The sequence below is a fragment of the Acanthopagrus latus genome, chromosome 23 (genome assembly GCF_904848185.1).
Source record: "Acanthopagrus latus isolate v.2019 chromosome 23, fAcaLat1.1, whole genome shotgun sequence".
In the NCBI taxonomy this organism is placed as follows: Eukaryota; Metazoa; Chordata; class Actinopteri; order Spariformes; family Sparidae; genus Acanthopagrus; species Acanthopagrus latus.
Genome location: NC_051061.1, coordinates 7,412,944 through 7,475,231, shown reverse-complemented (window position 1 = coordinate 7,475,231; position 62,288 = coordinate 7,412,944). Strand labels below are relative to the sequence as shown.

The window sequence follows — 62,288 nt, the reverse complement described above, 5'->3', positions numbered from 1 at the left end:
ATTCTGACAAAATGTGAGCGAGGAACACAGAAATTATAACTCATGAAATCAAACTCAGTGTTTTAAGATTATTTGTGGTCCGCATTTTTTTTCACTCGTAGAAGAATAGATTTACTTTTTATACTGGTAGTTTTCTCCACACGTGAAAGTGCTAACCCACATGTGACATAAAGCAAATCACGTATAAAAAAAAAAATGTAATACACACGTGTAAATGTAAATTTCTTGTGTGGAATGTGGTTTAGACCCATGTGAAGAAAAGCTGTTAAGCTGTGAAAATGCTCAGTTCACATGTGATTTAATTTTATTCCCATATGTTAAAATTTTTGCTCACAAATAAAAGTAGCCAATCTTATGTGATGTCATATGTCGTGTTTTGTTTACACATTTGGAAATTACCTCACATGTGAAAATATAGACATGTGGAACATTTTATCCATGTGTGGAAAAAGTCAATCTGTTGTAAAAATGCCCAGTTCACACGTGACGATTCTTTCTTTTCCCATGTGTTTCACATGTTAGAATAGCTGATCGCATGTGAAATTTTAATATTCACATATAAAAAAACGCAAATGTGACATTTTCATAAACGTAGTGGCAGAGTCCGTCAGTCTTTTGCAGGATTCAAATTGCCGATAGGATTTTACACTTGTTGTTACCACCACTATCTGCACGTGTCATTACAGATCGACTTGGGCTGAAATGTTAACAACTTTAAGAGTAATTTAACCTCCCTGCTGAAAATCTTGTCTTTGCTGATCTCTATTGGTTTATCTTCTAACATTACTGCAGCCAGGACTGTCTGACATCACTGCTGACCACACCCACCAGGCTTGCAGGTTTCAGTCGGAGAGGGCAGCAACACACAGCTTTCCAGCCTGGTAAGTTGCTCTCTTACCACATATGCACCTTAACTTTCAGCAGACAGTAAAATGTGTCTGATGTATGTATGTAACGCGAATCCTTGCAGTATGGAGGGAATCTTGTATGTTTTCCGGAGTATTGTGGTTGCAATCTCTGCTTGAAGAGCATTTTGTTTTCAAGATTAAATACACCCCGAAACTAAAAATAATGTTGTGTTCCAACAGGACATTCCCAGCAGAGCAACATGTCATTTTGTGATCAGACACAGTCCTGGAGCTGTTCATTTGACATGGAGAGAAAAATAAAACAGCTTTGAGGTTGAATATCTGCTGGAGCATATAAAAAACAATGAGTTTTGATTTATACAGCTTTGAATCAGAAAATGTTCCCCTCATCCAGACGAGAGCCAACATAGCTGGTCTCTGAAGAGTGCTTGAACACGGCCGAACAGTCGAAGAGAAGCAGAGCAGCACATTCTGTGACATAATCAACTGTAGACTAATGGACCATCATCTTTTCATATGAATTAGTGTCAACTGTGCCTGAGAGTATTTGGTTTCAGGCAAAGTCTCCGCTTGTTGGTCCATCCATTTCATGGATTATATGGGATTACAATTCCAATCCATTCCTAGATGGAACATTATGGATTAGATTGGTAATCCAACAGGGAATATCATCTTCTGGATCTGGATGCTATGTAGTGAGGCCTGGGTGGAGCTGGAGGGTCACAGGTTAAGTCCCTGCTGCAGCCAGTACATCTCTCCCCGTCAGATTGTCCTGCGCCGTCTTCACACACTGCTGCAGGCTTCTACTGTGTTGTATAAATTATCATGCCTCGAGGGGAAAAATTGCAAAGAAAACCAGTTCCCAAGTATGATGCTTTTGTTCAAGGTGCTAAAACAGAAAAAAAAAGAGAAAAAAATAAACTGAGAAGAGGCCAATTGAGTTGATGTGTGAGAATCACACATTGAATTTGTGTCTCCTCTCTTCCGTTCGCTGCCGCTGAGAAATGTTGAGAGCGCCAGGAAAGAAATTAATACCCGACAGCCTGTCTGAAGCAGTTAGAAAGTAGCTGTGGCAGGCAAGTTTTGTTAAAGCTGCAGTACCACAGCAGGTGTGAGACATGGAGCCAAAAATACGCTTACAGTCCTGTTGCATATTGCACAACATGGCTCAGATTCTTATGTCTGTTAACCAGAGAGATGCTGCACAGCCACACTCAGTGCATCAGTGTATTGGAACAGCATGTTTTTAACCTCCTAAGTCTTGATCCATCACAACAATTCCTTCATACCGAATCTGATAGTTGGTCAAGGCCGATAATCAATCAGCCTATAGTACACAATATTTACATACATTTGAATATATGCATAATTCACTTTTACTTGTATTTTTGATATTTAAGTACATTTGTTGCCAGAAAATTACTTTTGATTCTTATGTACATTTAAATATCAGATATTTTTTCCTGAGTTCTATTTGCATCAGGCGCTTTGACAATACCAAAGTAATATCTTAACACAATGTCTTTACTTTTACTCAAATATGACATTCGGGTACTGTATACAACTGAACGATGATAAAGCTACCTGGGCAGTACAGTGTTCTGGGTGCATCCTGTATAAATCAGCCTTATATAAATGAGAAATGTCCCACAAACTGGCAACTACCAAGATTCCTGATGCTGGCGAAACACAGATACCATGTGATACCAGCGCTGTTATACTATAAGCTGTCCGAATTCTTACACAGAGATTAGCAACACAAGAATTTTGGACTCGAAAGACACTGGGAAAATATTAATTCACAATCATGGTAAGGTTTTAAGGGAAGGGAGACACTTTTATTCTGCACCATCACAAGCTCTGCAGATGTATTATTTTCTAAAAATCATTTGTTGACATTAAATGTTATCAATATGACCTTTAAGATTCCACAACATCCAAATATATATCATTATATCACTACATCATTAAACTTGATAATTCACCCATTTAAAACATGTTGTAGCTTTAGTTAAACATGTAACATCGGTGTTGCAGAGGTTAATATTGTGTTCTGAGCAGTTCTCACACACCGCAGGCTGCACACTGCACACTAACCAGGTTAACAGGACTTGACTCGGTTTGGAGCCGAGTTGTGTGACATCAGCCAGCTGACTCGGACTGTCTGGCACGACCAGCAGAGCTGTTGATGGACTTAAGTCATAAATCCATTACTAAGAGAGAGGATAGCGTGAACAAACGGTGCTCACGCAGTCTTATCCACTGGAAGGATTGAACAGATTGACTCATGCTAATTAGGGATTACAGATACAGGTTGCTCTGTTTCGTGTCATTCAGTCGCTGTACCGGTTAGTAGGCTCACCACAGGCCCACAAAAGACAAAAAATTATGTTGCATGACTTGTGTCTTCGGGCAAGGATAAATATTTGTTTTTAAATCTCCTGTCATAGCTATTTGTTATCACAAATTTTATAAGCGTGTTCCCTTCAATTTTTTCCCCAACATATCTGTAAAAGTGACAGTTTTTTGTGACAGCAACCTTGAAAAGTCAGAGCCTCGTGCTGTGCACGCATCTCCTCTCCGTCAGTAGACATGCTGGGGGTGTCTTTGGCTGAAGGGATGGTGGAGAAATGGAACAGGGGGCTTGCAGGGATTGAGTAAAGAGCAGATGACAGTTGACAATGGAGGAGGAGGATGAGGGGTCTGATGTAGAAATGCCACTGGGAGGCGGACGGAAGAAGATGAGAGGAGGGGGAGAATGGAGGACGACAGAGAGGTGGGGAGAGTGAAGGCAGAGTGAGAGTTGGAAAAAGTCACAAGTTTCACATGTATACAAACCAGAGACAGATACATGACGCAGTAATGGCATACAGCGATGCACAATTGGAAGAACACCTGTAGTCTGTATCAGACTGCTCGTGAATTGTCTTTGCGGGCCTAAATATTGATACAGATATGGGGTGCTGAATGTGCAGCCCTCAACACGTTATGCCTCTCAAACACACGCTACAGAGATAGAACCAGTATTTTTCATCACTACATGAGTAGCAGATACACAACAGCTGCCTCACGGGATCTGCCAAAGCCTCATCTTACTCTTAACTCATATCTACACCTGCTGCATCTGAAGCAGAACACTCCAGGCTCTTCTCCTTGAACTCTCTCCTTTAATTTGCTTCGAGGAGGATTGTTTTGGAGGAGCAGGAGAACAAAGACACATACTTTATTTTCTCTTGTTGAAAATAATACATATTTTTTTGTGGAGTCTGTAGAGCACGCTCGCTGTAGGAAGGATTGCTTTCACAGCAGGTTTTGCTGCCACCGCACTTAAATTACAAGTGTGTGTTCGTGCATGCCCTTGAATAAAAGAACAGCAGAAGTTCTGGGATGCACCGCACTTCTTTTTGTTGGGATGCAAAGATCAGTGTTAGATCCTGAGAAAGGAATCACATTCTTTACATCTGAAAATTAGGACTTTAATAAAGATTTGAGGTTTGCACACGGCACATATGCAGAACAATACGACACCATACAAGACACAGACGTACAGCATTTATACAAACAACGGCGTGAAAACAGACAAGATACCGATGCATACAAAACAAAAAAAACACAAGTCATGTAAGAAAAGACAAACATTGCCAATAGAGTTAAAAAGCGTTCAGTTTCAATAGCTATAAAGAGAATAATGCCACGACACTATCAAAAAGCCCCGAAAAGTTGCTGAACAGACACCAGGCATAATATTATTAACAACACTGCAGACTGAGAGGCATCATCAAAGACACTATTAGTCACAGCGAGATCATGCTGACCTGATTTAGCATCAGTTTGAACGGCACCGCACACAGGAGCTGTGCCTGTGTTCTCGAGTGTTTTATCGAACCTCTTAAATCTGAAATCTAAAAAAGATTCCCCCGGGGGGGGTTCACAGAAAAGCTGATGCTTAATTAGCCCAAAACGTCTCGCGGTGTGAATTCTCCGTCAGGATGAATTTGACTTGACCGTTTGTTTTTACATGGGCGCAAACACCCCGACAGGCACTTTCCACTAAGGATTGTTTTTATGCTATAGGGAGAGCCGGTGTTTGTAGGAGTTTTGAAATGAACAATTTGTGTCTCACGTCACGTCTCGTACAACGGTCGAGAGTAATCCTCAAAATGGCCAGGTATGTTGCAAACATACGGCGCGACTCATGCATGGAATGTAGGAAGGCTGGAGAAGTCGGAGGTTTCATGTTGTTGATGCATTAAACTATGCTGTTGACTGGCTGTGTGTTTAAAATTGCAAAGAGGAAACATTCATGTTTAAATTGCTGAGTGAATTTTGCAGATTTAAATCTAATAAAAACATTAAATGTTATGTATGCTTGAAGTTTGCATTTAAAGGAGACATATTATGCTATTATTTTTAAGGGTCATAGTTTAATTTTGGGTGACTAGTGGAATAGGTTTACATGCTTTAATGCTAAAAAAAAAAAAAAAAAACAGCACTGCCCCATCTTTTTAAGCCCTCCCTCCTGAATACCTAGTCTCTTCTGATTGGTCAGCTCACACACACCCAAGCCAGCACAAGTAACAACAACAGAATAGCTGTGCTTACGTGCCAAACTAGCTGCTGGGCATAAATCATGCAAATGTGTGACATTGTGACATGGTGTGATGTCAGAAAGTCACAGAGTTAGAGGCAGTACTACTGACGAGGTGTTTCAGGAGCAGCATTTTCTGTGGGAGAGAAGAGCTTCTGTTGGTGCGGACTTTGAGCCTTTTAACTTTCAAGATGTTTTAGATCTATAAAAAACAGAAGGGAATGAAAAAAATGAAAAAGCATAATAGGTCTCCTTTAAGATCATGAATTCAAATATGTCCTTGATGAGAGCCCATACTTTGATGTTGATTTTCTAAATCTTCACGGACTGACAAAAATGGGGCAAAAGCTTGTAAAAGAAAGATGTAAACACACCCAGAAGAAAAGCAACATTCTACTTATGATGGTGACTTCCTTAGGGAATAAGACTCCTTGTTTTAGACGGGTTCATAAACTTATTTAAGAAACGAAAGAGACCCTCTGGCCTTTAGAGTCACGAGGACAGCCACCGATGCAGGAGGCACCTCTGTTGTGAGACTTGTGAGCAACACAGTGCAGTGGCAAGACATTACAGGTATATGAACAAATCATGCAGAGGTGAAAACAATGTAGCATCGCTCCCTAACAGCACCGGATCCATCTCTTTCCTTTGTCTTTCATCATCTCCTCCTTGTTGCCATCACCTAGTACTTAATATTCCCACCACTTTCTCCGACATTTTTCATCACCTCGCGTCGACTCCCAGCTCCAAAGCTGTCACAGCCTCTTAATTAACTTCACCCACGACCCCGATGAAATCGTGGCGGGATTGGCTTGAGAAAACTTCTGGCAGCTATAGCGGAGGTCAACAGCTCTCGGCTGTCTCGACACTATAAATGTAAAGTGGTGATTTCTGCACAGTTTTAGCTGTTAAAAGACAGCATCTCCATTGATGAGACTGTTTTAAAGGTCAAACATTTGGGGAAAAGGATTCTTTGATTTTTTGCTGAAAGTTATCAGTCACATTGGTGTATGCTTAAGTCCTGCACAGCCAGAACTCTCTCCACAGCAATTAGTCAGCAGGGGAGAAATGTCTGACTGCAACCATTATTATTCTGGTATAGGGGAAATACACTCTGGCTTGTTTGTATTAATCACAATCATCTCAGGGGGGTTGCAAATCCCAGGGTGTAGCAACAGTGCCCCTGAAAAAAATAGGTGTACCCTGCTCTAACGTGGCTCAATCTCCATGACGAAAGGGTACGCGCTGATAACTTGTTTAAGTTTATAACGTTAGTGACCAACTTGCTAAAGAAAAAGGTAAGATACTAACTTGTTTAGGTTTGCACCGTTAGCGATGAACTTCCCATTTCAGCATGTTGGTCTCTAGCTTGCAGGTATTCAAATAGCTGAAGGCTGGAGAATGCTCATTTAAATAGTTGGCCAATGGCAGACATATACCAGCGGCCTTCATTAGGTGAGCCAGAATGCCACATGCTAAGTGTGAAGCTACCACCACCAGCCAGCTTTATTTATTTTAGTTTTTTGCCTGTGATTTAAACAAAAGAACATATGCGTTAACTGGTGACCTTAGAGGGGCTGGCAGGCAAAATGTGCTACTTTGGACAGAGCCAAGCTAGCTGTTACCCCCTGTCTATAATCATTATGCTATGATAAGTTAGCCAGCAGCTCAACTCTCAGCAATAAAGCAAATCAGCAGACTCCCCAAAATGTTTAATAATTTCCTTGAGGGTTAAATAATGTCATTTTTCTTATTTGCTAGCTAATCATAAGTACGTGTTGGTCTGCTAGCTCATTGCTGTGTCGTCGCTAGCATTTTTCCACACTTATTAATAGCTAGCTGAAGAATAAATTATGTTCTGGATAAAGTTGAAGTAGTTGCTTTATTTTTACTCATAAGATTGCTAGCTGGTTTGCTAACAAAAAGTAGGATCTAGGACAATTACCGACATAGTGTCGCCTGAATCTGGAAACAAATCTGTGTTGATAGATTATATAATAGAATATATGTAACGTACAGAATGTCATCTATACAGCTGTATTTATGAGTGATCTAATATTGTGTTGCACATTTCGCCTGGGACCCTCCATAATGGGATCGGCTGTGGTTGCTAGAAGTTTGGTGAAGTAACAGCAAAGCCCTCTACTCAGGCCATATAAATATGTGTCATTAACTTTCCACTTTTCACACACTCACCAGTCCATGCCACATTGAATTGTTTAGAAAATCGTCACGTAGCAGTGCTAATATTAGGCAAACTGATACCTTCCCGAAATCGCTACAACTTTACCCCCCCCCCCCCTTCTTTCACTTCCCCTTTCCTCAAAGCCTCCTCCCATCAGTCATTGAGAGCTCCTGTTGTGTTTACTACAAGGCTCCCCTGGGTCCTTGGTCGCTCCGCCGTGAACCTCAACTCCATTCTCGGTCCAGGGGGCCACACTGCCCTGGGTCACTCTGCTGCAGCGGGCCAAGCTTGCCACTTGGCTAGAAGATAGGACCCGATCCCAAAGACCAACCTGGGACAACTCTCCAACCAGAGCCTGGGATGAGTCAAAACCTCCACCGAGGGAGTCCTGGAGAGAGAGAAGAGCAAAGGTAGATGGTTTATAGAGATAAAGCCTGAAAGGAGCTCAAGTGATTGAAGACAAAAACGCAGATAGGCTCAGCTCGGCTGCCTTGGGCCAAACTGTGGATTTTGGAGATGAAGGAGATGTAGGACTATGGAATAAAGGCGCCATATTTGAGGGGATCTTTTGGCTCTGACTGAAGCCTGGGGTTGCCCAGGCTCTAGCTCTTGTTACATATGACCATCATGCACACACCAGAGCTACAACCATTAGTTGCAAAATCAATTCATCGTTTCAGTCATTTTTCAGGCAAAACTGTCAAACATTTGCTGGAGGAAGAAGCTTTTACTGTTGACAGTAAATAAAGACTCTTGGTTTTTGACTGTTTGTTGGATCAAGAATCAATCCGAAGCCATAACTTTGGGAAATTGTGATGTGCATTTTTTCCCTTTTTTCTAATCTTTGCGCAGATACTGTTGTTACAGTAGGACTTTATATTTACTTCCTTTAAACTTAACCAGGACATGGACCAGTCTTTGGTCCCTATGAGGCCTATTGGCCCCGGTATGGTCAGTGTTCATGCCACTGTCCCCAATAGGTAAACCCCCCCCCCACACACACACACACACACTCAACACTTTAGCTAGCTGTACACTTCAAACTAATTCAAATTCCTAGATTAACTGCCCCCATTTGCATCAAGGCTCTCGAAGTATTTCTCTCTTTTATTTACTACTCCTTTATTTACAACTCCAGGAGAAGTCAGTGAGTGAAAAGACCCACAGCTGCAGAGGGTAAACTACTATTAGCTTGAAGCGCTGTAGTCAGCAGTTGTCTGACGGGAATTCCAAATTAGATTTCTCCTGTAGTGCCCCGCCAGGCTGACTTGACTCTAATCAGTTCAAACTTGACTCTCATTCGTGCACTCACCTGCTCTTGCCCCAGTATGAGCACTCCTCCAGGTCTAATGTGGTGTCCGGCGGCCAGCGAGTGACCCTCACCCCTCAGTTTTCCCCCCTGGTAGGCCTGCCAAGCTCCTCCCTTCTGGCTCCAGCTCACACAGATGTGCTGCCAGCTGCCTCTGGAGAGGTTCAGAGGCAACTGCGCCACCTGGGAATAGGCGAGGAAAAGGGCAGTTCAGATGAAGTTTGTATTCTGATGTTCTTCAGACACATTTGAAGGTGACACCTCATTTCTCTCTCAAGGCTTCAGGGTACAAAGGCTGCCTATTATACAGCATTTCCTCTGTCCCAAAGACATTCTGCTGCCTCCAAGGACACAGAACTTTTCCTCCAGGCATCTATTACCATAATGACTTCATTGAATTATTCCTACAGCCACTGCACCGCACTACACAAGCCTGTAATGCTGTCAAGGTGGCGTATTAGTTTGTCATTTAAATACATGAATGAGGCTGTTTAGCCTGTCCTCTAAATTGGCTCTTCGGTTTGATGTGTTCTGCTTATTTGTATGCTAATACAGCACGCTATTTCTTCTGTAAGAGACATTAGAAATTCTACTCAAGACGCTAATGCTTTTTATAAATAGAACATTGGGTAGAAGGGGGCGAGTTGTGTAGAAGTGCAGGAGGGAAACTCTTCCAAGTTGAAACTATGGTAACTTATGTAAGATATGTACACTGTAAGTCTCCCATACACTCCATCCCAGTAGTGCTGCAGACTCAGATCCAGTCACTGTGTCGTACATTTTTATCCCATCCCTAATGTTTTTTTTATGAAAAAGGCAATGAAATATTATTACAGGAAACCTTTGAATGATTTTGTGAGCACATAAATTTGCCTTAACAGGTTCTTAATTTGTAGCAGATTTCTCGAGCTGCACCATCACATCTAATTAACAAATTCTGCATGCTTGTCCCAGTGAGCACCAGGTCGGTCTGAACATCTCAGACCTCTCACCAGCTAAAATGCTTCTACAAATTCAACGTGTCACAAAACACACCTTTGTGTTGATGTTTTTTTTTTCATTTGTAGCTTGAATGAGAAGCAGTATGGATTAAAGTGAAGGTAAGTCATATTGCATTGATAGCTCTACTCAAAACATAATTTCAACACATTTAATGTTTCAAATGAAATGTATAGAAATAGAAAGTACAAAGGCTGCGAAAGTGCATGTGCAAGCACCTATTGCGTTACAGGGTTAACTTAAGTAGCTAGTCATCAGTCAGAAGTTTGACAGTTTGATCCCTGACTCTGCAAATCCATGTGTTACTGCTTTAGGAGAACCTTTTGAATCTATCATGTGCAAATATGAGCATATCGCCATTTTGGAGGCTGACTAAGAAACAACAACAACATACAAAGTCGAAACATTGTATGTCTTCAGATAGTTGGTGAAAACATTTCCCCTTTAAAATGAGTTTTGAATGTCTTTTTACAGGCAACGTGGACATTTTTTTTGGATGAGGGTTAGGGGACGTCTTCAGCAGAAAAAAGCTCACTTACAAATTCACATTGTCTTTTAAAATACAGAATATATTTGAACGATTGTAGAATCTAACATTTGTTGTAACACATGCTACAAGTGAATATGTATCTCCTTGTCAGCGATTCTTGCTTTGGTGTCAGACTGTGGCGTCAGCGGCATTGAAGTCTATATGAGATGCGTGGAGAAACACACTAAAACTCTCTGAGGTGTGTTCTTTCATTTTCTGGAGGCATTTCATCATCAGAAGTCATACGACCTAGATATGTTGGGTTTTAATGTGTTTCTCCACGCTTCTCTCATAGACTTCAATACAGCTGACACCACAGTCTGGCAACGAAGCAAGTGATGTAGTGACCCTTCTTTTATAGGCTCCTCAGGTCTGACTTCCTGCCTGGTTCGATTTGCTCTGTGCAGCTTGACGTGGCTTCTGTCCACTTCTGTCAGAAACAGATTATTGGCACATTAGTGGAACCACAAGCATATTCCATGTCTGCAATCAGCTCCAGCGGCACATCATGTTGGCCAATGACTGTTAGCATTCAATAATTATGTTAAATGGAAATATATGTAAATGTGTGTCAGAACTCTAGTTTTATCTGCAAAACATATTTACATCACATAAATGGCATTTAGCATCTTGAATTATCAAAATTAAGATCTGCAGAACATGGACTTCTAAAAATGAACTCTTGATGTTGACATGTTGAGAATGAAATCGATAAATGGTTTGAAATATGACCCATAAATTGTTACATCAACCCTCGTGAGAAAATCGACTGGCCCCGAGCAATGGCCAGTTCAGATATACAGAGGATGCCACTTGATTGATACCTTGTCGTTGACGAGCAGCTCAGCGGGGGTGTGCAGGCCCTGCAGCAGCACCAGCTCGTTAGGCTGCGCAGGAACGGCATAGGACAGAGGCGTGCCGATCCCGCCCTCCGCGGGCCGCAGCCACAGGCAGACGGTGAAGGCCCGCAGCGTCGGGATGGCGTGTTTCACAACGGCATACATGTAGTTTGTCCGAGTTGGGAAGGACAGTCTGTAGCCCTGTGGGAAGGAATGTCCGGAGATACCTGAGTGAGGAGCAGAAGGACAGCGTGAGCATGGAAACAAAGGACAGAAGTACAGAGAGAGCTCACTTCAGTGATCAGGCAAAAGGATCAGATAGATCTGTACTTTCTTCACATCAAAACATCTGAGTATTTGAAGCAGGGCATGGATTTCATAGTCTTTCTGTTCTTTTTCCCTTTTACATAAGTTAGACATAATTTATTCATCACAAAGAAACCCCGTGGATTGGTTTGATCGAGATTCATGGAAAAATGAAACATCTGCGGTGGTTTTCATGGCTGATTATTTCTCGTCATTAGTGAGGTGAGTCATCACAACCCATTATTGCAATTTCATATTTACAAGCACTGAAACACAAAACCTGTTTTATTTCTGTTGTATCTGTTGACACCCACCTTCCTCCAGTCCTGAGAGTCGGTGGTGGAGTTTATTGATGCCTCTGTCGATTTCCTGTCTGTGTTTCTCTGTTTCCAGCCTCAGGGCTTTTCTCTCTTTGTCCAGCAGCTCGACCTTCCTCTCCAGCTCCCCCTCCAAGTCTTCCATCCTCCAGGGCCTGTCAGCACCAGCTCGGGGCCCAGGATCAGCCATCCTCCCTGGGACGCCAGGTGTCCCGCCTTCCTCCGGTACTCCTGAAGTGATGCTGTCCGTCTGGTTGTGAGGAAATGGGCCAATGTCTGACTGTGGAGGAGGGAGACAGTGGGAAAAAAACTGATTCACTTTGTGGATTTAACAGCCTTTAGGAAGTTAAACACAGTTAAAGCAACATAATGTAGGAATTGGCATTTTGTGCGATTTGGTGACCACATGGATTCTAAGGGCAACAGCACTGTCACCACTGTTTTTGTAGCAATACTGTCAGATGTAATGTCACATGAGCTAACTCGGTTAAAGATCACAACAAACAAACTCTCTTTGTTTTCATGACTGAATAAACAAACTGACCTTAAAGGACAACCCAGTTGCATACTGTTGGACTCCGTTTATACGTGGCGGACCCTGACACCTTTATAGCTTCAGTGTTCTGAGAACCTTATTTTCCTCTAAGAACAGCTCCTTTATTCAGTTATGGAAAAGATAAATATTTCTGAGTTTGTCTTAATACTTCACTGATATTGCACACATTACAATTTAAATTTAAATTTAAATATCTTCTCCAAAACGGCACACTGCCCCTTTAATGTGCTATAACTTCCACTCCAGCTACATATTGCTGTAAAAAAGTCATAATCAGAGTTGACATCCACGGCTATATTTGTCTCTTTTCCTACTCAATAGTCCCTTTTAGGTTTTCTGGGCACGCATCAGTGCTTTATGAAATCATGGCTTTTCAATTTTGAATGAGGACAAGTGAGTTATTCAAAAGGCTTTATGTGTGGCATTGGATATTTACATTTGGAAGTGGATATTGGCAGCCAGATCCCTGTTTTCTTCTGTAACCAACATCAGTTTGAATTTCTTCTCCAAAACTACATAGTGCTGCTTTAAGGTGAAATAATTCACTAAATTTTTTATGGAAACGAACATCCCAGTTAAAGCAGTGATGCTCAGCCTTTCCTTGGCTGCATGCAGATGTAAAGGTAAGTTATTAAACCCTATTAATAATTGATTTCACTGAAACATTACATCATGCCTGGTGATGGATCTAGGGCCTGATTTAATGAGGTTTCACTGTCCTTTAATCAATGTAATGTTTTGTTCTTAAAGGAATAGTTCAACATTTCTCCAAGGATTATTTCTTAGCTGGGGGCAGTCACTGTGAGCTTGCTAGTCTTATCTAATACGTTGCACCTATTAGTCCCCGTGTTGAGAGACAATATTAATTGTTAGTTATACATTTTGTATGGATTGCTCAAATGAAATATAATGTGTCAAAAAGAGAGCTTTAGAGGTGTTGGTACATGGATTGTTTGTTGCCTTCAGGCAAATCCAGGCTAGCTGTTTCCTCCTGTTTTCCAGTCTGATAACTTGATGCCAGCTACAGCAACTTATTGGACAGACAGACGCGAAAGTCTTATCGCGCTTCTGATCTACCTATCAGAAGGAAAATAAATAAGCATATTTATCAAAATGTCAAACTATTCCTTTGAAGGTCCAGTGTGTAGGATTTAGAAAGGTTTTTCCCCTGCAGATATGGAATATCATTTTCCGCAGTCATGTTTTCATCAGTGTATAATCACCTGAAACTAATAATTGTTGTTTTTGGTACCTCAGAATCACATTTGTATATCCTACTCCAAGTCCAGCATATTTCCAAAGTAGCCCACAACAGACAAACCAAACAGGGAATCTAGTGCCACTCTTAGTGCCACTGTAAGAATGGGTGAGGGGTATTTCGCTGGTTACAATCTGCAGCCATACACCAGTACCACTGAGGTTAAGGTGCTGGTTCGGAGCCAGTACCTACTCTGGAACCAGTTCTTTGGGGGCGGAGTTATTGTGACCAAGGACCAACTTACACTGATATGACTGCCATTTCTTTTCAAGTAATGCTAGTGGAGCAACTTATCCATGCAAGAACTGTAGATTCTAAATTTTTTCACCAGTGGAATCTACAGCGGTCTACAGGGATGCCAGTATAGGCAAGCAGAGCCAGGAGCAACACTTCCATAAAGAGTTGATGTAGTCCACCATAGCTGTGGTTCACTTTGGTTGAAAAGGGGCATTAGATGCCACTAAATCTTACGCATAACACCCTTAAATGTGTATGTAGCCTAACCCTAACCCTAAGTAGTTTTGGGGACACAGCACAATTTCATACTGTTTTACTTTGTTTATATGTGGCAGACCCTGCCACCTTTCTAGCTTCAAACAGTGTTTGGGGACCTTATTTTCCTCTGAGAACAGCTTCTTTATTCAGTTATGGAAATAAAATGCCTGTTTTATATTGTCTCTTCAAGCTTAAAACACTCAGCTACTGCAGACATATAGCAACATTTCTTACAGGTGCTCCTGTAGCATTCTGGGCTTTAATCGTGGATTTTGCCGTGTTTTCACATTTCTGAGGAATCTCTGTAAAAATATAGTGCGGCATGATAAAAGCAGGATTAGTACTTTAAAGCTGTTCTTTTGAATTCCACAGAGAGGCTGACATTAAAAAAAAGTCTGTATCCAAGTGTCACTCATGAAGTTTTTCGGTATGAACACGTCTCCTTAAAGCCGAGCCATCTCACGTCCGCAGGGATTAGTTTCAATTAAGTATAACTCAATGTATAATTGCGAGCCAGGAAAGGCCCGCCAAGATTAAAAAAAAACTATTTCAGTCAACAACAGATTGCCAGGCCCCGCTGCACATTGGTTCACTGAAATAACCAACATGGGAGGGACTGTGGGTAATACAGACTCGACAAGATTCCTGAAAACCTGCGTGGTCTTGTGTTTCCACCGAGGATATTGTTTGATGGGATGCGGTAAAAAATGCACAGGCACCACGAGGGAATTTGTACGGAGGATGCATACCCACATGCCATACAGTGTGGACTTTGCTTACCTCTATTGTATGAGATGATGCTAGGGGCTGTGCAGCTTCCTATACATGATGTAAAAAGGTAACAATCAGACTTGATAAAACACGACACAAGATGGAGTAACATGTATGTCTTCCAGCAGACTTAACAGTCTCTCACCTCCTTTATCTTGTTCTGGGCTGCATTTTGCAATAAAATCAACAACAAAATTACTAGAATTAGAATCTGGTCTCTTGTAAGTTTCCTCCAGGAAGTTGTTACGTCCCATTATCGTCTCATTTGTTGTAATAGCTGGAAACGATGGGTTTGCACCTTGCTACAGACTGCACGTACGCATCTGCTTAAATCATGAGTATGCTAATGGGGAGCCTTGAAGAAAATACAATCCTGTGGGCCTCGGACTGATAGGAAAATACATTTGACACTTCTGTTATTGTGCCTGGGGTTAGGCCCCAAGGCAGGTATTTTACATGTGCAGACGTCAAACATTTTTAAAGAAAACAACAAATTCAGTTTCCTCCGGTACATAAAAAAGTGTGGTAAAAGGCATCCTTATATTCTCAGCAGCATGCCACAACTGTGTCTCACATGTTCCCCCATTGCATTCTTATTAGCTGCACATTGTCAGTCTGTTTGTTGGTCCATCACTTTGTCCAAACTTGAATATCTCAGTAACCAACAGATGGATTGCCATGAGAGGATGAATGATAAAGACTTTGGTGTTTCCCCTTCTGTGTAGTGCTATTACCAAAAAAAAAAATAAAATAAAATAATGCAACGTTAACTTTTTAGTAGACATTCAAGATGATAATCCTCTGAAGACTTGGTGATCACCTGACATTTCTTCTAGTGCCATGATGAGGCTGACGTTTGTGGGTTGGTCTAGGGGAAGTTAAACAGTTACTGAACTGAATTTTTGTTCCCCATGGGTTGAAGTGCAATATCATTGGTGATGCTTTGAAATTGTATCTACCGCCATCTAGTTCTTTGGTTTATCACCTGCTAAAATGAATGACAATCTCATCTGCCCTGGCTGTAAGTTGTTATGAATTAATCAGCGAATGGTGGCATGCTATCACCCTTAACTAAGATGGAGGACATGGTCAACAATACCTGCTAAACTTCAGCATGTTAGCATTGTCAGGATGACCTTGTTAACACTCCGTAGCAATGCGACGCTTTGCCTCGATGGCCTGAAGCCCGACAGAGCAGCTAGCATGGCCTCGATGTGGGTATTTGTCTTGCTTTAGGGTTTTCTGTGAAGTATTAACACTCACAGAACTAAATGGTTTCTTGATGTGGAGTATAATTTAAGGGACCTTATATCAAATTATCAACAGAACGTGAATAAATTGCAGTTTTGACGTTGGGATCGCTAGCTGCACAGCTAACCGAGCTAACTAACTAACAGCAGCTACAGTTGGCAGCAGTTTCCTCTGGTGCTATGCTGCTCGCTATTGGTTGTTGACAGGTGGCCAAATAATGCCTTTGTAATAAAATATGACTGAAGACTTTGTAGTTAATCAGTGTTTAAGCTGGTTTCACCTTGAGCCACAATCCATCAAAAAAAGCTAACTCTGAAATGTGATTAGAATAAAAACATTATCTTCCTCCTTTTGCCAGGAACCAACTCAAGGACCCCGTGCCACTGAAGCTTCGAAGACATTTCTTCCGCACACTCTTATTCCCAGCACAGCCTGTACTGAAGATGAAGCACAGAGCGGAGGATCACCACACTGCAGCTGGATCAGCACGACATCACGTAGCTCTTACTATCATTGATCCTCTGGTTATGATGGGAATCTACTGACGCTGCAGGAAAATCATGGCTCAAACTGCCATCGGAGAGCGCGGCGCTGCGAGGTTTATGGGAAATTGGCCCATTTGCACCATTTGCATCAGCCTCCCCTGGACATTTTTTTCTCCTCTGACATGTGAAGAAGGGTTTGGAGCTAGAGGGGTTTTTTTGGTTTCCAGAAGCAAACATGGCCATCTAGTGAGTGGCATCAGCCGCTGTTTGAGTGTTTTCATGAAAGCTGTGGAGGTTAGAACCACACTTACTTGACCTGACTAGTACTCCCTGATGAGCGCTCTTCTTGTACATTCACCCGCACAGAGGATCTGATGTAAACACCACACTGCTGTGAAATGGGCCAAGTACCTGCTCTACACAGAAACGTGACTTGGATGGTAAAAGAAAAGAGAGTGGGGAGGTTGAGAACAAAGTGATTGGCTCTGGTATTATGTCACCCTGAAACCTGTGAAATCCAACTCGGATCTCATTCTTTCGGAGGGAACGTCCGCCGACGTGGTTCCTGAAAAGAGCCGGGTTTTTGTGATCTGACAGCGGCGATGTGGAGAAGAGACAAAGAGAGAGAGAGAGAGAGTGCATAATCCCCAAAGAAAATGACCCACACTGACATGTCCTACATAGACTAAAGCAGAGTGAGGAGCGCCATACTGCAGAGGAGCACATACACTCTGCTTCCAACAAATATAGGCGACTCATAAATTATGGATGGTATTGCTACAGCCAAAAATGAGGTTGTACATCATCGGAGTCTGGTCAGAAAAGGGCATGTTTCATGTTACTCTGCTCTATTGTCCCCCTCCTCCTCTTCTTCCTCCTCCTCCTCCTCTGTTATCCTCATCTCCTCTCTCCTCCCCCCTCACTGTTTCTCTCCGTTTCCCCTGCCTCACTTTCCATCGCTCTCTTTTGCTTTTTTTTCCACCCTAATTTCTCAATCTGTTTCCCTGGCACGATAAATTAGCCGCCTCAGCCAGGGACGAACAGATGACGGCTTCTGATTATGCAAAATCTCTAAATGTTGATTTTTATCATCTGTTAGCTGTGGGTATCATTTCCAGATCGAGTCGTGTGATCCCTGTAATTGATCAGGTTGCAAGAATGCAGACAAAAACAACCTTGTTTGGAGGCTTTGGGAGCAAATGAGCGAGAAGCTTGAGCTGATGTTGTTGCTGTTGACAAAAAAAACGGGCATCTGGCTAACAACACTGGATACCGCACATAAAGCCCTTCTTTTTGGATAACTCACTTGTTCTCATTCAAAATTGAACAGCCTTGCTTTCATAAAGCGCTCATGCGTGCCCAGAAAACCTAAAAGGGGCTATCGAGTAAGAGGAGAGACATAAATAGCCATTAATGTCAACTCTGAACATGACTTTTCACTGCAGAGTGCAGCTAGAGTTGAAGTTATAGCACATTAAAGGGGCAGTGTGTAGTTGTGTAGAAGAATTTTACTATTTACAACATAAATGAGGTAATAATGCAAACTCAGAAATATTCACTTTCCCATAACTGAATAAACAAGCTGTTCTCAGAGGAAAATAAAGTCCCAGGAACGCTGTTCGAAGCTAGGAAGGTGGCAGGGTCCGCCACTTATCAAGTAAAACAGTGTGAAACTCCTATTAGGTCAGTATGTTTATTGTGTTTGTTTAAGCACAGGATCAGTCAGTGAAGATCTCGCTCTTCTGCTTAAAACTACACAATGCACCTTTAATATGAAAAGCTTCCTATCAGAACATGAACATCCCTCAACAGGGAGATTCTTCTTTCTTCCTTCATGATCCCATCAGATTCATTCTCACGTCCGCCTTTTTTTCTCTACATACCTCCAGTTTCTCGATGCGGTCTTTGAGCTGGGTGATCGCCTGCTCCAGCTCGTCCACAGCCCTCACGGTGAGCAGGTGGGCACTGTCGGCGGTCGACGCCGGGCTGTCCCGTACCATGATCCGCTCCAGGTGCGTGTCCTCTCCCGCGCTCTTGCCCCCCAGCAGCCCCGCGGCGCCCCCGCGTCTGTCCGCGCCGCTGCTCCTGCCGTCCAGCCCCTTCTCGCACTCGGTTAGTTTCCCCGTCAGCTCCCTGATGGTCCGCTGGTCCGTTAAGATCTGGTCCTTCTGCTGCAGGACCGTCTGCCGGAGCTCCTCCGCGGTGGTGCGGAGGTAGCCCCAGTCCTCCCCGGCGTACAGCGACGGGTCCTCCGCTTGTTGCTGAAAGTTTTTCGGGTTGCACTCCCCGGCGGGGATCGGCGTGCAGATGAGTCGGCTGACGGATGGGTCGTGCCCGGTGAGTCCAGTGACCCCGTCCAGCCCGCCGAGCCCGATGTTGAAGGTTGGCGCTTCTGAATCGGGCGTTTCAGAACCATGGAGAGCGCCCAGAGAGCTGGCCCGGGCCACGGAGCCCCCCGCGGCGGGGGTCTGCGCCGCCGCGTCCGGGTAAAGCGAGTGGTTGTCGGTCGCCGGCTGCTGTTGCGCCGCGGCAGCCCTGGAGGATCCGGTGTGGACGGCCGCGATGATGCAGATAACCGCTCCGATGAAGGCCACCATCCCGGCGGCCAAGATGATAACGATGAACTTCAGGGTGGCGGCGGGGGCGAGCGATTATTAGAAAAACCCAACAGCTTAATAAACGCTCAGGCGAGAAAAGTCCAAACTGAAAGCCGCAAAACAACTAAAGTGTCAAATTGTCTTCAGGCGTGGAAAAGGAGGAGAAGAACAAAACAAACAAAGACCTCCACCTCCCTCAGTCTGACTCTTCCCCACAAGAAGAGGCGATTATGGAAGGAGAGTTCCGCACCATAATTGAGTGATCATGGAGTCAGAGCACCAGGAGCAGCCAGCCTCTCTGTTCCACCTCCTCCCCCGTGTTCAGCGCGCATGTCCTCCCCATCAGCCTGTTAACACTGGAGCAGCAGAGTGAGGAGGAGAGAGAGCTGCTCCCCTCTCATGCAGTCTGATAAAGCACTTTTTTGTACATTTTGTCTCTCCTCCTGTCGCCCACAGTTCACTTGTTTTTTTTTCCTGCAGTGTTTAAACAGTCTGTGTGCTTGTGGAAGGTTGTTTTTTTTTTTTTTTTTTTTTTTTTAAATACTGCGTAAAACATCAGATTCACAGTCAGGAGGATGGTGCAACATGTGCTGAAAGGCAGGTAGCCTCACAGACAAAAAAAACCAGGGGTCTTTCGTTGAAGATCTTTTGCTGCGTGCATAACAATCCGTAAATGAGTTTCTCCCTCCCTGAGGCGTGATCATTTTCTTGCTGGGCGCCTGCTGTAATGTGTTGTGCGAGCGGCCATAAGTCAGCCTCAAGGCTCCCTATGGAACGGCTCTACGGTGGTGGAGATGACAGAATGATGGCTCTGGTGGGGGTTTGCAGAGCATGAGACAGACCTGGTGCTATTAAGCGGGTTTCATTAAACCAGGCTTCCCGGTAATGATGCATGTTAAAGGAGGGCTATGCAGTTGTTGTTGTTGTTTTTTTATACCTAAACCAACAAACTCGCTTCCTGTTCAGGACTGAACAAACAAGCTGAGGTTAAAGGACAACACAGTTTTCCTACTGATTTACTTGGTTTATATGTGGCGGACCCTGCCACCTTTTTAGCTTCAAATGGTGTCTCGTGGACCTTATTTTACTCCGAGAACAGCCTGTTTGTTCAGTTCAGTTATGGTTGATAAAAATTCCGAGTCTGTATTCCTTCTCAAATTTACATAGTGCCACTTCAACATCTGCCTTTGAACCAAAAACATTTTATTGGTCTGAAACAATCGTCTTTGAACAGAGGAGGTGGCCTACGACATTGCTCATCACCCACCCACAGTGCAGTGCTGAGCTCCCACCCCAGACAGATTCACAGCTGGGCTCACGTAGCCCTAGCAACACACATGAAGGCCGGTTTGACCAACGACCCACAAGTAACCCTACATCTCTGAAACTCAGATCTGACACGTGTCCTTAAGGACTCTGTAAGGACACTCCCACACAGAGTTTAAAAGCCTACGACTTCCCCTCCAGTTAGTTAGAACTTAAGAAGCCTCTTAAGGAGTTGGAATGTCTTCGAGAAACTGAAACACATCCAGTTGCCTATGATACAGCACCTTGAGTTACCATGACCTGGATGACTGAGAACCTTCATCAACAATTATTTAGTTTTATTTAGGCATTTAAAAACATTTAATAAAGATTTTTCTCTTCCGAAAAAAAAAAAAAAAAGTTTGCATGAGAGGGATCAAAACAACCCGGAGACAAAGACAGGTGTGAGAAACTCTCCGCTGCTGTGTGAATAAAATTAGTGTGTGATGTGCATCCTCACACCAGTATTAAGGGGGGATTTGAGCTAAGGCTTCTCAAAGTGGCGGCGGCTGAGAGCTCTAATATGAGACAGCTGAGGGGGGAAACAGCGCGAGACATCTGACATGTCTGCAGCACGAAACGGCTCTCTGTCTTCAGCGGACCACTGGAATGATAAAGTAGATTGGTAAGCACTTCCCGGAGAGGTGGCTGGGAAAAGTAAATACAGAAACAAAAGAGGGGGGGGAAACGTCTGAGCTGCACACATTTGTATTCAGCCGGTACACTTGAAGTCACCAGTGTAATTTCTCGGCTGTGAAGAGCTTTGCAGCGGCGGCGCGGGTTCTTATCGCTACCTAATGTTTACTGGAGATGCTCGCAGCTTTAAAATGTTTTTTTTTTTTTTTTATTTTAGTACTTTCGGATGATGAAAGTGTAAACACCGCCTCTGTACATGAATGCTTTTGGGGATTCAAGTTTAAGTTCTATTTTCTTTTGGCTGATTGGAGCTAAACTGTTCAACCCAGCAGCACGGTCAAGTGAGAGAGCTGATGATAAAATTGGTGCAGGTGCATTAAAAGGAGGACAGCCTGGGCAAAGCATTCTGGGTACCGCCGTTTGGTTAATGATCGAAATGTGCTGCCGAAAAGCCTCCGTGGCCTTCGAGTCTGAATTCAATTTATCACCAGAGTCACCCTTGACCTTACTGTTGTGTTCTGAGCTTTGGGGATTTCTTTTGTTGGGAATGTTTCATGTTCGTTAAGGTGATTTTTTTCCACAGGATTTAACCAAAGTCTGTGCTGGGGGGATTTGGTGAGAGCTGCTCGGTTACTCGAAAGTCTAAAAATGTTGCTTTTCCAACCAACAAACGTGCTGTTCTTTGTCGGATGATGTTACCTCCTTTACCGAGCTGTGAAACAAACTGCAGCAGTGAAAATAATCCTTTTAGACAAAGCTGAGTGAAAACAAATGTGTGATTATGCCTCATTTGAAGCTTTTTAGGATAATTGTTCTGTTCGTTACTGTCGTTTTTCATTAAAGGGCTGCACGTCACAATGTGCCATTTACACTAACTAAAGGAGCAATATGTAAGAATTTGCCACCTGTCAAATTCATACTCGAAGCATATAAAGGGCAGCATATCACCAGTATACCAGAGTATTCTAACTGTAGCAGCCCATAGCTGGTAAGCTCAATGTATCTAAAGGTTCGGACTGGGGAGCTTTGAACCAGGATGGGCTACGGCTAGCTAGTCAGCATGCTCACTTCCGAAGATGAGCCCTTCCCCATCCCACTCCCACACCCAAGATTACTAAACCACAAGTATAATTTTGAAGTACTTGTACTTCACTTGAAAGTGTTTTCAGGTTTGTTTTTCTGCTGCATTCCTTTTTAATCCTTCGCAGTAGCCCTATTTATTTATCTGATAGCTGTGGGGGAGGGCCTTTTTGTGTGACACTTGCATGTTCTCCCCCCGTGTTTGCGTGGGTGTCATATATATACAGTATATGCAGTGTATGAGGTCAGTGTCCTTGACCAGAGAACCAGATCTGGAGATGGTCCCTGGGTTCTGTATGTTGGCTGTATATTGTATGATTGTATGTGATAAGTAAATATTCCTTTTACTTAACAGATAAAGTGTTTATATACAACACATGTGATCACTTAACAGCGTACGATAAACAGTATACAAAATAGTTAAAGGGACAGTTCACCCCAAAAACCAGAAATAGCTCTCCTGTTTTTGCAGTTCATCATCTGGATTGTTTTGGTGCGAGTTGCTCAGATTTGGAGACATCAGCCGTAGAGACGTCTGCCTTCTCTTGAATATAATGGAGCTAGATTGCATTGTGGAGCTCAAAGCGCCAGAAGAAAAACTCAACAGCACCGTCTCTTACCAGAAGTCATGACCCAGTTACTCAATATAATCCACAGACTGTGTTGTGAGCACTTTCATGTTGGAACTATTTGCTTTTCTCTGAGCTGCACCTGTCAGCCACATCAGCAGGCAGGGGGAAGTGTGCATCCACTCACGGTTGAGAGGCTCGCTGCTTAATCTAACTTCATGACCACGAGTGTCTCGTCTATTAAAAACAGTTCCAGTTTCAAAATAGTCTCCTACATGAAACTGCTCTCGATGAGGTCTGGGGATGATCTTGAGTAACAGGGTCGTGATTTGTGGTATCTCGACGGCTGTAGTCATTGCTTGCTTGCCGCCACTGGACTCTTGGATGCCCTAAGGTGGCTGAAACATGATAAAATGTCCTCTAGGGTGAAAATATACCAAGACATTCTGTGTGCTAATGTCCCACCACAAGCAGCCGGTGATCTTTATAATGTTTTGCCCCTGCCCTAAGAAGTCCTGAGATATTTAATATCTTATGATCAATAATGCTAAACATGTTACACTTAACATACAAATGACGGCTCCTTGTGTATGAAGGGCTGGGAATGCAGCGGGGATGTTTAGATAGGTCTGTGTTATGAAGCTGTTTAAAATTCCAGTCATGTCTCCAGTTGGTTAATGGTGCCATCTAGTGTACAAGGCTTTCTCTCTCTCTCTCTCTCTCTCTCTCTCTCTCTCTCTCTCTCTCTCTCTCTCTCTCTCTCTATTCATCAACAAGCAATTAATGTATTGTTTCAGAGGTTTCACACTTTTGTTACTCCCTGCCTCGCATACATGCATTGAATAGACTGAAATACAATCATTACCATCACCACAGGATCGCACACGCACTCACACTGGGAATAAATCACCGTCCACATGGAGCGTACTCCACTCCTCTGGGAGTTCACGGTGAGTTCACTGACTCGGACGTGTCAGAGCAGAGAAAAACGTACAGTCTGATAGTAATTCCGTCAGGTGTGAGCTGAGTGCAGCTCACAGCGGTGTGCATTTCAGCTGGGCAACAGGGGGTCGGGCTCCGGGCCTGGTGCCAAAATGTGATGGCTGAAGCAAAGAAAATAAATCAATAACCTTTCCTTCACTCATCTCAGGTGTTGATATATAACACGTCAAAGCTTCTTTTGGTATTTCATGCTTCTTTTTTGCCTTGCACAGTCTGTCAAAGTAGGATTTTAACATCTAAGGTGATTAAAGTATCAGGATTAAGGGATTTTTAGCACATATGACCACTTAATTCTGCATTAACCAATCAAAACCACAGAATATTAGTGATATTACAGCATTAAAGGATTGAGGGTTGAGTAAATCCGATTTTATGCTCACTTTATGACATTTTCATATTTAGGCAAGTCAGTTTATAGTCCAAACTCAGACATTTGCCTGAAAGGATTTTACAATCTTACAATTTTACAATCAAACTCGTAAAGAACTTCTTTGCTTGAGTGCAATATTTAGGACTTTTGGTTAAAAACATTTACAACTTCATTAAAATCACCAACAGAATGTGGAGGAAAATAAGTTTTATCATTATGAAATGTACATATAATGTTGCAAAGCATAGTCAGCATGATAACCAGCTAGCCCCAGCACATCCCCGCTGAAGCTCCTAGGCTAGCAGTGTAAATTTCTACTTTCTCCAATGCGACCTAACAGGAAGGCTTGAGGAGTGGTCCACCATTACTCTCCTGCCTGTTCGGTCGCATTCGGGAATCGACACTTTTTGTCTGCCATGACGGCGGCGCGCCGGAGATCCAGCTCCTATGGTGAGTTGTTCAAAAACTTTCTTTTTAGTAAGCTCTGCATACACAAACAATGTTCTCACTGTGTAGAGACCCTGGTGATACTACGAGCAAAGATTCATATTGTGTTGAGCCTTCTTAGTATTCTAAAAATAGAATAATACATTTTGATGCTAGCGTAAGAGTGCCCCATGCACTCCATTGAAAATTAGCTTGCCCGAAAATGAAAGTACAGTAAATCTTAAAAGTGCCTCTTTCCTCGTAATTATGCTTTTACATGAAGGTTTGACTCATATTCAATCGCAAATAAAGCCTAAGGTGCTTTTGGCGAGAGTTTCACTTTAACAGGGGTAAAAAAGGGAAAGAAATCCCTGAGGGAGCAACACAGGATTGATCTCTCTCACAGGATGGAAAGAAATGTAATAAAAGTAATATGGACCAGAGTAGACGGAAGTATCAATTGTAGAATTACGATATGACAGTATTATGTGGATTGTTCAGATATATGAAGAATACGTTCCTACAAAGATGTGAAGCACCTGCAAATAACCTCGTCTTAGATCCAGAAAGAGGACGGACACAGCAGAGAGAGAAAAAAGCTAATTCAAGGACACCGTTCACAAAGAGACAACATTCTTTGTTTTCAACACTGATAGCACACTGGTTTCAGTTGCTTTTCACTTCCATGTGCTTAGAAGACCAAAGCTTTTCACTTTTGCTTTCCTCAGAATTGACGCCCTGTGCAGATTATGTTGAGGGATTTAAGGGATGACAACAAACCTACTTATTAAAACATGAAACAGAATCATTCGGACGGATGCTCGATTTCCCTATGACCCACCTTTGGGTGCAGAACTGATATGAAATGATAAGACTGGTGATATTCTATATGTCATAAAATTCCATGAAAAACCCCAAACCAACAAGGAAGTGCTTCTACGTACACTATTGTTGTATGAGGGTTCTGAGTCATCCAGGTAGTTCAAGGTGCTATATAGCAGGCAGCTGGACTTGTTTCAGTTTCCTAAAGATGTTTCAACTCTCATCCAAGAGGTCTCTTCAGTTCTAACTAACTGGAGGGGAGTTGCAGGCTTTTAACCTCTGTGTGGGAGTGTCCTTAAAGAGTCATCAAGGACGCATGTCAGCTCTGAGTCTCAGTCGTGAGGGCCACTTGTGGGTTGTTGACCCAACTGGCTTTCATGTGTGTTGCTAGGGCTAGGTGAGCCCAGGTGTGAATGGTTGTTAAGCTGTCTGGGGAGGGAACTCAGTATTGCATTGTAGGTGGTTGATAAAAGCCAGCAAACTCCCCTCCAGTTAGCTAGAACAGAAGAGGCCTCTTGGATGAAGGTGAAACGTCTTCAAGAAAGGAGGGGGCCCTTGTCCAGCTGCCTACGATACAGCACAGTATTTGCTTTCGAAGCCTGATACATAGTGGTTAATCCCTCTGAGCCAAAGTCTAGCAACGATTTATTACATCTAATCTATAAGTCACACCTTTGCACCGAGAGACATCTTCCTTGATACAACAGAACCATAAACTTAAATCATCCTGTTGCTTTTAATGCTGTAAGGTGCATCAGAACCTGAAAATGGTCTCCAACATTTATTCCCTGTTCTCCTGTTTGAAAACTGTTTTTAATCCAATATAGCATTAAGAAATATCCTATGAGTTTGTAGTACTTGTGTAGTTATAACAGAGCAGCATGTCCTCTATAAAAAAAAATCTTCAAATCTTAGCGATAGAAAAAAAGCATAGTTAACTGTTAGAAGTTCAGCTAACTGCTCATGAATACATAATAAAGTATGTTTTAATCTTAATAAAGTGACAAATATAAGTAATAAACTGTCAACAAAACTGCTGATCTGCTGCAGGATGCACCCAGCATGATGTGCTGTTCTAAAGTTAGCTAGCTAGCATTAGCAATATTCACGTTCGATGGCATTAGCAGTGAGCTAACTTAGCTAGTTCTTGTGATGGCAACATTAGCTAGCGCTCTAACTAGCAACCACTAGAGGGGGGAGATGATTGGATGCAACAGCGGCCTTTTAATGGCAATGCAATGTAAAGATTGAGATGGATTGTCACATGTGGTGTCTGAATGTTATCAACACCTTCAAAGCCTTAAAAAAAAAGTTTGTATTGAGAGTTTTGGTTAAACTCAAAGAATGCATTTGTAATGCTGTTATAAATTAAACCCAAGGGGCTTTTATTAAAGTTCTTAAGCAGGTTATAAACTGTTGGCAAGTTTCTTATACAAGAAAAATAAACGTGGTTATGATGCTTTTAGTGTTAAAAGGGCCTTAATCTAAAGTGTTACCAAAACTAGATCACCAAGTTATGTGTTCCTGACCTATTTCTAAACATGTATACTCTATAAATATTACATTATATTCATATTACGGAGTTAAAAGAGATCTCTGTTGTCGTCTTGAATAAAACATACAATGTGACGCACACGAACACGCACACGCCCAGACAGTCAAGGTTTATAGCATCTGTCAGTGTGTTTTATGGTTGAGCCATGTTTAATTATTTACTCCGGTCTCTCTCAGGCCACAGCGGTGTCGATTACCGGCACACTGAGCCGCTGCTCCCTCTCAACTACACGTCAGCTTCAATACGATTAACTCTCCTTTCTCACGGAGGCTTTGGCACATTCGCCGGATGATATAGAAGCTGCAGACCCTGTCAAGGTTTCAGTGACAGTTGCGCCATTATGGATATCAACATGTCTGGGATGAGTAGCGATCAGCTGCATCGCTCCACCTTGGGGATTTACTCGGTAGGTAACAGGTACTGTTTGTGTGTGGGCCAGTGGCTCAAATTGGACGACCGACTTACGTACCATTTCTGTCAAGCAGACATGATGCGAATTCACACAGTCAGTTTTTCGAATTCAAGGAGTGTTTCCTTTTGTAACACCAGAGATTTGAGTCTGAGGCTGTCTGTGCGCCGGCGTTTGGAGGGAGAGTTTGTGCTCATAAATACAGATTGAATTAAAGACGTTTTATTGATTCTCCTTAAGGTGGGTGTAAAAGTTTGTCTGACTTTCAGATATGTGTGTCTGTGTGTGTTTCCCAAACAGAACTTGACGGATGACTTCAACCCAAGTCTACAGAAACTGGTTTCACTGGGTAACAGCTATATGCAGGCTTTCAAAGGTAAGACAGAAAGAAAGAAAGAAAGAAAGAAAGAAAGAAAGAAAGAAAGAAAGAAAGACAATCAGCTAATGAGAATTTCTCTCCTCTGAAATTCACACACCAACCCTCATAAGTGCTATAAACTAAACAAACTATAATGGCAGCACACAGGATAAGGGAGCTGTCTATTTCACTACACCTAATTCCAAAGTCCATACGCTTTGGGAATACCTTCCTGGTGCAGTTATAGCCCTGATAATGGGCCTGTAAACAAAGCCTGCAGAGGTAATAAGTACATTGAGAACAGACAAACAACGGCCCAGAAAGATATTTGATTTCCAAAGACCTAGGCAGGGTTTTATGATGTTGAGTGCAGTCTGGGCCAAATTTTTTATTTATTTTTTTTTATGTATGTCTGTGAGAAGAGGTCATTTCGGAGCATGGATTAAACTTTTAATTTGAATCTGAACATGCAGTCACCACATCTACATATGATGTCTTAATCACCCTCCTCGTAATCACCTCTAATCCCCCGCGCCATGCGTTCACTGTGAACGGCCTTTAAAGTGCTGAGATGCAAATGAAATTCAGCTACAGGAGCAGTTTTACACGGTGAGCCTTTTTTATATTACATTACACTGTAGGTGCTTGTTTAATATATGCAAGAGCACTTAGGCGACGTCATCAACAACTGATTCACAGTCGCACCACTGCACCAAAAGCCCCGCAGACAATACAATACAGATTATGATGATTCCTCCCTTGTGCTCTCTGTGGTGCCACAACTTCACTAATGAGGTCAAGACCAAGAACTGGTGTGGCTTAAGAGTCTATTTAGAGTCCATGTAAATGAATAAGATGTGGATGCTGTCCATACTCTCCCTATTCATTGTTTTTAAAGAGCTATCACATATGTGTTTTTTATTGAAATCTGTCGTCTTACAGCCTTGGGGAGTGTGAGTTCTTTTACAATTTAACACATTTAAATGTGTCATTTAAAGGAAACCTAACAACACAGACACCATCAATGTGCTGAGCGACAAAAGCTCCAGAGAGCTAGTTACTCGGCTGGTTAGCTTTTTAGCAGGACTAGTTCAGCTGTTTTTTAGTTCTCTGTGACTGGATTTATCTGCTGCCTCATTCATGTTTGTCAGCAAACTGCATCAATACGGTGTAAATTAGTTCATCAAAATGTATACATTTCAAGTGCAGGGAACAGCTGCAGGCAAAAAGGCAATTTAGCTTGAGCCAGGACTGACCATGGCTCTCTAACTACTGGGATCATATGTTGATGACGGTTCTCATCCAGGTGATGGTAATCCTTGGTGCTGTATCATAGGCAACTGGATGTGTTTCAGTTTCTTGAAGATGTTCCACCTCTTTAACAGGCTTCTACAGTTCTAACTAACCAGAGGGGAGCTGAAGGTGTTTAAACTCTGTGTGGGAGTGTCCTTACAGAGTCGTCAAGGACACAAGTGAGCTCTGACTTTCATCATCATCAGGGCCAATTATGGGTCGATGACTGAACTCAGTAGGGAACTTGGAGGTGAATGGTAAATGTACTTGCATTTCTAAAGCACTTTTCCAGTCTACAGACTTCTCAAAGCACTTTAACAACACTTGCCGCATCAACCATTCACACACCAGGGGCACACACATCAGCTGCTCATCAGGAGCACTGCGGGGTTCAGCGTCTTGCTCAAGGACACTTCAACATGCAGCTAAGCCTTCCTATTACCAGACAACCCTCTCTACCTCCTGAGCTACAGCTGCCCCCCAAGCTGGGTGACAACTAATGTCGTAGGCTACCTCCTCTATTCAGAAAGGCTCATTCCGGTTTGACAGATGGATTCTTTTACACCTCTTTCAAACCACCTGTCTTCTCTGGCCAAGATGTTGACATTGCTGTCCTCAAAGGAATGATTTTCTCCTTCAGATGTAAGTGGACAGCAGAGTCTTGGCCTGAGGAGTTGGCCTTCCTGAGTTGTGCCATTCTTTTATGGAAGGGTTCAGCTTTTACTGCTTGGATTTTAGCTGTGTTTTGTTATGACTGTAAATTCAACATGCTACTTTGTTAATTATACATTTCTATGATGCTGAAGGGGCTCTGTGGAACTCCTGTGCTGTGCTGGAAGCTGATCATCTTTTGGCTGAACTACAGTACTGCATTTTGCCGTTGACAGTCTAAGAACAAAAAACAATATCAGCAGCAGGCAATCAAAATGCAATGTTATCACTGAGAGCGAAGAGAGACTCTATGGTGATTGCTTATCATGAAGAATTTGATTGCGCTGTGATTTTATGCAGCTGTTGTCCAAGTACACATATTTCCAAATGATTGCAGAGAGACATTTGCGTGTATTGTAATTTGAATCATTGAATCATTTCCGCTCCATTTCCGTTGTTGTAGCTAATCACTCTGTTTACCTGCGTCTGCAGTTGTATGCCAGGGCAATTAATTGTGCCAAATCAATTTGCATTTCAAATGAATATTGTGTTTGTGTGTGTTTTCCAGCGCTCGCTGTAACGAGCGAGGCCTACTTCAGCGCGCTTTCAAGGATCGGAGAGAAGGCTTTCCACACCATATCTTCGCGCTCCCTGGGTACGTACGAACACATGCACAGTCAGCTGGCTTGTGCAATCTCGTGATTACTAAGTGGAAACACGATGAGGTTATTTCCATATCGACAATTCAGGCAGTGTTTTGTCTTTGATCTGTTAATGGCTATTTATTTTGCTAATTAATCAGTGTTCCTCTGTGTGGCAAGGACCAAAGTTTACCCCCAAGCTGCACTTTATTACTCCTTTCACAGATACATGTGTGACATGTAGGTGTACATCAGAGGTGTACTCTTAGATGTGCAGGTGTGTAAGACCTACTGTGATACGTTATTGAATCAATGTATTTTTACAGTGTAACACAAGACTTTTACCTGTAGCTCAGACTGAGATAACATTTGTATTGGGCTCCAGAATGAAGCAAAAAATGTCTTATTAGATTTCTGCTCGTGTCAAGAGGCAGCTTCAAAGTTAGATTGCGGCACAGTGTTCGTTTGAGTCTGTTTTTGTATGAGCTCAAGCAAAGAGTGTTGCCAGAGTTGGGCATCAGATGCGAGCAGACATCATGAATAATAAACGATGACAGGCAGCAGGCCACGCTCCGCTCACTTAACCCAGCCACTCTGAAAGGGAGTCGTGTTCGGTTTAGTCGCTGGAGCTGAGGACATTGTCCAAACTGGATCATTAGTGTACTCACGCTGTGAGGAAATGAATCCCAGCACGCATTTTCAAGCACAGTGTCAAGTCAAACTAAACAAGTGCAATGTTTTCGGCATATTATGTCATGGCGTGGTAAATCCTGATGGCTAAACTGCGGTGGGAATGGCTTTGTGCTTTTATGAAATCACAGTGCATGTGTTTGAAAGGCTTTGGATGGAGCTAAATGCAGTTTTATTAAAGGCAGAAGACGGCAGTTGGCCTAAAATCCCATTTGGCCAATAATTTAATGAACCTATCAAAGAAAACAATGAGCTTCCATACACGTCATTATCATTCTCAATGTCATTAACATCACCATTTCAAAGGTATTGTAAAGATGGATTTGCACAGTGGCCTGATAATGAAATTAGATGAATGGAAGTGATCAGAATCAGAAATACTTTTTTGAAAAATTACTGTTGGACAGTGTCACACAATGCAGTAGGACTGGGAGCAACACACATCTTGGACACGTGGAGGTGATGCACACTGGATGTAATCAAACAGCAACGTTAGCTAGGAAGTGGTTCAATGCTAACATTAGCTAATGGGATATCAAATATCTTTTCTTACCTTGAAATATGGCCTGACATCGCTTCCAGATTTTAACTATCAATTGTATCTTTTGCTGCTGATCAGCCGGGCAGTGGTGAACCGAGAACAATTTGGTAGATTTCCTGAGTTTATACAACTTACAACGTTGAAAACGGCAGCAAAATATTATCCCAGCATCTTCACTTCTCACTTCAGACTTCAGAGGAAAATGGCCATCTCGTCAATATGGTCTTATGTGTGCTCGCTCGTGTGTGTCTGTGTGTGAGATGGAAAGTGTATCCTGTAAGTGGGAGTGTGTGCCTAAGGGATGAACTCACAGGTGTCCATTCCTGTTAAGATCATTAGTTAATGAGTACATGGCAGTAAACAAAAAGAGAAGGTTATATAATGTTGCATGATGTCATTTTATTATTTTTCGGGTAATACATTAAGTGATTACAATAAAACGTGAAACGTGCTTTCTTCTTGCTCAGGAGATGTCCTGATTCAGATCTCTGAGAGCCAGAGAAGACTCACCTTGGAGCTGGAGGGACTCGTAAGTGATATCGTCACTCCCCTTAAGACGGCTTTTGCGTACAAGTCTGCTGTCGTGTGTTTAACATGATGTTGTGCGTCTCTCTCCAGTGCCGCTGGTTCAGCGCGGAGGTTCTTCAGGAGATGGACAATAACATCAGACTGGACAAAGACTACATATCGGTGAGTGAGCCCCAAAAGCAGGGTCACGACGAGGTCAAGAGAGGGCCCTTGCAGAATGACAAGCTGTTATCTCGTAATTATGTTCAGGGGAGGAAAATTAATAACTGCGGGGCATCGTGAGAATAGTTATGTAGTGAGTTATCTGATAAATTAATATCTTGATAAATAGCCCACTTACCTCCCAGAAGATAAAGAAGTAATAATCTGTCATTAAAACTGGAGAAGCCATTAGAAAGAACAGAAGAGACGTGACATGAATTGTGCGTCATACAGGGCAGCAGGAGGCACTACGAGATGGAGGTCCACAACCAGGCGGCAGCTCTGGACAGGCAGCTGAGGAGGGGAGCCAACCAGGTTTGAGTTTCTGCTGCCCGACGGAAAAATTCAGCGCCACGTGCGCGAGGGCGTCCTTGTCAAATATGTAAACGTGGGCTGTTTGAATGTGTGCATCCTCAGGATTGCAGCGAGTATGTGCAGTTCCTCAGGAGGAGCCACGACGAGGCCCTGAAGGAGGAGGAGAGACGACATCGCTTCCTGGCTGAGAAACACTGCAGCCTGATACAATCCATCGCCAGCCTCATGGACAAGGTACGCGGCTCACCTCAGACAGCATTTGTAAATGGCTTATTGACTACAGGCGCCAAATTGGTCGGGTACGTGTTAGAACTCTTACCGCACTCACAACAGCAGGACGGCCCTCTAACAGCCAGTTCACAACGATCTGTGGTGATTATAAGACTTCATCAGCCCCTGTGGATGAGTTCTCCCTCCTTTGTAATGAGGGTCAAACACAGATCAGCCACACAGATCAGCAGCTCAGGTTCTCCTGCAGAGCTGATGTCTCATTAACAAGCCGCCCGTTTGAACTCTGGACTTTGTGCTCACCTTTTATTACAGCGCTGTACCGTCACATTTTACTGTTCTCATAACGAGGCCGTCGCAAAGCCCTTTGAGGCCGTAGGTGTAGTTAAGGACAGATCGAACATTATGTTTGTTCAACTCACTGGAGCCCTCCGACAAAGATATTTGCCCCTAAAAAAAAAAGTTTTCCCTTTAAATACTTAACTCGATCTTTAATAAATCTAGTCCATAGAACAAAGTAAATACAAGACTTGTTAACCTGTTAGGACTCTATTTTGGATCTCTGCTCGAAAATGACACTCCCATGTTTAACAGAGTCCAGCGCTTCAGCTACAAGGTCTAATCAAGGGTGTCATAGTAAAGGGAGAGCTTGAAAAATGTGTTCAGATGTGTAAGTTTAAGTACATAAGTCACTGAGTAAATGAAGTTGGCACACAGCATAAATATTAAATATATATATATATATATATATTCCAGATCTTAAGTGAACTGAAGCAAAACATCTGAACATTACCTCTGGTAAGTTTTATGCCAATAAAGTGAATCAGAGCAAAATTACAGAGGGTATTAGTAAAGAGCATTTTGGTATCATCTGTGGCATTTAAAATGTCTCAGGTACCAAACTATATATTCCACTTATGTTACCAAGTTGGGATCTCAGCTCATGCTTAACAGATTAAAAAAGACAACATTTCGATCCTGCTTGGATCATAGATGGGCCTGAAGTTAAAAATTGTGGACATTTTTGGAAAGCTAGAGTTAGTAAATAAAAAAGACAAGATTATTAAAATTTAAAGTAAGATAACAAGTCAAAAATTATGAGATAAAGTTCAAATTGAAATGAAAAAGAAATCTAAATTATAAGATAGTAAGTTTAAATTATAGTGAGTAAAACCAAAGTTTGAAGATTGAAACTCAAAAATTTGACTAAGGGTTTGTCTCACTCAGTCAGTTGTGACATACTAAGTCAAAATGTTTTTTTTTTTGAGATGGAAGTCTAATAGAAACAGTGTGCTGCTGATGTTTTCCCCATGATAACAGAAACTACACTCACATTTAACCATAAAGGAGGCAGGCTGCTGTTCAACACATGCAGATCACCGTTTACGTCTCTTCTGTATAGCTCAACTGAACACACAGTATGTTTGCCAAATGAGTATTAATATAAGCAGCTGTGTGACATAAGCCCCTAATTCTGCTGACCCTTAATGTGTGTGTGCGCGTGTGTGTCTGTTCATCAGCTGGGAGGCTCCCTCCAGCAGAGAGCCAACGCCTGGTCGGTAGAGGTGAACGCCACCAGAGGAGTCAAGGCCGGACGACCCCCGTCAGTGGAAAACTCTGTGAGTTCAGGGCAGGGTTAGTCCGTTAGAGTCCGTTGAATGTGTGTGTTGAATTATTCAAACAGCGCAGGAGCTGGATTGAATTAGACCTCTTCAAAACCCAGAGAATATGCTGCTGGTGTGAGATATAATCCTGTTTCAGGGGGCACGGACTGAGGGAAGCTCTGTAAGATCTGTTTGGGGAAATATCTTGTGAGACGGATAACAGGGTTTGAGCGAGTCAGAACTTTTTCAAATGTGGTGTCTGAGTTCGACAAATATTGGATAAGAAAACATAACGTGATTGAACTGGCTGTAAGGGATCATGCACAGGCAGAAACCTGTGAATTATGGCAGTTATATTTTTGTTACCAGGGTGCCCTCTGCTGGTTGGATTCAATTTGAAACCATCAAAATGAATCACACCACTGACACGAGACGTAATGCTGTTAGAGGGAAGCAGCCTGCAGAGGATTAAACCTGTAGCTGACATGAGATTACATGAAAGCTGCACAATTATCTGAGTAATTGATTAGTCGATCGAAATATAAAGAACCGTCAACTACTTTGATTTTTCAAGCAAAAATTTCAGACATTTGCATCTTTGCGCCCCTTAACTGTAAGGATTTGCTTACTGTCTTAGTTATTTCTGATAGTAAATGAAGAGTCTTTGTGTTTTGACTGCTGGTTGGACTGAAGAAAACATCTGTACACATCACTTTGGGCTCAGGAAAATTGAGATGTTTTTCACTGCTTTTTGGCAGAACAATCCATAAAGAGAATCAACAATAGTTGCAGCCCGGGATAAAATTATTTTCTGGCATGAAAGAAATGAATACGTGTTTGCGATAAGGCAATAAATCTCTCCTGTTCAACCACCGGCTTTAATCAAAATATGAAACGTATACATCATCTGAATAAACCCAGATGTCTCCACATCTTAGAACAGCAGGATTAACGCCATGGATAATTCACAAACTGACACCATATGGTCTTTTCGCATGAAGGCAGCAATTAAGATGCGAGTAAACAACAAAGACGGCCCTGAGCTAAGCCCAGTCGGTCTCAGTCTGTTCCTCATCACAGGGTGACATGCCAGTGAACCCCGCAGATCCCGCATCCTCCTGTAATAACCAGCGGAGGGTTAACGTGGATCCTGTGTTTGTTTTGGTTCGGCGTGGGATTTATTCTCGCTTATAACACAGCGAAGCCCCTGAGCCACTTCAGACAGATATTTGAGTTGCCTTTCCGCAGTCACTCATCGCATACAGTGCATTACTCAAGGTAAAGGTCCATTTATTTGTCATTTTGCGATGCCAGGGTTGTAAAAATTGAACTGAATTTAGTCCTTCCATGCTACATAACAGAAAGAACAGATAAAAGAAGAGAAGAAGTTGCCCTGTAGCCTGGTGGTATGGCAGAGGACACTTCTGTATCTTTTGTCAGATGGCAGCAAGGTGAAGGGACTGTGGCCGTGGTGGGTGTTGTCTTTTAATATCCTTTGGGCTCTGTGTAGATATCTCACCTCACCGATGTGACTGTTGCTCTGTAGATGGTACCAGGGATGTTCTGGGTGGTTTTACTCACCCACTGTTGATCCCTCCTGTCCGGGGCCGCTCACCAACCATGCCAGTTTGTGATGTTTCCAGTCAGCATGCTAACTGTGTCTCCTCTGTAATACATCTAGAATAAAATTAGCCTTCTTAAGTTTCCATAGGAAGTAGAGCCTTTTCTGCGCCTTTTTTTCATCAGGGTGTTGATGAGGGATGGCCTCCTGTATAGTCTATTGACCAAAGTGAACAAACTGACAGTTCTGGTTCGGAGTTGAACCTTTTAAGAACTGGTTTGCTTCTCCATGAGAGAGACTGTAGATTCACATCATTTAGTTACTGAATTCGTCTCCATTTTCCTGGCATTGCTAACTACATCAACTCTTTACATGTGCTGCTAACATGTGGGCCTTCACACACGACTGGTCCACTGACCCCAGTGGCTTCTACCCTCCAATCTTTTGTTTATTCCCCAATAGATAAGTAAAAACATGCTACACTAGCTCTGGTTTTAAAATAACCCTGCCTCAAGCCACCAACCAGCAAAGTGTTGGTGCTATTCAGGAACCTGTTTTCCTCGACTAGATTCGCTTCTTTGGCTGTAGAAATGCAAAGAACTGGTTCCAGAGTAGGCACTGGTTCCAAACCAGCACTTGAACTGCCTCGGTCAAACAGTTTATGTTGATTCCCAGGAGCTTGAAAACATTTCACCTGCTCTATCGTAGCTCCACTGATATATATAGACCAGGGTGTCAACAGCTCCTTTTTTTTTTGTAAAAACAGCTCCATCAGCTTTTTTTTGCCAATGTTGAGCAGTCAATTGTTCCTGTGAACCACTATGCAAGACTGTTTTGCATAGATTTCCTCCTGGTATGAACATTCTTGGTTGTGTGTTATGTGACATATGATCGTGGAGTTGACGGCATACTTAACAATAGTGTCAATACAGTCTCACAGGGCGCAGTCATGGATGTACAGTGTGAACTGGAGGGGGCTGAGCACACATCCCCGGGGAGCTCCGGTGCTGAGCACTAAAGTAGAGTTGCGACTGCCTGGCTGAACACTCTGGGGTCTGTTTGCGAGGATGTCTAATATCCAGCTATAGAGGGTTGGGCTCAAGCCCAGCTGGAAGTTTTCCAGTCAGCTTCATGGGAGGGATTGTATTAAACGCTGAGCTGAAGTCAACAAACAGCATTCAGATGAAGCTGTTAATCTCAAGGTGTGTGAAGACTGAGTGGAGGACAGTAGATACGGCGTCGTCTGTGGTTCTGCTGGTTCTGAATGGATACTGGTGAGGGCCAAGGCTGGATGCAATGTTGTCTTTGACATTAGCTGTTCACTCTTGGATCTGCTGTTGGTGTGCATGATCCTGTTTCAAGATACATGAATGCTACAGCACAGACTGACAGTCAACTTGTCTACACTTGTGCATGAGCTGTGCTGTATATTCCTGGTTGTACAGATGGGGATGAAGGAGGACGAGTACAGAAGGAACAGAGAAGAGCCGCTCCTCGGCAAAATACCATCAAGGGGTGAGTGGTTACTGCGAGCCATTCCAAAGCTCTGTATTTATTTTGAGAAGAGATATCACTTTACTGACACCAGGAAACATAACACAGTCGATAAATCAAACATGTCAACAACTATATCATAAAAAGATATCGGTGCCACATATTCCATGTCATGTTTAGAGTCAAAGCATGTCTGTAACGTTCACAGCCCATAATGCATATCAGAGTTCATTTTGCCTTCACCACCCGCTTTATCACTCTTTAAGCCTTTTATCTGTGTTTCTCTCCCTGCTCATAAATTTTCACATCTGCACTTTCATACTTCCTCATTTGTACTTGCCTCTGCAGAAAGTCTGTGTAATTATTTGCCCTGCTTATCTAGAGTTAAAATAGATCCGGTACCATAAACAGGCTCTAGAATACTGACTGGAAGTTCCACCAATGTTCCACTTTCGCTCTGAAACATTGCATGCACCATGCTCGTTGTCTGCCGCACTTCAATGATCTTACCAAGCTCAGTAAATAACAACAGCCCCATTTTTTTGTGTAATTCAGTGTATTGCAGCCCCTGCCATCCGAGCAAGAATAATTATACAGAGAGTGAGATACTAAGTAGTCTGCCAAGTCTCTGAGGTATGATTACCAGGGGCGTAATGAGTAAAGAAATAAATCATACCCTTTTATATTTTTTAATGAATGATTTCGCCAGAGATCTATCTTTGCCATTTAAGAGGTTTCATCAGCCAACATGTGCGGCAACAAACAGTTCAATTCATCATCTCTCCAGCTCCGTCTCCCCAGGAAAGCATTTTTCGCTCCACCGGAGAGTCACAGGGAGGCGGCGGTGGAGCGAGATCCTATAGGGCGAAGGTGGCCCACCAGCCCGGCGCCTCCAACCCCACCCTGCTGCCCTTCTCCAAGGGAGAGATGATCACCGTGAAGGTCCAACAGCCAAAGAACGGCTGGCTGTATGGGCGCGCTGAGAGCAGTTCGCGGTAAGCTAACACCTAAGCCTGTGTGACTGTGGTGCATCCACCATAAATATGTCTGTTGCTCAAGCGAAATACAGTATATATAGTGCACTCTCTGTTGCACACTGATACCATTCAGGAGGTCGATATATTCAGGTGGTTTACAAACATTTTCACATTTAATGCTCCAGGTCCCTTTTCCTCGGGGAAAATCAAGCTGGTGAGAAAAAGACGCATTTTAAATTAGAGACGCAAACGTTTGTAAGGAATTAATCAAATATAAAAGGATATAAGAAACAATCAGTATCATCAGCAAATAAACTGAGAGAAAAAAACAGATATAGTATCGTAAAAGGAAATAAATAAACAGAAAAGCAGAATAAAACTGAAACAAGAACAACAAGGTAAAAGAGTCTATACTCAAGCCTCAGGATAAGCACATTAGTTCATAGAAAATCAGTGCTATCATGCGCGTAGTGGCAACAAAGCTCACATGCTGGCAGTCAGCATGTGTTCTATACTCACCATATGTTACAGTGTTAATATTGACTAATTAGGGCTAACTACAAAGTACAGCTGAGGCTGATGGGAATGTCATTATTACCTCTGCCAAGGAGGTATGTTTGGCTTGTTGTTTCCATGAAACTGGGATGAAGGATGAGTTCCAGTCCAGAATAGACCTCATAACCCTTGGTTTTGGTTAGTCAGTTAATTGTTCCTGAATTGAAATACTGGAGACATTCAAATTCTGACCTGGTGATGGCGCTAGAAGTAAAGTTAGAGGACCACCAAAGTCGGTTGAGGTTCATCCCCGTGGCGTCCATGAATGTCGGTGCAAAATGCAATGTCAATCCATCCAGTTGCGATTTCAGCAGTATTGAAATTGCATTTGTCTTTTGTAATTCTTTTAAATATGTGACTCTTAACATTACTCATGACATTAACACCAAACTCCACCAACTGTCATGTTCACTGTCTGATTCTTTGTTTTCAGCCAGGGATGGTTTCCATCCACCTATGTGGAAGCAGTGGACGATCCTCCGATGACAACCAGCTCGCAGTAAGCATCCAATAAAAAACATTTGGTCATGCTAAGTAAAGAAAAAGGTTGATAAAGAAATGTGTTGTCTTATCTTACTGACTCCTACTATGCCACACATACAAGGGTAAAACTTTCCTGACCCAAGAATGCAACAATACAGTCACTAATTAGATTCACCATAAATATGGCACCACAGCCAATAGCCAAATATGTTGTCTTAGATTATTTTAGCATAAAGACTGTAAATGACGAGAAGCCGCTAACCTGGACCTGTCTGAAGGCAGTGACAGAGTCAGGTCTGACTCCGGTGGTTCCACAGGTTTTGTGTTCGGCCTCTAATTAATTTGTCACGGTGGTCGTTAAGAATAGACGGAGAGGCTATAAACCCTCTGCATAATCTTTGCCTTTCATCCATGATACACAATACAGTTCACCGTTGCCCCAGGCTGTCCTTTTTTGTTTTATGGGTCCAACATTTTTTAAAAGAGGGTCAGCATGAAACTCAGGCCTGGAATAATAACATGAACTATTTAAGAAAAATGGGTGACCCATAGCTGTGAGGAGAACCAGTAGGAGGTTTAACACTAAAATGTCGGTCACTGTGAGCGCACGGCACAGCTAAATGCCCAAAATGTGAATCTCAGCGTTGATCATCTGACCATATGTATTTAACCTAAAATCTCATATACTTTCAAAAGCAAAATATATGTATAGGTCTGACAATTTCACTATAAAAGAAGTCAACTTTATTCCGCATTATTTACATAAAACTGTTGAATTGTGTTGTTGCTTCACCAGCTTCCGAAGCAGCAGCAGCACCAGCAGCATGAGCGACCTGTGGGACCAACCACGAAGCAGGAACCAGAGCGTAGCCCCGCCCCCTCCCCCTCCGCCTCTGGCTACATATTCAAGTGAGCCGGCTCCTGACAGAAGGGCTGAGTCCTTTTCAGAAAGTAAGGTACGTAAGTCGCTCTGTGTGACTGATTGATCAGTCAGTGTGGCTCATATCAATCAATAATCTATAATGTCCTTTTAAACATGATCACAAATAGACACTGAAAAGCAGGTTTCCAGGAACTTTGTTTTTTGGGGGACCTCTTTCTATGTCTTTCTAAAGTCAGTATAAGTTGGACTTTTTGTTGTTGTTGTTTTCTTATTAATGGGTAGTAAATCATTTTGTTTAGAATTTTGGATACACATATTTAGGATGATAGACAACTTTTGGGTTGGACATCCCACCCTTTTCTTCTTTGTTTATAAGTCATTTATAAAGGGTTTTATTCCACCACATCTACAATTTGTTCTTCTGTAGCCCTGTACTTGAAATAAGTGGCTTCAGTTTTTACCACCTGACCACCCACCCACCCTTTTACTGAGCCATAGAGCTTTAGTAAATTAGTTGTTACCTATGGATAAATTCATCAGTTACAACTTGAAAACTGTATTATTATGGGAAAACAAGCTTAAGTCAATTTTTTTCAGCCGGTGGTGCGATTTGCCTTTTCAGTGCCCTTTTGTACCCTGGTGCCCACTCAGACCATTTTTTTCACACCTGCCTGTCAAACATCCTGAGTCTATATAAAATGAATTGAGTCGAGTCAATTTGAGCTACCCTACCCTTTGGTTTACTGCCAGCTTTTTATGGAGTTGTTGGCATATTTTAATCCCCTGATTTATGTCTATATTTACTTATTGAAACACATTACATCGAGCACAGCAGAGACAGAGACTGTTTGTGATTGTTGTCTGATGGCTGAACCGACAAACTCAGAGAAAGTAGGGGAGACTGCTAACACACATATGTGTGTATAAATGGCTGTCACGTCTGAACACGTTTGTATTTTTTTCCCACTTGAGATGGAGAAAGAACGATGTAACTCCCTCATGGTCTTCCCCCGGTCTGTCCAGCAGGGGCACTGTGGCAGGGTGCTGTTCTCAATGGCACCGCAGCCGTCTTTCTGGTGGATGCAGGGAGGGAGCTCCAGCTGCTGACAGTGTATGAACGAGGAGGTTGTGTGCATGTGTGTGTGTGCTCCTTATTTTTGCATGCTGTTCAAGTGAAGAGCTATTTGAAGTCCTTGTGACTAAATAGGTCCTTCAGGGTGCTGTGGAGAGAAAACACTGTCTTCTTTGGTCGTTTCAGTAGCATTTCTGTTTCTGCATGCAGAGGTTTTGACATTTGAAAAGGTGCGATTTAACAGTTTGTGTGTGTCTGTGTGTGTGTGTGTGTGTGTGTGTGTGTGTGTGTGTGTGTGTGTGTGTGTGTGTGTGTGTCAGCTTGAAACAACACATCAATGAGCAGCTTGTGGGAGGACCAACTGAAAGCAAAAAGGGGTCGAGGGCCAGAGCCCGCTGAGCCTCCATCAGAGCACGTGTCTACATTTTGTGGTCTGGATCAGCCTTCACTCACCTTTCTCCTTGTTTTCCCCCCTCTACAGATGTCAAATGCACATGGATCGAGACCAGAACTCTTCCCGAGGTAAGATTAACTTGCTCTCGGAAGCGCAGACAGGTCGTGGAACGCTCGAACGGAGGCCACTCATGTTCTCCTTCACAGAAGCTAATGACATTTTTTGAAGTATATCATGAAGCCATTAAATCAGAGAACAACAGGCGATGAGGGCCGCGATCTAAATGGCACGGAATCGCTTTCCCCCCATTAGAGTTTGAAGTGCAGTTTAGGACTGAAACCATTTCAGTAACGGCCATACAAGACCCATGACTATCACTCTCGCTCTCACTTCAGGTGAGTGGTTTGCTAGATGACGCTGGTGCAGTTTGAAACGCAGCGCTCGTTTCTAGTGTAATAACCCTTATCGTCGGGCTCGACGATGTTATTTAGGCCGCGGCATTTTCTGATGGTAGTTTTCACCCCTCTGTTGCTGTCTTTCTCTCTTCATCCAACATCTGTTCTTCTTTTATTTTGAAGGGGCACCAACCCGTTTGCCACAGTTAAGCTGAAGCCGACGCACACCGACGACCGATCGGCCCCGCGCTTTAATCGATGATGTCATCGCAACCCTGGAAAGGATGCTTTCATCGAGCTCGACAGTTCATTCTTGACTAGTCTAGACCAACTCAGCCATGAGTGGCAGGTTGATTTGTCGAGTGTTGTTATCCCTGTCACAGTAGTCTGTTTGCCATGGTGTCTTTCTGCAAAGTTGGAGAAAGAGGACAAAACTTGTGATGAATATTGTAGAATTCCTGATTTCGCACAAGGACTTCAGTTAATATTATTCTGATTTTCCTAAACCAACATCCACTCATGTGTTTCTGTAGGCTTTTTCATAATCGTCTCTGGCGTAGTGATTTGATAGAATAGTAAAAAGGAATCACTGTGATACATAAACTGATAATTTCACTGATCTTACCGTCTTAAATCATCAGTTTTCTATGAAATACCTGATGTGTGAATGACGTAAACATTAGAAATAAATGAGTGCTGTGTAATAATAATGTGTAAATAGTGTACAGCTGATGTTATGAATTGATGTTGGATCTGTCATTTACAGCTCAGGGATGAATGCACTATGCCACATTCTGTGTGTAGCTGCTTGAATAATCTTTACGTTTTGCGTTTTTATTGACATTTTATTGTATCTCTGCCATTTTTTTCTCTCTGTTGAATTAACTCTGTTAATAAATATTAATTGCATTACTAATTCACTCTGGAAAATGGCTTGTAGAAAATGAAAATGTAACCTCTGGCGTGAAAAATGTAATAACTCGTAAAAAAAGAAAATATGAGAAAGTGTCAGAGCCAGAAATGTAATGAAAAATGCAGTGCATTCATGGATAATGTAGGACCATCTTTATAGCATCATGTAATTACTTTAACTAACGGGCTTCACTGTGTTAGCAGGTGTTTTTAGCTGCTGGTGTACTGATAAAGCAGCTCACAATATGTGAGGTGTTACATCATAAACATGCTGCTGCCATGTCATCAGTTAAAGCCCCTGACAACTTGTCTTTTAGTATTTGTCTATAACATGAAATATTTACTCATAAAGGGGCACTACGTTGTTTTGAAGAAGAAATTCATACAAATATCTATTTTTCCTATGATTGAACTAACAAGCTGGTCTCAGTAAAATAAGGTCCACAGAACAATGTTAGACACTAGAGAGGTGGCAGGGTCCGCCAGCATGACACTGTGTTTTTTGTTGATTCAGTCATGAAAACAAAGCAAGCAAAGCAATTTAGCAATCAACCTCCACTTTTCCTGACGGAGCCCCACCCACATCAGCTTGGTGAGAAGAGCAGAGACAAACAACAGAATACAAAACTTTGGAATAAAACAGAGTTATCCATGTTGAACCCCGTGATGTGTAACAAGAAGCTGGATTAGATTATGTTATCATCACACTGTGTTTATTAAAGGAACAGTTTATACATACAGACAGTTTGTTTCACTGCTTTTGAATGACCGCACGTTAGACCTGCTGTGTGGAACTTTTGTCTCCCTCTTCTGGCAGTGAGAGTTATCACACAAACACTGTCAACATGCTCAAAGAGTCACACATTTGCATAATTAAGCAGCTAGTTTGAATGCTTAAGAATTGATTTAGCACACCGGCTTTGTTGTGGTTAGCAATGCTGGCTCAGGTGTGTCAGAGATGACCAATCAGAGCAGACTTTGTACAGGGTGGGGGGGGACCTTAAAGCAACAGGAGTCAAAAAAAGAAACACTCCTTTAATAATTCACTGGATTTTGTGAGTTGCTGAGATTGAAGGAACTCCACAAGCTCTGCGAAACATGTTTTTTTTTTTTTTTTCTTAATTCTTTCCTCCCTCTTGTGAATTCGGCACATGCATTACGTAATGCATTAGGTTATTCCTTTCTTTGTATTAGAAATATTGTATCCGGTCACCTTGGTTTGGTGCCGGCAGACCCGCTGCACAGTTGAGCACAACACACACTCCCTGCACACACAGTTATTTCTTGCTGCATAATCAGTTACCAGACTAAAACCAGGCTATCACTAAATATCTATGCCAAGCACAATGTGAGCCAGACTACATCCAGATGTGTTCAAGCATATCTGATCACTTTCCCTTCACAGCAAATCCAGATACGGATACAGCTCGTGTTTAAATACCTGGTGTAAACAGGCTGACGGAGAGATTTTTCTGGCGGTGATGATTCCACAAGCCTCTTCCCATTAAACCCTCTGACACCGTTCTTAGCTACGCTGAACCCAACAGCTCTGATCTCCCATCTCTTTAAGTGATCGCCTCAAAGCTTCAGATCTGTGTTTATTTTCTCAGGCGGTGAGATGGCCTACTAAAGCAGATCAGGATCCCCGCGTTGCCTGTTGGGATCCTCCGCCGGGGATACTTAACCCAAATTGAACCTCAGTGTGAATCCAATTCTGCTAATGGCTTGACAGCATGGTTCTGTTAAACTAGCACAGCAGTACCGAGTGAAGACTCCTGGGCAGGTGGAATAAAACATCCTCCGCCTCGTTTTTTTTCCTCTTTCAGTGACGGTGTGTTCTTAACGTGGCGTGGACTGCACGGAAAAGCAGAAAGAGACGACACAGTCGGCGCCAACGGACACTTACAAATGACACCGAGTGCCAATTTTGACCTCTTCACTTTTGAAAGTACCACCCTTTATTCATGATTAGGGGAATATGACAGCAAAACAGAGAAAGGAAATCAGACAGAGGAGACAAAGGAAGGATTTAACAGATGAGTCTTTGTGAGTTTTTTTTAAAAGTTTTTATTTGATTCTTTCACAGCTTGACCTCTTTCTTCTTTTGGTGCGTTTTACAACAGCTCATTACCAGAGGAGAAAGGGATGGATGGCTGGATGGATAGATGGATGGACGGTGTGTGACGAGGACAAAAGGGGAGCGAATGCAGGAAAGGGAACCGTGCCAGAAGTGAAAATCGACAGAGAGAGGGGGAGAAAAAAGAGGGTGGGGAGGAAAAGAGGGATGGTGAGCAGAAGTGTCGGCTAAGAAAATGAAGAGATATGAGAAGAGAGTACAGTCAGGAGTACAGAAGGGAGCGAGGCTCTTTCTCTTATATTCTCTGTTTACTTTAAATATCTACTTTATGCTTTAAAGTGTGGTGTTTATTCCTGCAGGCATGTTTTTATCTTTATCTATACATAAACAGAAACAAGAACAGTTTGTATAAAAAGGATAAAATAAATAGGGTGAATATAGCTGTGGGGACATATGTTTATGTGTGTGTGTGTGTGTGTGGGTGTGTGTGTGTGTGCGTGCGTGCATGTGTGTGTGTCTGTGGGGAGGGGGGGGGGCTGCCACGCCGCAGCTTACTTCCCATAGTGCAGCGCTGCGCTCAGTGAAGACAGCAGCGTGGGGGGTGGGGGGTGGGGTGGAGGAGAGGGTGAGGATGAGGGGTGTGTGTAGCAGGAATCAGCTGCAGTCTGGTTGGCTGTGGGAGTCAGGGTGGGGCGGTGAGGTGTAGGCGTTGGGGAGGAAGAGGGTGGCGGGGCGGTGGGCAGGCAGGCGGGTGTCAGGATGTAGCGGTGGCTCGGAGGTGACCTCGGGAGTGCTAGTCAGTCGCACGAGGTGACTGTTTATTCTTTCACCAGGAGGACGAACTCTGCAAGAGAGGAAGAAAAGTTGTCAGGATGTCAGTTACTTTCCCTTCCCTTCCCTGTTTCTTTTTTTTTTTTCTTTTTTAAACTACTGTGTAGTTTTGGGGAGACCCTGCCACCTTTCTAGCTTAAAACAGTGTTCTGGGGACTTTATTGTCCTCTGTAAACAGATTGTTTACTCAGTTATGGAAAAGATACATATTTCAGAGTTTGTATTATTACCTCATTAGTACTGTTAATGTTAAAATTCAGAGTTTGAATTTCTTCTCCAAAACTACGTAGTGCCCCTTTAAAGAAACATTGTGGTGAAAATGTGGTCATCTTTCAGTTACATACAGTAATATCAAGTGAGCACAGTTTGTAGTTAGGGACCGTGTGAAAATTATTGGAGAGGTTTTTTTTCCTTCTTCTTTTTGCTGAACTTTCAGTTTTCACAGTGGCTTCAATATTGTTTCCCTCATTTGTTTTGCAAGATTTCGTCACATCAGCACCTTGCCTTATGTACAATCACATCTCTTTCTTGGGATTTTTTCTCACAGCTGTAGATACACATCTACCGTTTCTGGACCTTTGTATTTTCACATTGATTCAACATCTGTCAGACGCTCAATCCCAGCGTCCACACTGACAGACTCAGACTTTGAAGTGCCTTTCCAGGGCAGTCAGCGAGGGCTCTGGAGCTATCCCACTCTGTCACCGCTAATGTATAGTGAGATTATCATACCCCATATAGCTTAATGAAAGTGTCCCAAAATACAACACCCAAGCAGTGTCCGGTAGTGTCTTTTCATTTGAACGATGTGCTCACTATAAAGTCCTCAACGTTGAATCGAGCAGTGAATGAGTGACACAACCAATGATAATCCAGATTCTATCTGATTCATTTCATATTCTATAGCCAACCGAACCTTTTTCTTAGATCTGACATTTACTCCTCAGAAAGGGGATAATAAGCCTCTGACTGAAGACGTTCCTACATGTGTCTCACTCAAACACTAACCAGGCGACGTCAGATAAGCCTGTGAGGGTTCAGAGGCCTAAATCTGTCTGAAGCTTTTTATTCCCCTTTATTCTGAAGCCATCAGTCGTGCGTTCAGTTACAGTGGAAGGACGAGGAATGATTCAGGTTTTGCTTCTGTAGCGTAGAAAATGACAGACCACAGAAAACGACAAGTGTAAGGTCTCGTAGCTATAATGACACTGATGCTGCAGTCTGAAAACATCCACCAATATGAGCTCAAAACATAAAGTGAACCCGCAGTGAGGCTGCAGTCGCAACAAACAGCCTGTGAATGAATATGTGGTGAACCGCAGTCGGCAGCACGTGAATACGCTCTGCCTGCGTTTGTCCGACTCTCTCTCTCTACATTCATGTTGTCTGCTTGTGTGACCTCGCGACGCCCCCACTAATAGAATTTGATGTTTACCATCGACTCCAATCTTGCCGTCTCCGTCCTTGTCGGCTGCGCTTAAAAATGCTTTGGTTTCTTTGTCCGTCAGGTCCCGGCCATCTTTGGCGAAACCCTTCAGGACGAATCTAGCCAGGGGACGGAGAAAAAAAGCAGGAAAGGGTCGTCGTCACACGACAGTGATGTTTTATGTGCAGCAAAAAACATTTGTGTGTCTGTGTATGTATTTGTGTGTGTGTGTTTGTCTCACTTGAGCTCCTCCTCCTCTATGAAGCCGCTGTTGTCGGCGTCCAGCACCTTGAAAACCTTCTTCACGTCGTCAGAAGACTTGGCCTTCAGACCCACCATGTCGAAGAACTTCTTATACTCAAAGGAGTCTGCAGCTGCACGTGCGCACACACACACACACACACACACAGGCATGTAAACACAAGGACATTACTACAGTACTTTACACACCCTTTACATGCTTTACATTCGAATATCTGAACATCAGATGCACTCTCTGACACATTCTACAGCAGTCAGTCAGTGGAGGCATTTGATGAGACTTCTCAAAAAGTTCCTTTAACTTTTTCCATCCTGTGTTGATCTGGGAGATGAGACCCAAAGGCAAAGAAATTAATTATAATAAGGCAGCCTTCTCACAGTGTGACAGTTACAGATTGAGAACAACCAGAGGACCCGTCTGTTCTGGGTCACTGAGCTCTATCTGTCAGGTTGGGGAAAAGGGAAAACTATGAAAGGGAAAGGTGGATCCAAATGCAGTGACTCCGGAGGCAAAATCAGGAGAACAAAAGGCGAGCTTTTATTTAAAGCTGTTACAAAAACCAGAAGCAGACCAAAAGAGCAAAAGGCAAAGTAGTAAACAAAAACCAGACAAAGTAGCAAAGAAAACAACTAGACAAAGTACAAATCAAAAAAATCAAAGTCCAACTCAATCATAGAAAACTCAAAACCAAAAACATACCAAACAGACATGGAGCATGGAGCAGCAAACAGAAAACACAAGACAGAAAACACAAGACAGAATCCAATGACCAGACAAAGAGTGAGGGGAAACACAGAGACTAAATACACAGACACTAATGACATGGCGAGGCACAGGTGAGGAGAGAGGAGGAAGGAAGCCAGGTGTGATGATGAGGGGGAGGAGCACAGAGGAACAGACCAGGAGGGAAACAAGACAACAGACAGAGGGAGCCAGAGGGGAGAACATGAGAGAAACTTAAAGGACACATGAGGGCATGGAAAATCAAACACATGACACACAAGACAAGGAAAAAACATAAGACAAGACATAATACAAGGATGTAAATCATAAACAAGAAACCAAAAACCAGACACAAGAACAACACAACAGGAGTCATGACACTATCTGCCTGCACCAGGTAACCTGCAACAGAACGTCCGTTCATTGTTCCCACAAATGTTGCATGACTCACTCAGCTGGAGCGCTTGTTGGAAAACATCTGGTTATTTGATAAAGTGTCGAACGACGCAGTGTACAGAAAAACTTAAAGTTAGGAGTCAACTTTCATCTCCCAGCGCTCTTTTCAGCAAGAAGTATCGAATTACAGAGCTTTAAGTTGTGAACGTTAAAGATTTGCAGCGTTAAGAAAACTCGGAAAACAATCGACAGCTTAAAGGAACAGTTCACACAAATATGTAAATTCAGCCGTTATTTAAAGAAGAAAAGTCGTGTGAAGTTCACAGCAAAACAGCGTTGCAGAATTCTCCTAAATAACTACAGTAGATTGGGACTTGATGAAGAAGAAAACCCCCCAAAATGGCTCCACATGGCTCATCCGATGCAATCCAAAATGTCCAGAAACTCGAAGATCCCAAACTGATTTGAGATGATGTTATTTTCATCCTTTGTAAATCTAAAATCTTCACTCTAGCTGCTGCAGACAGTAAAAAATGTGTCAGCATGCACCCCGACAGAAGTGTGTGCGGCAGCTCGCCCGTGCATAAAGGGTGTAAATAACTTTTTGATTTGGGATCTTGGGGCTTCCATAGACTTGGAGCGTGCCATTTGTTACAGTATGTTGTAACGCTGTTTTGAAGCTCCAGAAATGAATTGTGGACCGTGAAACATCACCAACTTTCCATCAGCGCCAGGGTTTTTCAGGAGATTTCACTTTCGTCATCATTTCTGGGGTGAACTGCTCCTTTAAATTCATTTACGCTCGCATTCTGAGACTTTTGGATTCATTCAGAGACGTTAGCTCCTTTTGTTCCCAACTGTATCAACTGAAGATTTTGCATTTCATGCCGCTCTGACAAGCTGAGGCTCATGGCTATCATAGTATTTTGAGGCCACCCACTGACACATTAGTCAACATGATGTAAGCCTGTATGATAGCTGCATTACACACATGTTAACCCATCCTTAGCCCGTGCTTCCCCTCAAATCTAACCAAACCTGGGAGATCATATACGGGCCAGATCCACTTTAGTCAAAACACAGCTGCGATCAGTTTGTCCCCGTCGTTCATCCTCGACAAGTGCTTTACCTGCAAATGCATCTAGAGCTTTCTTGATGTCATCAGTGTTGAGGATGCTGCTCATTGCCATCTTGGCTGTTAGAGAAAAAGAAAAGAGAGGGAGAGAGACAGAAGAGAGAGAACAGAGAGGGGACAAGGTCAGAAACAAGGTCGCCAGAGAGCAGAGAGGAGAACGCGGAGACATTCTCGTATTACACTGGTGACGCTCTAGAAATGGAGCAGGAAACCGGGACGTGCGAGAAAGGAGGTGACGAGTGACAGGGTGAATTAGTGACAGTCGGGGAGGAGTGACAAAAGGAGGGAGAGGAAGGAGATGAGGAGGAGGAGGAGGAGGAGGAGGATCAGCTGCAGAGACGCGGCAGCAGAGGGGAACATTAAAGGAGAGCAGGAGGGAGAGAGGGAGGGAGGGAGGGGGGACACAGGTGGACGGCGTAGTGTCCATATCAGCGTCTCCCATTTCATCTGTGTGATATCATTGAGTTGTTGCAGACGAGGGAAGGGCTCGGAGCCAGGGGCCCAGTCAACAGGGGGTTTAACGGGCCATCTGAGTCTTCTGTGCCTGAAATGCCACAGGAGAATTCAGTTTGTCAGCCCAGTCCTCATGGAGGAGCCTCCTGCACCTCACGCTATGAAAGGGGAGCCCGGCACTTCACGTCACTGTGGCTTTTTAGATCTGTGTGTGACTGAAGCCGACCGCCGCCTGTCACCTTCCCCAACACAGAGGGAGAGGAACAACGCAGACAATCTCAACACAAGCAGTGGAAAAAGACCAAGGAGTCCAGGGAGATGTTGTGTTCGTGGTCTGACAAAACCTTATTAGGGATTTGGCCGGGGCACGCATCATCTCAAGTGGGCTAAAGGAAGTTTATGAATGCATGTGGGATGAGAACAGGCTATTTAACACGGACAATATGTTTAATGATCGCTCAGTTGGTTCAAGAGCTTCACATGTGGCCAGTCACATCTTTAAACAGCCGTGGAGCTGCCAGGCTCGGCGGGGTCTCGGCGGATGTTGTCCAGACTGAGACTAACCGGGAATCCATATCAAAAGCGTGACATCAATAAGCACATCGGCATCAAGCCCCTGTCAGCGAACTGCGACTCATGTTCGGCCATCGGTGTCCTCGTGAACAGCCGAAGCCAAACTGTCGTCACCAGGCCGACTGAAATCAGAAAAGTGCTGCACAAACACATTTTTCAAGTTGGCTTCACGGGGAGGACGAAAGAAGAAAACGGCAGTGATTCATTGATTTAATTAGAACTGTCCACCACAGGAGGCAGGAGTAATGCCTATAGTCAATTCAAAAAGCTCTCTAACACACACACACACACACACACGGGCCAATTTTTGGCTTTGGAGATTAAAGAAAAAAAAACTAAGTATTAAAAATGTTGTGATGATCATCTCCCATAAATCAAGGTGTGTCTATGAGTCAGACAAGTGATAGAACAAGTCCAGAGGCTCAATGTTACCATGGTGACATTTACTAATGATCATCACTAATCACATACAAAAAACGCATGTTTATGCACCATTGTTCCCTTGTATATAAAGTTTTTGAGAATAAAAACCAACTGAGTTCAGTGAACGTCAGAAAACAATTCTTCATGTGAACGTTGACATACTGGTTTCCACAATAACTACCTGTGAGGCTGAACTTATCATACTATATATATTGTAAATGAAGCGAGGTGGGGACTGTATTCAGTGCTAACATTCAACATGGTTAGCATTGTTTCCTTTTTTACTAAGAGAAGAAACAACTGTGACTTATATATGAGAAGACACATAGGACGTTTTGATCATTTGTGTTTTCTTAAAACTGCAATGAAAAGGTCTCCGGTGGGTTTTATAAAAACAATGCATGCTGGGAAGCCAATTTTAAACAAATCAAAGTTTTGATGGGGCTAAAGGCAAGCACTGTCTCAGAATATATCCTGAGTGGAGCTTGAATGTCTGTACTAAATTTCAGGGCAATCCATCCAGTAGCTGTTGAGATATTTCAGCATGGAACAAAGTCGTAGCCTGACATTACCGTCCCTGGAGCGAGGCTAAAGAAAAAAGGAAAAGAAAAGTGAACTTGCGAGCTGTTGTCTGACTAAAAGCTGCGGCAGGACCCGTGAAGGAGAGCTCAGTAAACAACAGACTAACAGTCTGGGCTGCCTGGAGTTTATCTGCAGCGAGCCCCGGAGCTCTCAGAGACACACAGATACTGTAGAGAGATACACCTGTCTGTCTGTGAGGGCGGCTCACTGTACACTGCTGCATAATACATGAGACATCCCTCAGCCCACTGTGATGACTGTGATGATGACGATGTAAAAGCATGGAGGGGTGAGATGCCTGGAGAAAGGTCACAGCAAACGACACCGTATCGCCATCATCCTTGTGCCCTCACCATCCCCGTGTTCCCTCCGTGCAGCTCGAAATGCTGAGCTGGCAGATATCGTCGCCCTATCCTTCTCGGCGGAAACGCGGTCTGAGTCATCCGCACGTTCGCGCCCGTCACAAATCGCTCGCGCTACAGCGTTTTTGCTGCATCATACCTGAAGCGGAGCAACTCTTCAGGTACCGTCTACTTTGACTTCTCTGACAGATTTTGTGGTTTGACTTGGACGTTCATTTCAGTCTTCGCAAAAACACTAATGTGATTCATATGGGTTCAGTTTTAATCAGTTCAAAGCTGTTGTTGAACCACCACAGGCATGGTTTCAGGCTCTTTTCAAAGGTTACAGTCTAAACGTTTTTTTCCAAACACTTGGCAGCTCCTTAAGCTACTGGCGTTAATCTATAGGAGTTTAAACACACTGATTTATTTATTTATTATCCTCACCTAAATTTTTGAGGGCCTGTAACTCCCCCCAGCGTTTCCATGTAGGCCCCATATAGGCTGGTGATCACACTGGGTCCACATGTTATAGTCTATCATGGTCAAAGTTAAATTGAAAAACAGTATCACCGAAAATGGACATGAAATGCATGGTTTTCTTTGGAAGAGCAAACTGAGTGCAAACTGCGTGAACTGTCATAAACATTCATCATTTCAAAGCTTAAAGGAGCAATACGTAAGAATTAGAGCTGCAATCATCATCATAATGACACGCTGCCCCCTTTTAGTTTTAAGTGGTCTTTTCTGACATATTTTCACTTTCAGAGCTTTAAAACACAATCAAATGATACATTTATGGATTTGAAATTGCATTGGCTACACGATATGTCAATCATCCAGAGGCGGAAGAGTATCTGTCCTGTCATCCTGATCACTCATTGGCCGTTCCAGGCCACAGGGCGGGAAAAGAAGCTCCTGACTGGTCAAATTAAGTGTCATTCACTAGTTCGGTTTAGTTCAGTTCAGTTGAGTTCAGTTTACTGTTTGATACAGTGTTATTGAGCAGGCATGAACAGCAGTTTGTCATTATTCTGACGTCATCTAAGAATTAGTTCTGACACGAAACTACTCACAACAGTTCTGTGGTCTGTCGTGAGTAACCAGGTCATAATTTCTGGAGAGAGACTTGAGTTTTTAAATGTTTTATTTTGCTCTTTGAGCGATGGGAGCCCAGGGCAGTCTACTTCCATTATATTCAAGAGGGGGCCGAAATCTCTACGGCCCATCTCTCACAAACTCATGCCGGTGTCACACAGAAACATTCCAGATGGATACAGAGTAAATATGTCCCCAGTAATACAACTGTACAGTGTATCCTGGAGAGATCTGTGATACACACTCTCAGATAGATGTAGTGTTTGAGGCAGTTCATAGACTTCTTTCACCGGTGTCACACTGAACTTCGGTGATGTACGAGCTTCTTATTAAGGCCTGCTGTTATCTTCTACTGTAACACTACTGCTGCATGCACAGATCGATACTGAACACCGCGGAACTGGGGTGGCCACACATTCAATCTTCTGTCATTATAAAAGCCCAGCCTCTCTCACTGACCTTTACCACAAAAGGTGTCCGCAGGGAAAAGAAACAATCGGCTGTGAAATGAGGAGGATAAGATTGATTTACAGAGATACCTCAGCCAGTGCCCTGCCAGTGGAACTGTGTAACATACGCCACGCTGATTTATCTAAAGGGAAGTATAAAGACCGATTGTGATTGGGCTGATCTGTGGTCTGCCTCTGCAGGTTCTTAATCTCGGTCAGTTATCTGAAAAGCTTTTCGGTTTTCTCTCCGTTAGCGAGGTTAACCTGCACTGACTATTGTTTGTAGCCACTGGGAGACAGAGGAAACCATTTCTGAACATAACTCTGACATATACTGACCTCAAAACAGCAGCTTATGCGCATGTCCATATTTTCACATTTTCCCATGCTTCACTCCGCGCCGATGAATGCAAGTTTAATATCTTCTCTCTTTTAACTAAATGCACCTTTTCTTGTGCAATACTGAGTGCAAGTTGTGGAATATTAGAATGTCTATTTGCTTTTGCCCCAACACACATTTAGGAGCAATTTAGGGATCAGTATCTGGGGCCGCTGGGAATCGATTCAACAACCTTTCAAATAATGGTCCCTACTACCTGAGCTACAGTATGTTTATGAGACAGTCATAGGGCAGTACGTTTTGACTGTACTGGATGTAGATGGATGATACAGCAAACCTGAAATGACCATGAAAGAATAAAGACATATCACAAGTCTCCAAAATCAATACATTTTGATTGGTAATATGTTGGTAGCAGTAATGCGTAAAGGCCTGTTCTGGTTTCTTATTCTGATATATATATATGAGCGTTCAATACTTCACTTCACACTTCAGATAAACAAAATGCCTATCTTAGAAAAACAGTCAATATTTCACAGACGCGGACGATTCAGTCTTCAAACGCTGTTTTGAGCTGTTCTTTATTTTAACAATCATTTCGTTAACCATCTTCCGCTTTCAAATTCCCATCTGAATGTGAGCAGGTGTGATATGAGCATCAGTCAGACCCCACCAAGGTTATCTGCTGCACCGCACTGCCGATACGAAACATTCATTGTTTAGTTGCTGCCATCGTCTATAACCACTATCTCTGCTAGATAAAGCGTGTCGACGCCCTCTTTACTACACTGACTTCTGCAGATGTGAAACCCTGTCCCTGAGGTGTGAAGTTTACCTCAAATCAATATTTTTATGACTCGAGCGGAATGCTGAGGCAAGACGGGCGAAGATATGATGTACGGGGAGCCTGCTCTGGAGAGGCTCCATCCAAAGTGACGTGAGGAAACTCTTGACTTGAAAAAAAAAAAAAAACTCCTTTGTTATCCTGTGGTTGACAAATTAAAAACACGAATTATACAATTATCACAACAGTATGTGTGTATATATGCAGGCTTTCAGAGTCTTGGTAAACCTTGCTAAAAAAATAAGCAGTTGTCCTGTCCAGATTCCAGTGGACACATATTTTTGATTCAGCATCACGAACACAAAACACAAAACAGGGAGCAGTAGAAAGCAGCAATGGAAGCTGGTGAAAATGTTACTGTGGTCGATTCTTGGTGTCTTTTACTTTAGCGTCTCTTTCAGAAGCAGAGACAGATAAACTATAGAGAAAATATGATGTACCAAAGTCTGGAATGCAGACATTTTAAGGGATTCCCAAACAAACAGTCTCGTCACTCAAAGGTGTGGGCAGCCAGTAAAACAAAAAAGGGCCTAACAGACCAGAGTTTCTGGTCGGCAATCAAAGGGGAATGCAGCTCTCAGCGGGGCAGGGACAGGTTCAGACTGGGGTTTGAGGCCCCGTCGTGCTGTTCCCCACCTCTCTTTAAACAGATTGTCATTGCACCGTGATTGGCTGGGAGGGAAAGGCCCCAAGCTGCTTCCACTCCTCAATCAGGAGTCAGGAGTCCCACCCCACGCACAGGTGACCTGATGATCATGAGGGATTTTGGAAAATCAGCACAAACAAAGAAAAATAGCAATTGAACTGCTACAGCATATCACACAGCATCATCCATATCTGTGGTAGACCAATATTGGTCGATAATATTGGCCAGCAGATACTTTGGTCAGGCTCTAATAGCTAACGATGACCACTGCAGGGTCACTTGATGAAGGAACGAGTGATGACAAAATTATGTAAGTAGCAGGGGATCATGGGAGTTGTTGTCTTCATTTTTAAACAACAACAATAGCTGATTCAAATCTACGTGACTCGGGCAGAAACGTTGCGCCCACGTTAAATTTTTGCCAGATTCCTTCCTCACTCTGACATATTATTGGATGGTGAAAATTGGAGGTGAAAAAAAAAACAAAATGCACCGCTACCTTGAACCAAATAACAGTTTTGTCTGGGTTTTGAACGTATTTGGAAACATTTGGGATACTGTACGTACACAATTCAACAACAATATATAACAAAGGACATGTCGGTTTTATTACCTTTTAATGTAGAAATGATACATATTATATCTTTAAGGTTGGCATGTGCCTTTCAATGGTAATTAGTTAAAGCCTATTTAGAAATATGATTAATTGAAAAAACTGACCATTTGTGGCATAACAAATGTTTTTGTAAGATTTCTGCGTGATACTGATGGCGTCTCCACCTCATATGGTCGACCTGTGAGCCTTTGTGAACTAGGGTTTCCTCCGTGGGAAGCCCCTTCACCCTGATGGTCTCTAAGCTGTGGGAAACCTAACCACACTGCAGGGCTGCCAACTCCCCAGTCTAACAGTAACAGCTGCATGAAGGTGCGAATATGCGTGTGTGTGTGTGTGTGTGCGTGTGTGTGTGTGTGTGTGTGTGTGTGTGTGTGTGTGCATGCGAGTGTTTACAGAGGGTGCCAAACAGGCCGGGGTGAAGAGGTGCAAGGCTTAAAGAAGAATGAGCGTGCGTCTCAAGAAAGCAGAGCGCCTTATGTGCTTTTGTGTGTGTGTGTTTGCGGGGGAGCGCATAAAAAGCAGAGAAGAAGTGTGTTTGTGTGAGGCAGAGCGAGATGCAGTTAAGGGGAATGAGAAAAAAATGGGAAACGTACCGCAGAAAAATATTCCTCTTCGTTGTCAGCGCATGCCATTTGTGAACTGGAGGTGAACTCTTGTCCTCCACAGAAATAAGCTTTTGAAGGTATTGTGTGTTGAGTTTGTTTTCCTCTGTGTCAGTGCACCGAAATGAGGCCTTTAACAATGAGCATTGTTTTTGTGCGACTCACAAACCCCTTGAGCTTTATGCTGTTTTAAGTTTAAACTGAGGTTGTCGATATTGGGATTTGTTTCGTTATGAATGACTGAGTGAGAAAGGTTTCCTCTGCGTGCGTGTTGCATACTTATGATGAGACGTGTTGCTGCCATAGAAAAAAAAACAACACTAATGTAGTAGAATTGAGGTCATTATTTTTTTTTCCTCATTCAACTCTGGCTGGTTCCCATTAAAAATAGAAAGTAGTGTAGTGCTATCTCTGAGGGATTTCTTAAATGATTCATTGGAATTGCACTGGAGGAGAAACAGAAAATACTGAACTGCACCGTCAATTGTAAGGGTACCACGTTGTAGAAAGTGAGATGTTCCTGTCTCTGTAGATTATAAAGCAGTTCTAATGCAAAATAAATGCTGTGAAAATATCAAAACGCTACATCCACAGCCCGCATTCGGAAATTCAAGTGAACCGTTGGGACTTCCGTAAGGTTGTGATGCCATAGCTACATCCAAAATAAAACAAAAAACAGTAATGCTGATATGAAGCATGGTCGGCCTGGCCCGCACAGACCTGTAAGAGCTGACCAATCAGAGCGGACTGGACTTTTCAGAGGGGAGCAAGAGACATCAGGACAATAGTAGAGTACAATACCTTTAGGTGGAATTTTATTTTCCATGGACTCTTCATGTCCATGTCCAACAAGTTATTTACATGACAACATTTGTATAGAGAACTAAAACAGAAGCGCCACTTAATGGACTGTATTCCAAAGCACTTCATAATATATGAGTGCAAACCATCTTAATATTGGCAGTCTCCATTAGAAGTGGTAGAGGTAATTAAGAATATTAAAGTCATTAAAAATGAAAAACATTTTACAGAGCTACAGGTCAGGACAGATCTCTGAATCCTCTTAAACAACAGTCACATTATAAAAAGTAAAACTGTTCCCATTCAATCCAAAATCTGAACTGACATTCCAGCATACTGCTTATTCATCGTAAGTATCTTCGCACAGGACGTCCAGTTCTAACGTCGCTGTTCTCCAGTTTCACTGGAGAGACACAGCTACCATAGCTGCACCATTAATCTGAAGAATAGGGTCTCAATCGAAGGGGCCCCAGCTATTTTCTTCCACCATAATGGGTTTTTATCTGAATTGCTAGTGATCTGCACAGCCGATCTTCAAATAGGCTGTCCGGCTGAATGCAGTCAGAGCCGTCTTTTCAGTGTGCAAGGCATTGTCTATTGATTTTATAGAGCAGCTGATAGAGAGAGAATGTACAAGTCGTGCAAAGGCCTGGGGATCGTCTGGCTGTTATCACTACTGTCCACTGTCTAATCCTCTGGCAGGTACAGGACAGGGTGGCTTAACCACACTGTTACAGCCTGGCACCAACAATGGTCCTGTGTGTGTGTGTGTGTGTGTGTGTGTGTGTGTGTGTGTGTGTGTGTGTGTGTGTTCATAACGTTTTATTATTTAATGGTCTGAAAGAGTCTACAGCAATACGAGCCCCTCAGTGAGCCTGTGCTTAAAGGCCAATGTTAAGCAGGTACAATGTTCAACAATTGAGATTAGCGTGTTAGCATGCTAACACTTTTTTAAATTGGCAATTAAAGGGTAAATCAACCATTTTACATTCTAAAGTGTGATTACAGGTCTTGGAGAGTATTATTGCATATGTGAAAAGTGATGTTACTCAGTGGCATTGTGTTGTTTTGTGTGTTGCATTGTGGGTAATGTCAACTGATCAGAACTGAACAGGAGAACCAGATATAACACCCTTTTCATTCCACACATTCTTCTTCATTCAGTGGAACATTAAAGGTGCAATATGTAAGAATTGGCCACCCCTAGAATTTAAACAAATAGGGGCAGCACATCACTTAGCTAACTGCTGCTAACTATAGCAGAATTCAGCTAGTTAGCTCAGTTAGCCATGCAGCTAGCAAACATATTTGCAGAGGGCTGGGAGCCAAGAGCACCAGGAATTGTTTGTGGTGTTTACTATTGGACCATCACCACTTTAGGTACAATGAGGCTAGGGGCTAGCTAGTTAACATGCTAACTTCAACAGATACCGCTATTGAACGGTACAAAGATGTCAACATTTACATTTCTTCATGTTGTGTTGATAATGTTCATTTATTTTTGAATGTTTGACTCTAAATTCTCACATGTTGCACCTTTAAAGTTGTAATTGTAGCTAAAGTGTGAATGTGTCAAGTTTGTTAGCAATTCAGTCAGTAGCTGTCAAGATAATTTCCCAAAATTTAGAAAAATGTCAAACTCATGGTGGCAATAGAGGAAAAGAGGCGGATTTACTATTACTTTACATAGTTAAAAAATGTGTGTATATTCATGAAGCCTCACCATGGTTACACTTTTCCACTTAACATACTGTACGCACCACTAAGATTCATAATCTAATAAGTAAGTCTAATGAGATGACTTTGCAAAGCACACATGTGGTGACAGCAATCTTAAGCATGCACACTCAACAGCTATTTGCATAAAATATTAAAAAACAAATTAAAGATGTAAATTCCTTTTAATCTGCTGTTGAAAGCAACAGTGTTGAGAGCGTTAAAAGGCATTGCATACTTCATTGTGACACACAAACAAAATATCGTGCACCCCCCACACTCATTAATTACTTGAGACTGCATCCACTTAAGTGTCGTTCTAATGATGAATATTCATGGCCTATAAAACCCAAGAATCAGAAGTACATTGAAATTAATTCTCAAGAGGAGCTGCATTTGTCAGCATCTTGACAAAGTTGCGTCGCCCCGGAGCACGAACGGGATGGAGACTGCATTCAATCTCATTACGTGCAATTAATATTTGACCTTGACAGATATCACAAAGTAGGCGCTGCAACAAAATCGCGCCTGTGCCTCTTTATTTTGGATGCAGAGTGTTGCTATCAGAGCGTAATTACCTTATTGATATACTCTCTGTATCTAAATCTAATCTCAGCGAGACCTGTAAACGAAAAGTGAATTGCATTTCTCCGCACGCTCCTCCATCACCTTTGCTATTAGTTTCATATATCACTGCATTTGATAACAAAGTAATATCAAGAACTTTACTACTTTGTCATTATCAACCACTCGCTATCAAAATGTGTGTCCCCGCATCTGAAAACATATCTTAAGGAGGCAGAAAACACAATAAAACTGAGGTTCATTCGTCTGTCTCCCTACACCTCTATGTAATATCTATGTAGCATTTCTCATCTTACCTGGTTACTGGCTGACAGGTGTCGAGGTGGGAGAAGGGCCAGACAGGTTCAAGGGGGAGACGTCCAGTAAAAGATCAGAGTGTCTGCTCCTTCTGTTTTATACATGTCCTCTCTAACTATTTTGGGATGAAAAATGGGCGCCCGATCCAGCATGGGGTCAGTGATGTTAGGCTGCTGGCCCGGCCCGTATCGCTTTCCCGACTGTACTCATGCTAATCAAACATTACTATTAATACCCATCAATCTCCACCTCTCATACCAGCCTGGCTTCTTTTCTTATGCTCGCCCTTTCTCGCCCCTCCCTTCCTCAAAACGCTCCCCCCTTCCTCCTTCCAGCCATTTGATTTCCCCACCTCATTTCCTCACACCTCCCACCCGAGGGACCTTGCTCTGTCCTCTAATCCCCCTCTGATCCGATCTCAGCCCCTTCACTGTCTTTTTCCCTCTCTCCGTCTCTCTTCTCTTAAACTTTTAATTTTCACTTTTAATCCTCATCCATCATTTCCACCTTTAAGGCATTCTGACAAATTAAAGACCAAACCTCCTCTACCTTCGTCACTGTTGTGTTCTCACGCCCTGATCTAAAATATAGATGGCAGCAATCTGTACAAAGCCTGTTCTGACTAATTATTACAATCAAATATGTTAGGCTAATATTAGTGTTGCTTTATAGACTAACATTAGCAAACCAGTTCTCCTAACACTGCCAGTACTGTTATTAGACGAACCAACTGCAGCAACCTCACTGTTGGACTTCCGTGTGATTTGTGCCATTAAAGAGGGAGAAGCGACATTAATATATGCGAAAATGTGGACTGTCATGCACAATGTTGCTAGCTAGTTTAACAACATAATGCAAACATACTATGAACCCATATGATGGATGCTAGTTCACTCATTTGCATTTTTGCTGTTGTATTTTTGGTTATTTATAGGCTTAAAAACTTTTATCACTCTCAGTACAGACGTGCAGCCACCACTTCCTCCTGATGGGATATTCAAAGCTGGACAGACCTGAGCTGCCTTGTTAGGGCTGCTGAGCTATGAGTAGATAACTGTTCAGGGGGGTGGTTCCGTGAATGGTTTAGTGCTTTCGTTTGGATCGTTTTGCCTCTGGGGTTGGATTGGATTAAACAAAAGGTTTTTATATATGTGCCAGCAGCATATAGAGTAAGATGTGCAGAGATCCAGGAAGCCTCCATGGTCCACTGTGCAGGCAATAATGACTTTGCAGAAAAAGAATCTGCCAAGACTCATCACTAACCCCAATAATAAAACACTCATTGTCATTCTGTACATCCCTCTGGGACAGTGCAGCACTCCCTGCCCAGGATTTGTCCCTGAGGCTCACTTACAGATGTAAAGTGGTTATAGATCATAGCAGATATCAGCTGTTTTCACCAGTGGGCTCACATAAGAACCTCTCAGACTGACCTTTAGGAAGCGCTGGTCGGGAGAGGCCAATACCAGACTTAAGGGCTACCGTCGGTACGTGAAAGCCGTAAACACGTTTTCTTGGGAGAGATAGATTTATGTGTTCCGGAGTCTCTGAGCGCATGCTTTGAATGTTGACGTGCGGGGAATGGTATGGGTGGGTAGGAGGTGGAGCTACTTTTAAACAACAGGTGTTATTATCTGGGTAACTGTCAAGGTGTTGTATTTATGGGACCGCTTTCAGTTTCATTACAGAAGTTTTATAGATGTTGGGTGGGTGTTTCTTTTTTTTTCTTTTTCTTTTTTTTTTTTTGCCAGAATCATTTTCAAAGTGG

General features: G+C 42.8%; 3 protein-coding genes across 3 annotated transcripts; 1 reads left to right on the top strand and 2 right to left on the bottom strand.

Moving 5' to 3' along the window:
* Window positions 1-2,680: 2,680 nt before the first annotated feature.
* Window positions 2,681-19,871, bottom strand: cbx6b (chromobox homolog 6b). The gene is made up of 5 exons (XM_037087558.1): window positions 18,641-19,871; window positions 11,939-12,221; window positions 11,304-11,545; window positions 8,955-9,134; window positions 2,681-8,030 (listed from the first exon to the last, which is right to left on the bottom strand). Exons 1-5 carry the CDS (start codon window positions 19,352-19,354, stop codon window positions 7,800-7,802), a joined length of 1,650 nt encoding a protein of 549 aa, XP_036943453.1. The 5' UTR covers window positions 19,355-19,871; the 3' UTR covers window positions 2,681-7,799.
* A 7,419-nt stretch (window positions 19,872-27,290) lies between these two features.
* baiap2l2a (BAR/IMD domain containing adaptor protein 2 like 2a) lies at window positions 27,291-43,308 on the top strand. The gene is made up of 14 exons (XM_037089471.1): window positions 27,291-27,525; window positions 27,829-27,904; window positions 30,399-30,485; window positions 32,170-32,231; window positions 32,321-32,392; window positions 32,666-32,746; window positions 32,849-32,980; window positions 34,495-34,593; window positions 37,585-37,654; window positions 38,421-38,628; window positions 39,599-39,664; window positions 40,445-40,604; window positions 42,085-42,125; window positions 42,576-43,308. Exons 1-14 carry the CDS (start codon window positions 27,460-27,462, stop codon window positions 42,652-42,654), a joined length of 1,299 nt encoding a protein of 432 aa, XP_036945366.1. The 5' UTR covers window positions 27,291-27,459; the 3' UTR covers window positions 42,655-43,308.
* A 2,043-nt stretch (window positions 43,309-45,351) lies between these two features.
* On the bottom strand, window positions 45,352-50,214 carry pvalb6 (parvalbumin 6). The gene is made up of 4 exons (XM_037090273.1): window positions 50,149-50,214; window positions 47,880-48,012; window positions 47,648-47,757; window positions 45,352-46,225 (listed from the first exon to the last, which is right to left on the bottom strand). Exons 1-4 carry the CDS (start codon window positions 50,207-50,209, stop codon window positions 46,200-46,202), a joined length of 330 nt encoding a protein of 109 aa, XP_036946168.1. The 5' UTR covers window positions 50,210-50,214; the 3' UTR covers window positions 45,352-46,199.
* Window positions 50,215-62,288: the final 12,074 nt, after the last annotated feature.

Bases quoted from the DNA above. Each gene is read 5' to 3' on its own strand.
- cbx6b (XM_037087558.1), bottom strand. From the start codon at position 19,354: ATGGTGGCCTTCATCGGAGCGGTTATCTGCATCATCGCGGCCGTCCAC. The intron at 11,546-11,938 runs GTGGGTGTCAAC...CTCCTCACTCAG, and splicing joins ACTCTCAGGACTGGAGGAAG to GTATCTCCGGACATTCCTTC. The intron at 9,135-11,303 runs GTATCAATCAAG...GCCTATTCCCAG, and splicing joins AGCTGCTCGTCAACGACAAG to GTGGCGCAGTTGCCTCTGAA.
- baiap2l2a (XM_037089471.1), top strand. From the start codon at position 27,460: ATGGATATCAACATGTCTGGGATGAGTAGCGATCAGCTGCATCGCTCC. The intron at 27,526-27,828 runs GTAGGTAACAGG...TTTCCCAAACAG, and splicing joins CCACCTTGGGGATTTACTCG to AACTTGACGGATGACTTCAA. The intron at 32,747-32,848 runs GTTTGAGTTTCT...GTGCATCCTCAG, and splicing joins TGAGGAGGGGAGCCAACCAG to GATTGCAGCGAGTATGTGCA.
- pvalb6 (XM_037090273.1), bottom strand. From the start codon at position 50,209: ATGGCAATGAGCAGCATCCTCAACACTGATGACATCAAGAAAGCTCTA. The intron at 48,013-50,148 runs GTAAAGCACTTG...GCGCACGTGCAG, and splicing joins AGCTCTAGATGCATTTGCAG to CTGCAGACTCCTTTGAGTAT. The intron at 47,758-47,879 runs GTGAGACAAACA...TCCCCTGGCTAG, and splicing joins ATAGAGGAGGAGGAGCTCAA to ATTCGTCCTGAAGGGTTTCG.